Source organism: Rattus norvegicus, chromosome X (assembly GCF_021556685.1).
Source record: "Rattus norvegicus strain SHRSP/BbbUtx chromosome X, alternate assembly SHRSP_T2T, whole genome shotgun sequence".
Lineage (NCBI taxonomy): Eukaryota > Metazoa > Chordata > Mammalia > Rodentia > Muridae > Rattus > Rattus norvegicus.
The window spans coordinates 26927498-26999275 of record NC_141554.1 but is presented as its reverse complement, the minus strand read 5'-3'; the positions used below and the strand labels follow the sequence as shown (position 1 = coordinate 26999275).

The 71778-nt window shown below is 43.6% G+C and overlaps 2 protein-coding genes and 1 pseudogene across 6 annotated transcripts in view; 2 read left to right on the top strand and 1 right to left on the bottom strand.

The window, feature by feature from the left end:
• Nucleotides 1–15552: 15552 nt before the first annotated feature.
• Nucleotides 15553–52581, bottom strand: Itih6 (inter-alpha-trypsin inhibitor heavy chain family member 6). Its single transcript, NM_001402475.1, is given in 14 exon segments — nucleotides 15553–16645; nucleotides 17940–18317; nucleotides 19798–19911; nucleotides 20110–20145; nucleotides 21480–21572; nucleotides 23326–23462; nucleotides 23575–25381; nucleotides 25813–25984; nucleotides 27520–27636; nucleotides 30521–30690; nucleotides 33392–33639; nucleotides 42455–42565; nucleotides 51203–51357; nucleotides 52435–52581. Coding segments are annotated over 14 exon segments (3852 nt in total). The 5' UTR covers nucleotides 52537–52581; the 3' UTR covers nucleotides 15553–16433.
• Nucleotides 52582–62846: 10265 nt separating this feature from the next.
• Nucleotides 62847–71778, top strand: part of Maged2 (MAGE family member D2) — a 9561-nt gene continuing 629 nt past the window's right edge. For 2 of the 5 annotated variants that reach the window (NM_001271109.1, NM_080479.2), the window contains 12 exon segments: nucleotides 64219–64261; nucleotides 65759–65825; nucleotides 66186–66677; nucleotides 67315–67623; nucleotides 67757–67820; nucleotides 68071–68150; nucleotides 68657–68751; nucleotides 69432–69511; nucleotides 69606–69648; nucleotides 69975–70037; nucleotides 71134–71248; nucleotides 71650–71778. The exon segment at nucleotides 71650–71778 is cut by the window's right edge. In NM_001271109.1, coding sequence (NP_001258038.1) covers nucleotides 65781–65825; nucleotides 66186–66677; nucleotides 67315–67623; nucleotides 67757–67820; nucleotides 68071–68150; nucleotides 68657–68751; nucleotides 69432–69511; nucleotides 69606–69648; nucleotides 69975–70037; nucleotides 71134–71248; nucleotides 71650–71778 — 1515 coding nt within the window. In that variant the 5' untranslated portion in view covers nucleotides 64219–64261; nucleotides 65759–65780. 5 annotated transcript variants of the gene reach the window in all.
• On the top strand, nucleotides 70856–70970 carry LOC147998171 (small nucleolar RNA SNORA11; annotated as a pseudogene).

Genomic DNA, 71778 nt, shown 5'->3' with positions numbered 1-71778 from the left:
CTAGGGTTTCCTGACCTTTAAGGGGGAAGGATTTGATGGAGACATCCCATTTAAGGCCGAGTGTTCCAAGGTCTCCCATTCTCTTCATAATCTCTGGCTGTGGTCTCTGTATTTGTTCACGTCTCCTGCAGGAGGAAGCTTCTTTGATGATGGCTGAGCAAGGCACTGATCTATGAATGTAGCAGGCATTTTTATTACTGCAGTTTTTCCTTTTTTTAAGGCCAGTAATATTTGGCCTATCTACTCTCTGGTACTCAGTCTTCCAAGCAGTACTGGATATGGGCTCTATCTCATGGAGCGAGCCTATAAGTTCCACAGCCTTCTATTGGATGTATAGTTAGCAAAGACCTTTTCTCATTCTGTAGGCTGTCATTTTGTCAAATTGACAGTGTCCTTTGCCTTACAGAAGATGTTCAGTTTCGTGAGTTTATTGTTGATCTTAGTGACTAGGCTAATGGTGTTCTTCTGTTGAGAATCCTTTTCCAGTGCCAATGACTTCAAGGATATTCCCCACTTTCTCTCCTATAGGGTTCAGTGTATATTGTTTTAGGTCGAGGTCTCTGATCCATTTGGATTTGAGTTTTGTGCAGGGTGGTACAAATGGATTTGTTTGGATTCTTCTATGTGTAGCTATTTAGTTTGATCAGCAGCATACTGTCTTTTATCCAGCGTGTATTTCTGATTTTTTTTAAAAATCAGGTGTCTGATTCTTCAGCTGAACTCCATCGATCAACTTGTCTGTTTTTGTGCCAATACCATGCTGCTTTTATTAGTACAGCTTTGTAGTACAACTTGATATTGGGGATGTTACCTCCAGCAGTTCTTCAATTACTAGAGATTGTTTTAACTATCCTGGGTCTTTTGTGTTTCCAGCTGAAATTTGTCCTTTTAAGTTTGGTGAAGAATTGTGTTGGAATTTTGATGAGGATTGCATTGAATCTGTACATTTTTGGGTAGGATGCCCATCTTACTAATATCAATCCTGCCAATCCATGGGCATGGGAGATCTTTCCATCTTCTGATACCTTCCTCAATCTCTTCAAGTTTTAATCACACAAATCTTTTATTTGCTTGGTTAGAGTTATTCCAAGATATTTTACATTATGTGAGGCTGTTGTGAAAGGTGCTGCTTTCCTGATTTCTTTCTCAGGTCATTTGTCATTTGTAGAGAGGAGTTTTGTGGGTTATTTTGGTATTCAGCCACTTTGCTGAAAGTGTTTATCAGCTGTGGGAGTTTCCCACTGGAAATTTTAGGGTCACTTATGTAAACTTTCATATCATCTGCAAATAAAGATACTTTGACTCCTGTTTCAATTTGTGCCCCTTTGATCTCTTTTATTAGTCTCCAGCTGAGACTACAAGTACTGTATTGAATAGGTATGGAGAGTTAAAGAATTGTTTTGTTCCTGATTTTAGTGGAATTGCTTTGAGTTTCTCTCCATTTAATTTGTTGTTTGCTCTAGGCTACCTGTAAATTTACTTTAGTATGTTTAGGGTTGTCCCTTGTATCCCTGATCTTTCCAGGATTTTGTCATGGAGGGTATTGGATTTCGTCTGTGGACTTTTCTTCCTCTAATGAAATGATCATGCAAATTTTATCTTTCAGTTTGTTTATAGAGTGGATTACATATATCAATTTACATATGTTGAACCATCACTGCATCTCTGGGGTGAAGCTCACTTGATCATGATGGACAGTTCCTTTGATGTGCTCTTGGATTCTGTTTGCAAAGACTTTATTGAGTATTTATTTTTGCACCTGTGTTCATAAGGGGAATTGTTCTGTAATTCTTGTTCTTTGTTGGGTCTTTATGTGGTTTGGATATCAGGGTAACTGTGGCTTAGTAAAATGAATTGGTCAATATTCCTTCTGTTTCTATTTTGTGGGATCATTTAAGGAGTGTTAGCATTAACTCTTTCTTTTTGTGCTTCAACAAGTTTCTTTTTTCTGAACTTATCATAAACAGTACATAACAAGTAAATGAGGTGGGTGGGGTGGGGACATCCTAAGACAGGGGTGGGAGGGGATGAGGTATGGAATGTGGAACAATAGGAGGGTGAACCAGGAGGGGAATACAATCTTGAGTGTAAAAATAAAAAAAAAAATCCTAGTAAGAGCACCAGTGGAAGGAGAAGCCCTGGGTCCTGCTAAGACTGAACCCCCAGTGAACTAGATTGTTGGGGGGAGGGCGGCAATGGGGGGAGGATGGGGAGGGGAACACCCATAAAGGAGGGGTGGGGGAGGGATTAGGGGGATGATTGCCCGGAAACAGGGAAAGGGAATAACACTCGAAATGTAAATAAGAAATACTCAAGTTAATAAAAAAAATAAATTAATTTAAAAAAGAAACTTCCTCAGAGAGTACAACAAAGTCAGCAGATTAAGATACATGATAAAATTAGCATTAAATCTTTCACCTAGGGAAAAGACAGTTACTTAGTCTTTCTGTATTTATTATTCTGCATTTTCACAGATGACCTAGAATGAGAGAGTTGAGGTGTCCTTAATGGTTCGAAATTATGGAAATATGTTATTTAACTTGGCAGGCAACAGTAATGGTGGGTCCCAGGAAAGCACAGGATATGTGAAAGAATACATGCAATCACATGAAGAGTGTGCATCTTACGTTTTTATATCCCTTTCTGTAGCATTAATTCTTGTTTGAAATTCTGGTAGAATTTTGCTGTAAAACCATTCGGCCTTAGGATTTTCTGATTGGGAGACTTTTAAAAATGTGGTCAGTTTGGGAGAAAGTTCCATGAGGTGCTGAGAAGAATGTATGTTCTTTTGTGTTCTAGTAAAATGTTCTATAAACATCTGTTACTTCTATTTGGTTTATAATGTCAGTTAGCACCAGAACTTCTCCATTTAGTTTTTGTTTGCATGGCCTGTTTTGCTGAGAGTTGAGAATTGAAGTGTGAGGGTCAATATGTGATTGAATCGGTAGTAGTGTTTCTTTTACAAACTCAGGGTGTACTTGTTTGGGGGACATAGATGTTAAGAATTGCAATGTCCTCCCACTTAAGGACTACTCCCTGAGATGGAACCTATACCTGACACTGCTTGCAAGAGCCAGAAACTAGATAGCCCAGTGACCTAGGGTAAAAGCAAATACTACCAGACTTAACAAAAGGTAGTGTTAAAATGACTCCATGATATCCTGCCGTACTCATAGATTAGTGCTTTATTCAGCTATCAACAGAAAAGCTTTCTCTTGCAGCAGATGAGAAGAGATAAAGAGCCTCATAGCCAAACAGTACACACACACACACACACACACACACACACACACACACACACACACACACCACAACACGGTGGTGGTGGGAGACAGACGACCTTGGAATATCCAGTTCTGAATGGGATGTCACCATCATATCTCTCTGCTCACCTCAGGAATCAACATGAGCAAAGCTCATATGAACTCACAGAGACTGAAGCAGCATGCACAGGGTGTACATGAGTCTGCACCGGGTCTTCTCTGCTTATATTATAGCTTTCAGTTTAGTGTGTTTATGAGACTCCTAAGTGTGTGTGTGTGTGTGTGTGTGTGTGTGTGTGTGTGTGTGTGTGTGTGTGTGTGTGACTGAATGAGTCTCTGATTCTTTTGCTTTCTTTTGGGTTCTTTTCCTTCTGTTGGGCTGCCTGGTTGAATTTCAATGTGATGGTTATTGTCTTTTATTTTATTTTATTATGTTTTCTTGTTATCTCGTAGAAGCCTGTTCTTTTCTGATGATAGGCAGAAATGGAGTGGATTCAGATGGGAGGAGATGTGAGGAGGAAGTGGGAGGAATAAAGGGAGGGGAGACTGTAATCAGGATATATTGTATGAGAAAAGACCTCTTGGCAGATTTTTTTTTTGTTGAGTATGTAGTGTCCTTCCCTATTCTTTTCTGATGAATTCTGGTTTGAGTTCTATTGTGTTAGATATCAAATGACTATACTAGCTTAGTTTTGTGTCCATTTACTTGGAAAATCTTTTCCCCACACTTACCTATCCTTAATGTTAAGGTATGTTTTTTGTATGCAACAGAAGGATGAATTCCCATTTTCACCTCCATTCTATGAGTCTGTGGCTTTTTATTGAAAAAATCAGACCATTAATGTTGAGAGCTGCCAATGATTTTTATTATTTTGTTGTTGTGGTGATGATGATGATGCACGTGTGTGTTTCTCATATTTTGACTTTGTTGATCTGATATTATTTATTTCCAGTATTTACTTTTTTGTTTTTTGTTTATATTATATATTTTTTATTTTTTTATTAACTTGAGTATTTCTTTTTTTTTTATTAACTTGAGTATTTCTTATATACATTTCGAGTGTTATTCCCTTTCCCAGTTTCTGGACAAACATCCCCCTCCCTCCCTCCCCGTTCTTATCAGTGTTCCCCTCCCCATCCTCCCCCCATTGTCCCCCCCCAACAATCTAGTTCACTGGGGGTTCAGTCTTAGCAGGACCCAGGGCTTTCCCTTCCACTGGTGCTCTTACTAGGATATTCATTGCCACCTATGAGGTCAGAGTCCAGGGTCAGTCCATGTATAGACTTTAGGTAGTGGCTTAGTCCCTGGAAGCTCTGGTTGCTTGGCATTGTTGTTCATAAGGGGTCTCGAGCCCCTTCAAACTCTTCCAGTTCTTTCTCTGATTCCTTCAGTGGGGGTTCTATTCTCAGATCAGTGGTTTGCTGCTGGCATTCGCCTCTGTGTTTGCTGTATTCTGGCTGTGTCTCTCAGGAGCGATCTACATCTGGCTCCTGTCGGCCTGCACTTGTTTGCTTCATCCATCTTGTCTAATTGGGTGGTTGTATATGTATGGGCCACATGTGGGGCAGGCTCTGAATGGGTGTTCCTTCTGTGTCTGTTTTAATCTTTGCCTCTCTATTCCCTGCCAAGGGTATTCCTGTTCCCCTTTTAAAGAAGGAGTGAAGCATTCACATTTTGATCATCCGTCTTGAGTTTCATTTGTTCTAGGCATCTAGGGTAATTCAAGCATTTGGGCTAATAGCCACTTATCAATGAGTGCATACCATGTGTGTTTTTCTGTGATTGGGTTACCTCACTCAGGATGATATTTTCCAGTTCCAACCATTTGCCTACGAATTTCATAAAGTCATTGTTTTTGATAGCTGAGTAATATTCCATTGTGTAGATGTACCACATTTTCTGTATCGATTCCTCTGTTGAAGGGCATTTGGGTTCTTCCCAGCTTCTGGCTATTATAAATAAGGCTGCTATGAACATAGTGGAGCACGTGTCTTTTTTATATGTTGGGGCATCTTTTGGGTATATGCCCAAGAGAGGTATAGCGGGATCCTCAGGCAATTCAATGTCCAAATTTCTGAGGAACCTCCAGACTGATTTCCAGAATGGTTGTACCAGTCTGCAATCCCACCACCAATGGAGGAGTGTTTCTCTTTCTCCACATCCTCGCCAGCATTTGCTGTCACCTGAGTTTTTGATCTTAGCCATTCTCGCTGGTGTGAGGTGAAATCTCAGGGTTGTTTTGATTTGCACTACCCTTATGACTAAAGATGTTGAACATTTCTTTAAGTGTTTCTCAGCCATTCGGCATTCCTCAGCTGTGAATTGTTTGTTTAGCTCTGAACCCCATTTTTTAATAGGGTTATTTGTCTCCCTGCGGTCTAACTTCTTGAGTTCTTTGTATATTTTGGATATAAGGCCTCTATCTGTTGTAGGATTGGTAAAGATCTTTTCCCAATTTGTTGGTTGCCATTTTGTCCTAACCACAGTATCCTTTGCCTTACAGAAGCTTTGCAGTTTTATGAGATCCCATTTGTCGATTCTTGATCTTAGAGCATAAGCCATTGGTGTTTTGTTCAGGAAATTTTTTCCAGTGCCCATGTGTTCGAGATGCTGCCCTAGTTTTTCTTCTATTAGTTTGAGTGTATCTGGTTTGATGTGGAGGTCCTTGATCCACTTGGACTTAAGCTTTTTACGGGGTGATAAGCATGGATCGATCTGCATTCTTCTACATGTTGACCTCCAGTTGAACCAGCACCATTTGCTGAAAATGCTATCTTTTTTTCCATTTGGTGGTTTTGGCTCCTTTGTCAAAAATCAAGTGCCCATAGGTGTGTGGGTTCATTTCTGGGTCTTCAATTCTGTTCCATTGGTCTATCTGTCTGTCTCTGTACCAATACCATGCAGTTTTTATCACTATTGCTCTGTAATACTGCTTGAGTTCAGGGATAGTGATTCCCCCTGAAGTCCTTTTATTGTTGAGGATAGTTTTAGCTATCCTGGGTTTTTGTTATTCCAGATGAATTTGCAAATTGTTCTGTCTAACTCTTTGAAGAATTGGATTGGTATTTTGATGGGGATTGTATTGAATCTGTAGATCGCTTTTGGTAAAATGGCCATTTTTACTATATTAATCCTGCCAATCCATGAGCATGGGAGATCTTTCCATCTTCTGAGGTCTTCTTCAATTTCTTTCTTTAGAGTCTTGAAGTTCTTATTGTACAGATCTTTTACTTGCTTGGTTAAAGTCACAGAGGTACTTTATATTATTTTGGTCTATTATGAAGGTTGTCGTTTCCCTAATTTCTTTCTCGGCTTGTTTCTCTTTTGTTTAGAGGAAGACTACTGATTTATTTGAGTTAATTTTATACCCAGCCACTTTGCTGAAGTTGTTTATCAGCTTTAGTAGTTCTCTGGTGGAACTTTTGGGATCACTTAAATATACTATCATATCATCTGCAAATAGTGATATTTTGACTTCTTCTTTTCCGATCTGTATCCCCTTGACCTCCTTTTGTTGTCTGATTGCTCTGGCTAGAACTTTAAGAACTATATTGAATAAGTAGGGAGAGAGTGGGCAGCCTTGTCTAGTCCCTGATTTTAGTGGGATTGCTTCAAGTTTCTCTCCATTTAGTTTAATGTTAGCAGCTGGTTTGCTGTATATGGCTTTTACTATGTTTAGGTATGGGCCTTGAATTCCTATTCTTTCCAGGACTTTCATCATGAAGGGGTGTTGAATTTTGTCAAATGCTTTCTCAGCGTCTAATGAAATGATCATGTGGTTTTGTTCTTTCAGTTTGTTGTTTATATAATGGACCACGTTGATGGTTTTCCGTATATTAAACCATCCCTGCATGCCTGGGATGAAGCCTACTTGATCATGGTGGCTGATTGTTTTGATGTGCTCTTGGATTCGGTTTGCCAGAATTTTATTGAGTATTTTAGCGTCGATATTCATAAGGGAAATTGGTCTGAAGTTCTCTTTCTTTGTTGGGTCTTTGTGTGGTTTAGGTATAAGAGTAATTGTGGCTTCATAGAAGGAATTCGGTAGTGCTCCATCTGTTTCAATTTTGTGGAATATTTTGGATTATATTGGTATGAGGTCTTCTATGAAGGTCTGATAGAATTCTGCACGAAGCCCGTCTGGACCTGGGCTCTTTTTGGTTGGGAGACCTTTAATGACTGATTCTATTTCCTTAGGAGTTATGGGGTTGTTTAACTGGTTTATCTGTTCCTGATTTAACTTCGGCCTGGTATCTGTCTAGGAAATTGTCCATTTCCTGCAGATTTTCAAGTTTTGTTGAATATAGGCTTTTATAGTAAGATCTGATGATTTTTTGAATTTCCTCTGAATCTGTAGTTATGTCTCCCTTTTCATTTCTGATTTTGTTAATTTGGACACACTCTCTGTGTCCTCTTGTTAGTCTGGCTAAGGGTTTATCTATCTTGTTGGTATTCTCAAAGAACCAACTTTTGGTTCTGTTGATTCTTTCTATGGTCCTTTTTGTTTCTACTTGGTTGGTTTCAGCTCTGAGTTTGATTATTTCCTGCCTTCTACTCCTCCTGGGTGTATTTGCTTCTTTTTGTTCTAGAGCTTTTAGGTGTGCTGTCAAGCTGCTGACATATGCTCTTTCCTGTTTCTTTCTGCAGGCACTCAGCGCTATGAGTTTTCCTCTTAGCACAGCTTTCATTGTGTCCCATAAGTTTGGGTATGTTGTACCTTCATTTTCATTAAATTCTAAAAATTCTTTAATTTCTTTCTTTATTTCTTCCTTGACCAGGTTATCATTGAGTAGAGCATTGTTCAATTTCCACGTATATGTGGGCATTCTTCCCTTATTATTATTGAAGACCAGTTTTAGGCCGTGGTGGTCCGATCGCAGGCATGGGATTATTTCTATCTTTCTGTACCTGTTGAGGCCCGTTTTTTGACCAATTATATGGTCAATTTTGGAGAAAGTACCATGAGGAGCTGAGAAGAAGGTATATGCTTTTGCTTTAGGATAGAATGTTCTATAAATATCTGTTAAGTCCATTTGGCTCATGACTTCTCTTAGTCTGTCTACGTCTTTATTTAATTTCTGTTTCCATGATCTGTCCATTGATGAGAGTGGGGTGTTGAAATCTCCTACTATCATTGTGTGAGGTGCAATGTGTATTTGAACTTTAGTAAGGTTTCTTTTACGTATGTAGGTGCCCTTGTATTTGGGGCATAGATATTTAGGATTGAGAGTTCATCTTGGTGGATTTTTCCTTTGATGAATATGAAGTGTCCTTCCTTATCTTTTTTGATGAATTTTAGTTGAAAATTGATTTTATTTGATATTAGTATGGCTACTCCACCTTGATTCTTCCGACCATTTGCTTGGAAATTTGTTTTCCCGCCTTTCATTCTGAGGTAGTGTCTGTCTTTGTCTCTGAGGTGTGTTTCCTGTAGGCAGCAGAATGCAGGGTCCTCGTTGCGTATCCAGTTTGTTAATCTATGTCTTTTTATTGGGGAGTTGAGGCCATTGATGTTGAGAGATATTAAGGAATAGTGATTATTTCTTCCTCTTATATTCATATTTGGATATGAAGTTATATTTGTGTGCTTTTCTTCTCTTTGTTTTGTTCCCAAGACGATTAGTTTCTTGCTTCTTCAAGGTATAGCTTGCCTCCTTATGTTGGGCTTTACCATTTATTCTCCTTTGTAGTGCTGGATTTGTAGAAAGATATTGTGTAAATTTGGTTTTGTCATGGAATATCTTGGTTTCTCCATCTATGTTAATTGAGAGTTTTGGAGGATACAGTAACCTGGGCTGGCATTTGTGTTCTCTTAGGGTCTGTATGACAGCTGTCCAGGATCTTCTGGCTTTCATAGTTTCTGGCGAGAAGTCTGGTGTGATTCTGATAGGTCTGCCTTTATATGTTACTTGACCTTTTCCCCTTACTGCTTTTAATATTCTTTCTTTATTTTGTGCATTTGGTGTTTTTACTATTATGTGTCGGGAGGTGTTTCTTTTCTGGTCCAATCTATTTGGAGTTCTGTAGTCTTCTTTTTTTTTTTTATTAACTTGAGTATTTCTTATATACATTTCGAGTGTTATTCCCTTTCCCGGTATCCGGGCAAACATCCCCCTCCCCCCTCCCCTTCCTAATGGGTGTTCCCCTCCCAACCCTCCCCCCATTGCTGCCCTCCCCCCACCAGTCTAGTTCACTGGGGGTTCAGTCTTAGCAGGACCCAGGGCTTCTCCTTCCACTGGTGCTCTTACTAGGATATTCATTGCTACCTATGAGGTCAGAGTCCAGGGTCAGTCCATGTATAGTCTTTAGGTAGTGGCTTAGTCCCTGGAAGCTCTGGTTGCTTGGCATTGTTGTACATGTGGGGTCTCGAACCCCTTCAAGATCTTCCAGTTTGTATGCCTATGGGTATCTCTTTTTTTAGGTTAGGGAAGTTTTCTCCTATGATTTTGTTGAAAATATTTACTGGTCCTTTGAGCTGGGAGTCTTCACTCTATTCTATACCTATTATCCTTAGGTTTGATCTTCTCATTGAATCCTGGATTTCCTGTATGTTTTGGACCAGTAGCTTTTTTCTGCTTTACATTATCTTTGACAGTTGAGTCGATAATTTCTATGGAATCTTCTGCTCCTGAGATTCTCTCTTCTATGTTTTGTATTCTGTTGGTGATGCTTGTATCTACGGCTCCTTGTCTCTTCTTTGGTTTTCTATATCCAGGGTTGTTTCCATGTGTTCTTTCTTGATTGCTTCTATTTCCATTTTTAATTCCTTTAATTGTTTGATTGTGTTTTCCTGTAATTCTTTCAGGGATTTTTGTGATTTCTCTCTATAGGCTTCTATTTGTTTATTTATGTTTTCCTGTGTTTCTCTAAGGGAGTTCTTCACGTCTTTCTTGAAGTCCCCCAGCATCATGATCAGATATGATTTTGAAACTAGATCTTACTTTTCTGGTGTGTTTGGATATTCCGTGTTTGCTTTGGTGGGAGAATTGGGCTCCGCTGATGCCATGTAGTCTTGGTTTCTGTTGCTTGGTTTCCTGTGCTTGCCTCTTGCCATCAGATTATCTCTAGTGTTACTTTGTTCTGCTATTTCTGACAGTGGCTAGACCTTCTTATAGGCCTGTGTGTCAGTAGTGCTGTAGATCTGTTTTCCTGTTTTCTTTCAGCCAGTTATGGGGACAGAGTGTTCTGCTTTCGGGCGTGTAGTTTTTCCTCTCTACAGGTCTTCAGCTGTTCCTGTGGGCCTGTGTCTTGAGTTCACCAGGCAGGTCGCTTGGAGCTGGAAGGTTTGTCTTGCCTGTGGTCCTGAGGCTCAGGTTTGCTCATGGGGTGTTGCTTATGAGCTCTCCCCAGCGGCAGCAACCAGGAAGATCTTTGCTGCCCCTTCCGGGAGCTTCTGTGCACTAGGGTTCCAGGTGGCGTTTGGTGTTTTCCTCTGGAGTCAGAGATTTGGGCAGAGTGTAGTCTCCTCTGGTTTCCCAGGCCTGTCTGCCTCTCTGAAGGCCCAGCTCTCCCTCCCACGGGATTTGGGTGCAGAGAACTGTTTATTTCGTCCCTTCATGTTCCGGCGGTGTATCAGACGCAGCGGATTTCCTGCTCCTTTGCCCTTATCCAAGGGAACCCAGAGGCTGTATACAGTTTCCTCTTGGGCCAGGGATGTGGGCAGGGGTGGGCAGTGTTGGTGGTCTCCTCCGCTCTGCAGTCTCAGGAGTGCCCACCTGTCTCAGCGGTGAGCTCTCTCTCCCACAGGGTCTGGGAGCAGTGAGCTGGAGGCAGGGAGCGCGCGATTGGGACTCCCGCTAAAAACCGGAAGTGTCCGGTCCCATATTTCCAGTATTTTCTTGGATATAGTTAACCCCTTTAGCTTGGAGTTTACCTTCTAGTACCTTCTATAGGCCTTGATTTGTATATAGATCTTGCATGAAATTAGTTTTTTATCATGGAACGTTTACTTGGTCTCTTTCTCTTGCCTTGCAGCTTTTAAAATTCTTTCTTTGCAGTGTATATTTATTGCTTTGATTATTAGGTGTCAAGGGGACTTTCTTTTCTGCTCCAATTTGTTTGGTGTTCTGTATGCTTCTTGTACTTTGATAAGCATCTCCTTCTTTAGGTTAGGAGATTTTTCTTCCATAAAAACATTTTCTCTGACTTTGATCTTCCTCTTTTATATCTATTATTCTTAGATTTGGTCTTTTCATAGTGTCTCAGTTCCTGAATGTTTTGTGCCAGGAGTTTCTTAGTTTAACATCTTCTTTGACAGATGAATCCAATTCTACTATAGAATTTTCAATGCCTGATCGAGGAGATTGATGGAAGAGATTTTCTCTTCCATCTCTTGTATTCTGTTGGTGAACTTGTTTCTGTAGTTCCTGTTTGAATTCCTAAATGTTTCATTTTTAAAATTCCCTCAGTTTGCATTTTTGTTATTGATTCTAATATCAATTTCAGTTCTTAATCATTTATATTGACTTCCTTCCAACATTTGCGTTTTCCTGGATATTTTAAAAAGGAATTTATGCATTTCCTCTTTAAGGACCTCTATGTCATGCATAAAGACTGTTTTTAGGCCATTTTCTTGTGCTTTAGCTGTGTTGGAATATTCTGGGCATGCTGTGATAGGATTACTGGGTTCCAGTAGGGACACATCCTCCTAGCAGTAATCGTGTTTTTTATTAGGGCATCTAAGCATTTGGGGTTGGGGGAGACTGTATTCCTAGGTGCAGATATCTGATCTTGTCTTTGTTGGGTAGGTGTTTTGTTCCTCGTTTTCTGTTTTCTCTGTGGTTCTTAGAAGGGTGTCATGACTATGTGTTGCCCTAGGAAAAAAGTTTGGGGTCTTGATATATGAGGACACTGGGGGTTCCAGAACAAATGTGTTTCTGGGTATTGGGACCTGACACTTAGTAATGTGATTGGGCTTGGGGTAGGGTGGGAGGCTTCATAAGAGGAAGAAAGGCAGGGTGCTTCACAGGACCTGCTTATTTGGTCCCCTGGAAATGAGGGCAGAGAATGAGGAGAGGCCACAGCAGAAGGTCTGATACAGACCTGGGGATGGGACTGGAGTGGGGGAATTAGACTTAGAGGAATGGAGAAAGAGGTGAAGATGTGCAATTTGACTGCTTGTTTCCCTTTTTGGAGTTGTCTGTGGTTTCCCAGCATGCCTGCTGGAATTGTAGGCTGGGACAAATCAATGAGTTTGGAGATGATCTGTGTGATCCTCTGGAGATGGGGACAGACAGGCAAGGGAGACTGCAGCAGTTTTCTACTGCAGAACTATGAATGAGACGGGGGAACTGCACTTGGAGAAGCAGAGAGAGAGGTGAAGATCTAGTTAGGATACCTGTTTCCCTAGCCAGAATGTGTCTCTTAGTTTTTTTAACCTTCCTGTGTCTGTAGCACAGTATTTGTAAAGACCAGTTCTATAGTTCTATGTCTATATGTGTAACTTTGTCATTGACTCTATACCCTACAGCATGTGTTCCAGTGCCAGATTACCTTGGCAAATGTGTATCCCAGTGTTTACTTTTTTCAATGTTTGTCAGTCTCTTTACCCCCGTATCTTGGTGGTATCATATAATGTCCTGTTTATACACCTGGTGCTTGTATCTTCTAGTGTTGGTACTTTGTTTTGCCTCTGAGATTAGTTTTCCATATGCTTCAGTTTTTGTGCACATTCTTTGTGTTCTAGTATCTCAGGTGCTGTGTGTTCCTTTGCCTATGTATACCAGCATCTCTGTGTACCAGTATTTGGTTACTATTGCCTCGTATTTCTGTGTATCTGACAGCTGCCATAGAGCTTGTATGTATGTGTGTGTGTGTTAAATATTTGTTCATGCCAGTGTGTCTGTGTTCTAGTGGCTATGCATATTTTCTTTTGGCCACCTGAATCATAATATCTATATGACAAACACTTGAGTTATGTCTACATAATTCAGTTTCCCAAGATTTATGTATACCAAGGTTTCTGTGTCCTGGCGTGTGTGGTTTCTATGGTATGCTGTGATCTAGTAATTGTATGTCCTTGATTTCCAGCAAGTCTATGAGAGCCTATTTCCAACTCTGTAATATTCTCTAGGACATAAATTCTATCAATCTCTGTGTTTCAGTACCAACCAAGCCACATCTCTGGGTATTCCCATTTGATATGGTATTCCTTACTTATGACCTTGTCTCCATGTGCCATATCTATATATTTAAATGTCCCTGTATCCTTACCCTTGAATTTCCCTGAGATTCAGCATGTCTCAAGTTTCTTTCCTAGTGTCTGTGTCTTCCTGTCTCTGTGTGTCCATGAAGCTCTGTGTCTTGCTACCTGCTGCGTATCTAGTGAGTTGCTATGTATTGGGTACTCATGTGTGGGTGTGTCCCCTTTGATGTGTATCACTTAGTTTTTGTGTATCCCTAATTATCAATCAGTGCTTCTTTATATGCCTGTCAATTTTTGTATATTCATAGTTCTTTATATGTATTTGAATCTTTGTTACATGGCCTTGAGTGTTTTTGCATGCTACCTAGTGACTACACAATGTGACTCAGTACTCACCATCTCTGTATTCCACTCTCAATTTGTTCTTATTTATGTGTGACCCCAAGTCTTTGTGTATATTGGATACTCTGATCCAGCATATGTGTCCAGTATTCTTGTGTGTCGCCCTGAGTTTCTTTGTTCCAGACAGTGTCTGTATGCTCTCAGCCTGCATATGCTGCCTTTCTTGTGCCTGATATGGAAAAGTGCCCAAGCCTGTGCATCTCCAGAACTTCCTTTCTTCTGTCTGAATTTGTTCTGCTCTTTTCCCTCTCCTCCATCTATTGCTCTCACATCTTTGCCAACATCTCTGTGTGATTTTTATAATATCGAGACTGTACTCTCATTGTCTCTGAGTCTTTGTCTTGGCTTCCCCACAGCATTCCTGTTTTGTGAGTTTCTTTGAATATTTCTCTGTTTTGTTCTACTGCATCATCCTCAGTTTCATGTCTTTGCCTCCCTATTTTGTCTGGAGCTCAGAGCCATGCTTTTAAGTCACTGAACCACTACCTTTATGTTTTTAGGTTGGAGTCACTATCCTCATCCTTTCACTTATAACCTTTATTTGTTTCTGTGTGTGACATCTAGGTGTCCTTAGGAATATCCTGATTCAGTGTCTTTGCACCCCTACTTTTCTTATCATGATGCTTCCGCCCACTAGCCTACATTCTTTGCCTAGTTATCTTTCTACCTTGACCTTTCTAGGCATATCTATTTTTGTTTATTAGTCAAGCCTAGGTCCATGTGACTGGATTTGTGGGTTCCCATTCTCATTCTCAGGTCTACTACTTCTGCCTCTGAAGTTTGATGCCACTCCCTTGCTGTCACTGCATCACTGGGTCCCACTGTCGCTTAAGTGGTATTCCTTATGTCTTGGCTGACTGGTCTGATTTCCATCTCTTTTTTGTTGTTGCTGTTTTCATTGTTCAGGGGTCTTCCTTTTTTGTCTCTGGATCTTGGAGTATGTGGCTCTGTGACATTGACTCAGTCTTCTGCACGTGCTGATATCACTGAATCTCTGCCATCGCAGTCGTGAGTCTGCAATGCCTGCTTCCGGAGCTTGCACATCTGTGGCTTTGCCCCTCTGTACTATCATGTCATCTCCCCCTGGCCTGACAGAGTGCCAGTGCCTTTCCAAGATTCTACATTTTTGACCTTGGTTTTTGGGGACTGTGATCCTGACCAGTGTCTTCCTGGTTGTCTTTGTATTATTGTATCTCTGTGATCTTAGTCCCTCCCCCCCAGTCTGAATCTCTGTGTGTATTATTATGTATGTTGCTATTTCTCAGTTCTTCACATGTGAAATCACATGTTTGGTCCAAAGTGATCCTTTTTTATTAAAATCCCTTTGTATCCCTGTGAAGGGATGGTAACTCAGAGACATGGGAACGTAGAACCCCCAAAGAGAAAGCATATGTTTTTGTCTCTGATAAAGTCACTCTGACACCTGTCCTTTGCATGTCTTTGTGTTTTTATGTCTATGTTTCCTTTTTTGTTGTTGCTGTTGTTGTTTGAGACAGGGCCTTGCATTAGAGCTCATGTTAGTCTCAAACTCACTATATAGCTCAGACATATCTTGAAATTGCAGCCATCTTCCTGCCTCAGCCTTCCCAATGATGAGATTATAGTCATATGGCCCCACATGCAGCTGTCCATGTCTCCTCTGTCACTGTATTCTCATTTTTGTGTTTTTGTGCATCTTTTCTGCATGTGAACTATGTCTTTGGTTGCATGCATGCATGTTGCCTACTGCTATTTCATGCTTATTTTTGTCCATTCAATTATTCTACAAATATTTATTAAGCACATACCATGGGCCATGATCTGTGGCTATGAAGAGGAATCACAATAGATTCTTGCTCTCTGGGAGCTCACAGTTTCCGCTGGGATCCAGATGAGCAAACATGATTATCACACAGTATCCAAAATGCTGTGAGCTTGGAGAGGACTTTAAGCAGGCACCAAATTCAACCTCATGGAGGGGCCAGGGAGTGCCTTCTAGGGGAAGTGATGAGTAAGACTTGAAAAATGAACTGAGTTTACCTAGATAGAGCAAAGGAAGCATGGCCCACACAGAAGGATGAATACATAAAGAAGTCCAGTGATCACAGCTTATTGGGGAAATTCTAAGTCACTCAGTGAGGTTTGGATTTTAAGAACGACAGTCAGGGGGTTGGGGATTTAGCTCAGTGGTAGAGCACTTGCCTAGCAAGTGCAAGGCCCTGGGTTCGGTCCCCAGCTCCGAAAAAAAAGAAAAAAAAAAGAACGACAGTCAGTGAACTATGAAAAGAGAAGACGAAGTTGGGAAGGGGATGTTGAAGGGGAGATGGGGGATTGTGGGTCAAATAGAACGAGGAATAGGGGGCTTGATATGATCAAAATATACTATATACATGTGTGAAATTCTCAATGACTAAAATCACTTCTAGGGATCATGCAAATTTGTAACAGAGACTATAAACTAGGCAAAAAGAATACTAAAGCTTTTAGGGCCAAAGTTCTGTCCAGCTTTGTGTATCTTTGCGCATCCTGGTATATTTGCCCTTAGCACATGCGTACATATCCCTTATGTGCACCCTCATGTACCCAGGCCTGTGCCATGGCTGACTCCATGCCATAGCCTCTGGATCTCTGGGTTCAGGAGCCATCACAGAACATAGGCAAGGTAGGGCTGACCCAGCAGTTGTTCCACATGGGAGCGTTTCACCAGCCAGCATGAAGTCCAGCGGGGAAGTAGCCTTGACGACTCTTTCAGCAGTCTCTTGCCTAGTACCACTGGCACGTCCAGGCCATGGGGCTTCTGTAAATAAGACCCAGCAGGTCCTGTTACCAGCCGGATGTCTGTGTGTTGAAATTGTCCTGAGGGAGAGAAGATGTATTACCAATTAGATCTCTAGGGAGGCCTGTGAGCAGGGACTCTAGAAGGAAAAGTGTCAGGGTTAGAGTGTCAGATCTACAGGAGAGGAGAGGCTAGACACTGGGGAAAGCATGAATAAGTCAGATGAGACAGGGGTGTGGTGTGGAGTGGAGAGTCAAGATAGCAGAGAAAAAGAGATCAGCTGGGCTTGGAGAAAACAGGAAGATACAGAGGAAGAAGAGGTTCAAGAAGCTACAGGGAGGTGAAGATGTCTATTCAACCTACTATCACTGGCCTCAGGTGCTGCTGGGGTCTTCTGATTTATAGTCTAGGGCTTACAGTCCACTTTCACACGAGCCTAACAATTCAGATGGTGCTTTAAAACACCAAGACCTTGCTATGTCTCTTCTCTGTTTAGAGCCTTTCATGAATCCTCTGGTGCCTCTGAGAGAAGGTCAAATTCCTCACCTTGACATTCAGCTTGGTCACGCCAGCTCTAGCTCCTGCTATCACCATTCCTTTCTTGTACACTCTTGCTTGCCTGCCAGATGCAATGCCCTCCCTTGTCACAGAGGTCTTTCTTTTTCTGTTGTTGTTTTTAATTTTTATTAACTTTATTTATTCACTTTATATCCCAATATCAACCTTCTCTCTCCTCCCAGTACCACCTCATGCAGATCCTTCCCCCCATTCCTCCCTCCTCTTCTCCTTTAAGAAGGGGGAGGGGGAGCTTTCATCTAGGTATCAGCACCATTACTCTCCCCCTCCCCCAACCCACCCACTACATCAAGTCACTGCAGGACTAGGCTCATCCTCTCCCACTGAGGCCAGAAAAGGAGCTCTGAGGTTGGGAAAATATTCCTACCCTGGGTTACTCTAGCTTTCTGTGCATCTCGCTGTCTTGCACTCGCTCCTCCCTCCTTGTAAGCACTCTTCTATATCTGTCTCTGTCTCTTTCCCTTTCAAGTTGGAATTAATGAATGTGAGCGGCCCGCTAGACCTTCATTCTAAAGAAGGTTTCTGGGCTGGGGAGGAGGCTCCGAGGTTAAAAGCATTTTCTTTCCTTGCTGAGGTCCAGAGTTTGCTTGCCAGTAGCCACATAGACATATAAAGTTCTTTAGTTTCAAGGAAACTGAGGCCCTCTCTTGGCCTCCAAGGCTACCCAGAATACAAGTGGTGCACAAGCATATATGCAGACAAAATATTCATATACACAAATATAGGAAGAAAGGAAAAAGAAGAGATTTCTGTTAGGACTGGTATACCCTGCTTCCTCTCTGCCTCAGCAGCACTTACCCATTAGGCCATGGGCTGAGGAGCTGAGGCCTGAGCCATTGGCCACATAGAACCCCAAATGGGGTAGCTGTAGTGTGCTGGGGTGTCTGTACTGGTGACGAAGGATGAGGAAGTTGAGGTGGGACCCAAGGCGGAGGGTGAGACGGGTTGCAGAAGCCACATGGAGCTCCAGCTGGGGTTTCTTCACCAGGGCAGGTTGGTCCCAGGGTAAGTTCAAGGTGCCCTCACCTCGCACAGATATAGAACTGCGACTTATTGTAATGGTGTATGCCCGGGGTTTTTCTGAAGTGATTGTGATGATATGGAAGTAAGTCCGGGTCTGGTCCTTATGACCTGGTCTTGATGGTGCTCCAAGTAACCGCCCACTCACATGCAGCCCTGTAAGGGTGAAATGCAGGCCCAGAGTATAGGATTTCACTACAGTGTGCCCATGGTCACCAAAAGCCCAGGCAAGTGTGAGGTCTCAGGGTCTAGATGATGTCATTCACATTTATGGTTAGAATGTTAGCTCTTATGTGGAAATGCTTTCACCATGGTCTGCCCTGACCTGTGTAAGGAGGGCATGTAGTATATATGCACATGTTTACCCTAGTGTGGTTATTTGCATATATATGTGAATGCTTGCCCACTGCTGTGTAAATCTGTGTATTTGGTTGTATCTGATGAGTATCTCTGGGAAAGTCAGTGCATTTACATATTTGAAGAAGATGGCATGTTTCAATATGCATTTTTGATTGTATGATCATATGTGCCTCTGGATATGTGGGTATTCTATGTCTTGGTGTGGTAATGTAGATTTTGTGTGCCTGGTTGTTTGCAGGATATGCCAACACGTGTAAAGTGTCAGCATGCATGCATCTAGGTGCATGTTTGTGTGTGTCAGGTGACTATTTCGGTACACTAGTACATTTCATGTGTCTGATGGGACAGAGAATATGTGCTGTCTCTCTGTATTTGATTCCTGGGGATTGGGATGAATCTGGAGGCATCAGAACTTCTATGTCTGAATTGTTGATGTGTACGGGTTACTCTGTGGTACACATTTGCATATTTATGAGTATACAGAATGTCAAAATAATTTACCGCATGTCCTGGTATGTATCTCTGACTATCTTGGTTTTATGAGTGTGCTTGTTTTCACTTTTAAAATTAATCTGTTAATTAATTTTTGAGATAGCATCTTACTATGTAGCTCTGGCTGTCTTGGTACTCACTATGTAGACCAGGCTGGCCTTGAACTCATAAAGAATCCTCCTAGTTCTGTCTCCTGAGTGCTATAATTAAGAGGTTATATCACTATGCCTGGTTTAGATTTATTTTACGCTATTCACGTGTGTTTATTTATATATTATTTATGTGTATTTATATATTATATATGTTTTTACTCGATGTATGTATGTGCATCATATGCATGCCTGGTGCCCATGAAGGTCAGAAGAGGGTGTTAGATCCCCTGGAACTGGAGTTACAGGTGTCTGTGAGTCATATGTTTGTTTTCATATGCATTCTTATATATTACTATATATTATAAAGTACTAGATATAATTATAAATTTATGTTATAAAGTATATAAATACATGGTGCATACATTATAATAGAAATACTTATATGATATATGTGTATTATACACATAATATATACATATATTACATGTATGTATATACATACTCTAGAAGCTCTGAGGCCTCCCAGAACTGTAAGCCAACACAAACTCTCCTTATAAAGTACTGCCTTGGATATGTCATGATTTTATACTCTACTATAAGATACATATAATAAAGTGATAAATGTCTAAGGTTGTTGACATGAGAACACTCAGCTGTGATCCTGTGTGGAAATGGAGTTTTGGGATTCTCACCTGCCTTGGGGTCCTCTATGAGCTTTAGGAGGTCCCCTGGGCGCCCATCCAACGTGAAGCAGATCTTCTCGTCTGAGTAAGGAATGTGAATCACAAAGTGGGGGTCCCCATCCACTGTAAGGCAGGAGATAACTCTGAAGTTATGAGTCTTGAAGAAATGGGAGAAAGGAGAAGAGGGGAATGAAAAAAGGTTATGTCTATTTTCCAAGAGTGAGGGAGAGGGGGGAGAAGGAGAGGAGGAGGGAGGAAGGAAAGGAGGGGGGAGAAAGAGTATCAGTTCCAGTGCTCAAGGGATGGGGGCGAATGGATTACCAGAGGACGAGAAGGTGAAGATGCCTGGCCATGTGCCTGCAAAGGATTGAGGACATGAATTAGTAAGGGACTGATTTAACATCCCCAATAACCCTGCGACCCTCCAGCTTCTGGGACTTAGGGAGGAACCAAATTTAAATCTTTTTTGAAATTTATTTAAATCTTTTCTGAAATTTGTTTCTCCAATTTTTTTCTTTATGTTTTATCCTATCCCAGTGAACTGACTTATTTGCTATTGTTTGTTCTTTGAGCCGTGTTTTATATATATGTCTCCCAGGCTAGACTTGAACTTCTTTTTTCTTTCTTTCTTTTTTTTTTTCGGAGCTGGGGACCGAACCCAGGGCCTTGCGCTTGCTAGGCAAGTGCTCTACCACTCAGCTAAATCCCCAACCCCCTATACTTGAACTTCTAATCCTTCCCTTAACCACCAGCGTGTTGGGATTACACATGAGCATCACACTTGACCCTGAACTGATGGTTGCTATGAGTGTCTGCTCATTGTTTGCTCCTTTCTGTTTTGTTTCTTTGTTTGTTTGTTTGTTTTTAACCATTTGGAATGTTTTCCCTCTTATTTTTTTCTTACTCAAGTCAATTTTCAGTTATCTTTCGAGACCAGAGCAACTGATGGATTGATGGATTATTAGAGAGCAATGTTCTTTACCCCCCACCCTTTGGCTGTCTTGCTCTGCCTTGCTGAGTGATGCCCCTCACTGCTTTGAGATTCTGCAGCATTCCTACTACCAAGGAGAGGCTCAAGGCATGCAGCCGCTCAAGCAGCCCAGAATCCAGAATTTTGAGATGAATAAACACTCTCTCCTTTATAAATTACCCATGTTGCAGTAGGCTGTTACATCAGGAGAACGTGGAAGAAGGGAATGGGTGTTGTCTCTTTTTTTTATTGAAAAAAGTATATGTTTTGATCATGTGTCCCCTTTCCAATTCCTCCAAGAACCTTTTCACCTCCCTACATGCCTGATTTTATGCCCCACCTCTGTCTCTGTCCCTGTCTTTGTCTCTCTCTGTCCCTGTCTCTGTCTCCCTCTGTCTCTGTCTCTCTCTCTCAAAAGCAAAGAAACAAACACAAAAACACAAGAAACAGAAAATTGTAATAATGAAAATCAAAACCAAGTGAGACGAATAAGATAAACTGTCCAGACAAACAAAAAGTCTACAAAAACATTGAGTTTATCATAAGCATCGGACTTGCCCTAATGCTTGGCTGATATACTCAGTGATACTGCATCAGAGAAAACCCATTCTCCAATAAGTGTTGTTTTAAACTGCTCCCACACTGTTGATGAGAGTTTCAGATGCCATTGAGTAGAAACAAGGGCTTAGAGGAGTGTTGGCCAGAAGAGCCCCTTGCTTACCTTTTACCAGCTCCTTAGAACTTTCCTTAGAGTCCATGTGATGTTCAGCAACTCCCTGGATCTTCTCAGAATTACCATCCCAGTGTGGACTTCCTGCCAAACACAAATCAAATGAATCCTTCCCACGCCTGGGTCAAAGAGAAGACGAGCAATATCACTGTGCAGCCTAGGCTTGCCTCCAACTACTGACTCTACCGATGCAGTCTCCCAAGTGCTGGGGTTCTATGGAACCTGCATGTCTGCTCATTCTTTCCTTCTAACTGCGAGACTTCCCAGTGGCTACCAAAATTGACCTGCTTACATCTATATTCGCTGCAGCCTTTTTTTCAAGTTCAAATTCAAATTTCTTTCTCACAGCATCTATACATTAGTCTGTTCATTCACTCAATCATTCATCCAGGCATTGCTTACGCATCGGGATATGATGGTGTGAAAGATGGATGTGGTTTCTCACCTGGCAAAATAGCATAGTTATGATTATCAGTGGTGGTAGATGCTATACAAAATAAAACATGGACTGATCAAGGTTGTCATACATGCCTGAAGTGGCCTGTGGAAGAAGGCGGGCAAGGAAGTTGGTCCAAGGCACAGGCGGGAGAGGTAGGAGTAGGGAAGGAATGAGGACTATAGGAAAGGGCAGGCCAGGCGAGCATCAAGGAAAAGTAGTAATCAGAAGTACCTGAGTGATGACTGGGGAAGGCCCAGTGGGAGGAGGGAGGAAGAAACCAGAGTCTAGAGTTCAGAGGATGGGTGAGAATGTGGGAGAAGGTGAGGTCAGCCATGGTATAGCGCTCATCATGTAGGATCTTGCAGGCCATAAAGAAAACTTTGAAGTTTATTTCAGGAGTAATGGTAAATCCTAGAGGAGCACTATGTAGGAAAGGGGCATGGCATTGTTTGTCACAAACAAGGAGACTTGTGAGGAGGCAGAAGCAGTTATTGTAGGTACAATAGTAGAGTTTGATTTGTAATGGTGGCAGTTGAGATCATGGGAAGATTTGGGGAATAAAATAGAGATACAAGCACCAGGATGCAGAGGTGGATTGGATATTGGGGGACATGAGGGACAAGGTATGACAAAGATGTTGCCTAAAATCATGTCCCTGTGAATTATTGCTGCCCTTAGCTTTTTCTAATGCTGTGCTCTAAAGTGCTATAAAGTAACACAAGAAGGGATTCCTCTTCTTTCAAGAAAGCAATCTAGTGGGGTGGCAGAAACCCATTTCTTTGGGGAACAGAATGTCTGGGTTTTAGCCTCTGACTAGCTGTGTGACATTAAACAAGTTGTTTCACTTCTCTGTGCTTCAGTTTCCCTGTGTATAAAATGCATATAACAATCGTTTCTCATGGGATATTAAGTGCTATGTTAGACACATGATATGAAGAGAGTACCAAGTACCTGTACATAGGGAAAGCTGGAAAATAGTACTTAATAGTCTTTGGGAAGTGTAATGGAAATTGCCAGTATTTTCCATAAAATTTATTAAGTGGGGCTCTTCACAGAGTGCAGAACAAGAAGACTTGCCTTACCTAGTGATGCTCCAATTTATACCACCACATTCCTCCCGTGCTTGGGAGTCAGCAACCATTCTCTTTTTCAAGGAGACAAATGTCAAGTTGGGCCAGTTTGCTTCTGTTTAGCCTTTCCAGTCTTATTTGCCAAAGCCTCTAATTCTGTGCATAGGTACAGAGGTCTAGAAATGTCAACTAGTCCAAAGTCTCAAAGCAACCAAGGAAGCTTCTGGATCATTACTAGAATCCATGCATACTTCATCTACTCTCAGCTCCTGCTCTCTCCATGTGCACCTCCTCCACTCTGGACTGGCCTCTTGCCAGCAACACTCACCATCTTTGTCAGGAGTGAGGAAGGTATAGAAGACTGGTGGGTTCAGGGACTCCACGAACTTGGACTCTTCCACTGACTCTGACAGCAGCTGAAGCTTCTCTGGGAGAAGGTGAAGACTGATGGCTTCTGGGAGAGTGCTGGAAGGCAGCAAGATTGGGAGGTTTAGGGGAGCTGCCTTTTGGCATAGGAGCAGAGCTGTTGGGTAGGGTCATTATTGGAATCCCTGGCAGAGACGGTCCCAGAACTTGCCTGGTGCTCTTGGGTCCTAGCAGCGAGTCTTGCTGATGCCAGTGTCTTGCAGTGGGCAGCAGAGAGGTCAGAGTAGGGGTAAAGGGAGAAGGGAGAGGTTCCCCAGGAACAGAGGTAGCCACAGTACTGCTGGAACTTGTGGAACTAGAGAGTATGGTTGAGAATGTGCTGAGGCTCTGAGGAACTAGTAGCCTGGGTCTGGCAGGTAATGGGATTTGGGTGCTATAGGGAGTTGGTGTTCGGGACTTGGAAAGTAGTAAGGTAGGTGAAGTTTGGAGAGATGAGACACTAGGTTTATGAGATGAAGGGATTTTAGGAGACTTGGGTAAATTCCCTGGTTTAGGGTGTGGTAAATTTGGGGGAGTCTTGGGAGTAAGATCCGTGGAGTTGAGGTGTAATGGGTGTTTGGGTATCTGAAATGTGGGGGTAGATTTGGGCTGTGGCACATTTTGGGGTGACTGTAATATAGGTTCCTGAGATACAGGTTGGAGGTATGATGGGGCATCTGGTGTAGGGTGGGCATCTGATGAAACAGGGAGTTTGAAAGGAGTAAGTGGATTAAAATGTTTCATGGTGCCACCTTTGGGCTGGGCAGGGCTCACAGGATTCAAAGGCAGAGTATGTGTCCTAGAATTAACCAGTGATGTGATGCTAGGATTCTGGTGTGTTGAAGTACTGGGCTTCTGAGGCAATGGGTCATTAGAATTTGAAGGCACATGGGCAAGAGGTTTCATCTTCAAAGTTGGCAGTGCCAAGGTGCTAGAATCTTGGGCTGGAGTTTGGGGCTTTGGTTGTACTGAAGTTGTTAGGCTATTAGACCAATGACCCAGTGTCCCTAGCTCCTTGGAACTGGGCACCTTCATTGTAGGGGAAGTAATAGTTAAGGTTGGTTTTGTGGGTCTTGATTTGGAAGAGACCTTGAGAACTGAGGCTGGTTGAGCTGTGCCTGCTCCCAGTCCAAGCCTGTTGCTGGATGAGGGTGTGACTGTGCTTGTCTTGGCTGTAGTGGATGGCTGGGTCATGGCTTCCTCGTTGGTCTTCTCGAGGTGCACCACAACCAGTGAAGTCAGAGCTGTGACAAAGTTGTATTCAAGAGATAGGTTGAGGGCTTTGGCAGCCAGCAGACGGCGAGTTGTGGTGTCCCTGGCTTGGAAGCGTGCCTTTAGCAGCTCACCAATAGTGACATAGGCCCACAGGCGGCGGATAAAGTGGGCCACATTGAGGGCAGGTTTCCCTGGGCAACCAAAGGCTTTCTGGCTGCTGTTGGTGGCTTCTTCATTATGGTGGGCCACAAGAAGATGACCATTTGGGCCACGGGCTGCCAAGTGGATGCCCAGTTCCTGCTCACCTGGCTGCACCTTGCCAGCCACCACCAGCTCTGAGCCACAAAAATAGTTAGGGAAACGGGCCCTAGAGGAGGCCCCAACCAAGCCACCCAGGTAGTCTAGGTGCACATCTGCTAGTAGAGGCCTGGAAATCTCCGCATAGAGGCCCTCTAGTTGCAGGGCTGCATCAGCATCCTCGTATATGCGTCTTGCTTCTCCCTGGTTCTCCAGGGACAAACGACGTAGCAGTGAGAAGTCAGCGTCATCTCCAAAGGCCAAGCTGAAAAGAGATACCCTGTGGGCCAGTGCCTGACGGACGTTTGAAAGGATCACACTGGGAGTTGTCTCACCGGCTGTGGGCTCCCCATCTGTCAGGAACATGATAAGAGGAATCTGCCCCACACCACGGCCCTTTCCAGGCTCCTGGTTGCTATGGTTCAGCACTGAAGCAGCTGCCAGCAGAGCTGCATTGATGTCCGTCCCTAATCGGGGAGCAGACTGTGAGACCACGTTCTCAGGCCATTTCTTACCCCTACTAGAGACACACTCCGAGGCTCATCCTTCCCATGTTATCTTTTCTCACCCTGTGCTGTTCCCACTGCTTATCCACCCTAACTCCTTCACGCTCGCCCTAACTCACGTGACCTGATAGTGGGGCCCATATGTTCTTGTTTTTTTTTATCACTCCCTGTTTCAGATCATTCTTTCCCAGGGTGTGGGGAGTGGGGAGGGGCGGGAGGGAGGCAGGATTGTTTCATTCTCTCGGCAGATGACAGCCACCCAAATACAGAACCAGGGGAAAAGATGGCTTAGATGACAGAGATAGTAGATCTGGGAGAACTGACTATTTGAAACAGGATTGAACAAAAGTGAGAACAAGGGCAAATGCTTGGAAATAAACTCTAACACTTACAACCATTTGCTTCCATGCGACTCACGTAGTTTTTGGCATTATGGATATTCTGGACAGTGGCCTGGATTGAACCTTCAGCTTTCCAGATGTTAACTGTGTCAGAAAAGGTGATGATGTTGAAGGAGTCACTGGTTTGCAGATCACTGAGGATCTTGTCCATGGCCTTTTTAGTCTGCGGGAAAAGGGTGACAAAAAGAACAGAGCCCCATGAACTTGAAAGGCTCTATCCACAAGACACTTAAGCTTTCTTTTTTTAACCCTTTTGACCTCACCTTTCTGTGAGTTGAGGATGTCAGGCGAAATGTTTATTGGGCTTTATGGGAGACCTAGAGGTTCTCTGTTCAGTACAGAAAAAAAGTGGTTCTTAACTTGCAAAAGCCACATTTCAGGTGTTCAATTACCACATGTGGCCAGTAGTTAGTGTTATTAGATAGTACAGAATTTGAGATGATCACCAAGAAATTTCCATCGCCATGTATGGTGATGCATGCTTGTGAACAACACTCAGGAGGGTGAAGCTGAAGTGCTGTGAATTGTAAGCCTGTACATAGACTGTCCAAGAAGACAAAACAAATAAATGATAGATCGATCCACTGTGACAGCTTCACTCTCAAAGTTTCTGGTTCTGTTCTTCACAGGGCTATTTGGTCTGTATGGCCAGTGGTCTCTGACTGCATGATCTTGGGCTGAATGATTTCAATCTAGCTAACCCTATGATTGTGGAGCTGTACACCTAGCTGCCTGGCTTACACCTACTTAATTTCCACTGAGATCTGTTGCTGATTCTCACGCCCATCTGTCTCCTCCAGGGTTATGTTCTCAATAACCCCGGGATAATCAAGATTCCATTTTAAGTTCATAGCTTGGCTCTTGTGCTCTGTAGAAAGCACACCATATCTCCTTTATTTATTCACATCTTCAATGGTATTTCATGTGCCCATTCTCTAGAAAGCACTTTCTTGGGCTATCTGAATTCATTCATCTCCCCTAGGCAGTCTTTACTCCAGACTGTTCATTAACACTCTGATATGGAATATATTCACTCTCCAGCCACATATCAAATACTCTCAGAACGAAGAATCAGAATGCTTCTTCTTCCCTCTCTCTTTTCCCCATGACAATATTTAACATGGAGCTAGGCATATAGGAGATCCCATAGCATGGAGAGTCCAGTATTAGGTACCATTTATAGGACACCTCAGTGTTCCAGACATTGTTGAAAACTTTAGCTGTATCAGCACATACAGGTGTTTCAGAACACACTGGAAAAGGCACTAATATTCCTATTTCCAGGTAATGGCACAGAGCCTCACTAAGGTAGAAAGAGTCATTGGCTCAGGGTCACACAGCTATTGGTTGATGGAGACACAAATCCAACACTGAGAGGTGGTAAGGGCTGGCAATATAGCTCATTTAGGACAGAGTTTGGTAGCATTCATGAAGCCCTATATATAATATCCACCACTGCATAAACTGGACATCCTTATGCATAATTAGAATTCCAGCACTCAGAAGGTGGAGGCAAGACGATCAAAAGGTCAAGGTCATAATCAGCTATATATGAGATTGAGGCAAGCCTGGATTATTATGTGAAGTCTTCTTTAAGAAAAAGAGTGGCAGGCATTTTTTAAAAAGCACTAACATTTTACAGCATCAAAAGGGGAGATAGTTATAGATTTCAGAGACAGTAAGCAAAGTCCTTGTTACCTGTTGCAACTTAGTTCCAAACATGGAGCCGCTCACATCAATAACAAACACCACATTCTTCTCTACTGGCTGGAGGCCTCTGGGGGCAAAGTAATGAATAAAATAGCCACCATAGACCTGGATGAAAAGAAGGGGAGGCAAGAAGCATGGGGAGGGACAACCTGAATCAGCCCCCTCTCCCTCTCCTGCATGACACCCTGCTCTTTCCTTCCCAGGCCAGCACACTCTCCCTACTTGTGACTGTTGGCTCTGTGTTTATCTGCACACCAGAACGGAACCGATGCTCTGCAGACCTTCAGCCCGGGCCTTGCCCAGAGCAGCAGAGTGAAGAAGACAAGTTTGGGGCCCAGGCCTACAAGGGTCAGCATCTTTGGAATATGTGAGTTCCTGTCCATGAGGCAGCCTGACTTGCACAGGCTTGAGGGTCCCCGGGGACGTTTGTCTGGGCTCCAGGAACGGAAAGTATTGTTTTAACCTCCCTCGACAGAGTGAGCCGGGGGCCCAGCTCATTGCTGCCAAGGGCTGGGAGCTTGCAGGGCCTCCTTCTCCTCCTAAACTCTCCTTTCTGCTGTTGCTGGGCAGAGCAGAGAGGGGAGGAGGAAGCAGAGGCCAACAGAGCTGTGTGTGCAGAGGGGATTGGTTAGCACCAGGTGCAGATGCCTTGGCTGTCCTGCTGTGATTGGCTGTTGGTCCCCTGCCCCCACTCCCATCTTTCCCTCTGCAGAGCCTGAGGGCTGGGTAAGTGGAGGGAAGAGAAGGAGATGGGCCAGGAGGCCCCTCAGGACCAGTGTCCTCTCCAGCCAGGGAGGCCTAGGCTGCCTACAGCTTGAGGCCTAAGGAAGGCCTCTGGGCTGCCCGGGAAAGGCAGTGTTTGCTGCTGTGTGCTCTCAGTCACACATGAGCTCCCTTCTTTTCCAGAGGAGAGAGGAATGGGAAGAGGAAATGCTTTTCCCTCCATCCCTGCCTCTGAGTTAATTCACATGGAATGGGAGGCCTGTCCCCACAATCCTTGCTGCTGTCCCGTTTCCCCAAGGCTTCTATCAGTCACACGCCCTGTCCCTGCCAAGCCAAGAGCAGAAATCTTGAGGGCTCCGAGTACCTGGTATAGGTGGGGAAGCGAATGTGCCCACTAGTGTCTGACCAGATTCTAAACAGTTCTGTGACTAGCCTGTATCCTGGATAGAAGACTGTCCAGCAGCCTCCCACAGCCCACACAGTGAATCACGCCATGCTGTCAGCCCAGGAGAACTCAGAAGTGCAACAAATCACACAGGCTTGTACAAGCCACCTTGATTTCCAGAGGTGTTCATGTGCTCAAGAACGGGTTCATCCTGAAGAATTTGGTGTGTAAGTGTAAGGTCAGGCTTGCTGAAGCTGCTCTGAGTGCTAGGTGGGCACATTGTCTCTGAGTGACTTTGCTTCCTCCCGTCCATTACTGAGCCCACACAGGGACCGCAGACCATAAAGCCCTGCCCATTCCCCCCGCTGTGTCCAGCTCACTGGCCACATGAAGAATTGGAAACCTCAGGTACCTCCTACTTGGAGGACCCAGTAAGACCTTTGCTGTCTCCACCAGCAGCTTCCACTGCTTTGTTCGTGGAGACCACACAGCACCAGACTCCCTTCCCATAGGATCTGAGAGTCAGCCTGGCCTTCTTGCCACGTGACCACCCACACTCCCTGCTTTGATCTGCTGCAAACAGTCCAGGGCTGCCTGGCCTCTTAACCTCAAACCAGCCATATTTACAGTGTAGACTTTTCACTCTCAGATTCCTTGTCTTAGTACATGCCTTCCTCACTGCCTCTTTGCAACAGTCACAACTGCCACGACTCTCCATCTGTGTCCTTGCCTTCAGATGGCATAGGCCGCCTTCTCCCACAGAACCCTCTGCCTTTCCCTTCACTCCAGGTGAGATCAATTCACTATTGCCACAGGACTTTCCATGTCAGCTCTTTTAGGAAGACCATCCTAACACCTCCTTGCCTGATACCACTCACATGCTGCTTAGCACAGCACCTATAGTTTATGTGATCTCTGATGACAATGAGGATCTGTCTGGTTCACAACGAGTAACTACCTGGGGAGAGATTGGAAGCTGAGACTGATCCTTTCTGAGTTTCCAGGGGCACTGAGTTGGGCCCAGGGCCTGAGTAGTTTTGCCGGTGGATGTGTCAAGATTGGGAAGAAGGAGCAGGCTTGCTCCCAGCAATGTATGGGGTGGGGTAGAGGGAGAACTGTGTCTCACATATGGAGGAATGAAGATAGGAAGTGGGTTACCAGGGTCTAGGGTAGAGAAGCAGAAGCTGAATAGTAGAGGAGGTAGAGGGAGACACACTCAGGGTACCAGTGAGCCTGAGCAAATCAATGCTCCTGTGCCCTGTGGGACTGGCTCAGGAAGTTGTGGAGAAAGGGGTTTGGTGGCTTGGGGCCTTTCAGAGGGTGCTCTGTGTGAGGAGCACTGCAGGGAGGCAGGAAAGCCCTCCTGGGAGCTGACTTCTCAGGCACTGGCTAACCTTATGAGCGAGCCTCGGGTCTTGGGTCAGAGCTGCTATGATCTCTTGGAGCGCAGAAGCTCCCTTCTCCTCTAGGCGTCTTCAGGCTCAGAGTTGACACACTTCCTGTGCAGGAAAGGGCCTCATGGTAGGGAACAAGGGTTCAGAAGCTAACCAGACAATAAGGTCAAGGACAAGCAGATAGGGTGAGACATACAGAAAGCATGTGGCCCAATTACTCAGCAAAACCTTGCTCTGTAAAGGATCTGCTTACTGACACAACTCGGTGGCTCTGTTCAGGCCCTGTTCCAAGTCCTCCAGTTCTGTGTCTCTAACTGTGTGGTGTGTGCATGATTCCCAAGTTTGGGAAGCCACATGCCTTGACCCCTGATGGTAGCTCTCTAATATCCCTAGGAACACACAGGGGGACATCTCCTACATCCTAGAGCACGGCTCTGGCCCCAGTGACCGTGTGTCTAAGAACTCTGTAGTTCTAGAGTCCAAGTACCTGCACATCTCCAATGATGTCTTGCATGACCACATCATAGTGGACGGTGAAGTCGGCCATGATTCCTGAGTTGGAGAAAGCAGACTGCTCTTGCAGTGTTGGGGAGAAGGTGATGCGGACACAGGTCTCTTCCCTCTGTATCCTGGTGTATGAGGGCAAGTCACCCTCACCTGTATGGGCATTCAGGTGGCATGGAGGGCTCAGCAGAGAGAAAATTCATGGATGAGAACAGTGACAGAGGTAACATATGGGGAGGTTGAGACCTGGAACCCCTGGCACTCCAGGCTGCTTCTCTTGTCTAGCATGCCCTTCCTGCTGCCCCACTGACACTCTGTCACAAGCCCCTTGGTCTGCTCCTGCCCTACCCCATTCATCACACCCTGCCTACTAGACCCAGCCCTCCCTCAGCTACCAGCACCATGAGATAGAGGGTCAGTTCTTCACTCACAACCTCTCCCTGCCTCACTTCCCACCCCACCCAAGGCCTGTCTCTGCAGGACTCTCAGGCCCCCAGCTCCACAGGGAGCCACAGTCTCCTTCTCCTGAGACCAATGTAGTGAGTGGGTGGAGAGGACAGAGGCAGACACAGTGGCAGGGCTGGGCTCCTCTCTTCTCCTTCCTGCTGTGAGACAGGGCAGGCTAGCAGGGCTCTCCTCTGAGAGACCCTGGGTTTCTTCTCTCTTCCCCCTGTCACTCAGAATGGTGCCTCCGAATGAGCCTTTTCCAGCCTCCTGAAACCATGGGCAACTTTTGGATCTGTGCATTTGCCCAACTGTCGTCAAGATCAACTCCTCTGGAATTTCAGTCCAAGACAAGTGTCCACTTAGAAAAGTCCCAGAGCCTCCCTTTCTCCAGAAAGTAGAGACTTGGGAATTCAGCTCCCTCCCCCTTCCTGCTCCAGCTGTCAGGAAGCTTAGGGGCAAACTGAGCCCCTTGCTCTGAGAGCCTGGTCACATACATTCCCTGGGCTTCCTTCCTTCCAGGCCTCTTTGTTTTGTTTTATCCCCACAGGACTACTTCTATCCTCTGTTTTAACCTTTAAGGAGAAGGGGGAGGGAGCTGCCATTTATAGCTTGGGACTCAAGCATGCAGGCTGCTAGATTCAGCTGCCCCCTGGGCCCAGGTCCCTCATAGTGCCCTGTGTGCCTGGGCCACTTCTTGACTTTCTGTGAGTTCTAGTCTCCATAGCCACAGCACAGGGGTGCCAGTGGCTCCTGGATAGTTGTGGGCTGTCCTAGGTATTCATTGTGTCCTTAAGGAAGCTCACCTTGAGCTTTGAGAGTGTCAAAGGAAGGGAACTCTTACCACCACCACCACCACCAGGATTATTCATTAGGACGCTTCATGTCACGTGAAGGAAGAATGCTGTCCTGTCTTGCTGTGGGTCCCAGGGCATGAGGTGGCTGAGTAACAACGACCTCCATTGATTCGTATTTTTGAGTGATTGTCCCATGGAAAGTGACACTCTTAGGAGTTTAGGCCCAGTTGGAATAGTAAGGCCTTCTTGGGTGATGTGTCACTGGGGGAAGGCTTTTAAAGCTCTGGTTCTCAATCTAGACCTAATGTGTCTTTCATTTCTGCCTCCTTCTGATCAAGGTGTAAAACTCTGAGCTCCTGCTTCATCACCATGTCTACCTGTACCCCACCATGCTTCCTGCTGTTGTGATGATGGACTCAACCTCTAAAACTGTACGCCAGCCCCAATGAAAAGTTTTCCTTTATGAATTTGTTATAGCCTCTCTTCACAGCAATAGACACCCCAACTAAGCCAGCATACAACTTTGCGTGAGAGAGTGATCACCTGGCATGAGCAAAGGCCTAGTCTCCTTTCTCAGATCTGGAAAATCAACCTGTCCTTGTGGTCCTACGTCATAGATGTTCTGTCTTTCATTTGACTGTTTAACAAAGGGAAACATACAGGCCCATCTTATGACAGAGTCAATCTGTAGTCTGAACCCAGCTTGCACCATGCTGTATTTCTGGTTGGGCAAGTTCCCATCAGCTAGACCCTCTAGTGCTGAAAATCTCTGCAAGGACAGCCTCTTCGGCTATATAACTTCCCTCTTTCCATTCACTCATCTCTCAGGAAAGTGTTTAAATTGGCTTAGTGCTCCCCCCCTTCTTGACTTGATATAAAGTTCATTTGAGTCTCGTTAAATATGGAGATTTGTGGCCCTACCCAAGCCCATTGCACAAGGCTCTAGGAGAATGAGGTACTGAATTCTGGGTTTCCTTAAGATTGCATCCAGATTGCACTGTAGTCAGTTCTCCTCTTCCATTCCTACAGAGGACCTGGCAGTAAGCCTATTCATCAAGATGCTTTTCTGTTCTGCATGACATCCCAGAATTAACTGCCCTGCCTCTCTGGTTTTCTTCCTCTCTTTGTGGTCATTTAGGGAAAAGCAGGACTCCTTCCCCATGGTTTCTACATCCTTCAACATTGTTAATAAAGTGTGATCTACCTGTCAAACATTACTTCTTCCTTTCTGTCTTTCTTTCTTTTTGAAAAAATAAAGTCACACTGTTTAGCTCGGGTTGATCACTATATAGATTAAGCTGGTCTTGAACTCACAGGGGTACCAGCTTCTGTCTCCTGATAGCTGAGATTAAAGCCATGTGCTACCATGACATGTTTGTTAATAATTTTTAATAATTGATTCTGTACTTTCAGAAGCTTCTATTCCAAGCCAAGTTCATCTTAACTTCAAGAATTGGGCAGATATGGAACTCCCAATATCTTGAACCCTAAGCAAGCCCCCTTGTCTCTGATTTGAGAAGGAAATTGGTAGAGGGATATTACTGTCCCACAGAATATCAAAGATCTCCATTTAAAGACTAGCATTGTCTTTGGCATCTCATCTGCCCACGTACTTGTCTTGTTGTTGGTACACACTCGGCAGGGCCTCAGTGGAGGTATGTGCACATAGGCGATGCCCGTCCTTTCAGACACAGTGATTTCTACGTTCAGCTTCCTCACCAACTGTCCAGGCCTCAGGCTTACCACCAACTGGTACTGGCCCTGGTGTCGCTGTAGCAGTTCTTCATAGGCCAGGGCAAAGGTTACCTTTGCACCTGCTGCCAGCCTGGTAGAGATTTGAAATTTTTCTGATTCCCGGTCCCTGGGCAAGAAGTAGAAATGAACAGGAAGGGTGTTGGATTTCCTGTGGTGTAGGGAACAGTTAGATAGCATGCTTATGCTAACCCTCACCCTTGACTAATTGGATCTGATCAGGTCCCAAATAAGTCTCTGGGCCATAGTCAATCATGCCAGCATCTACTCAACGACCTCTCTTCTTCCCTCATCCCCTCTACTGAACATTCTACCTGGAAAATGATCTCAAAGGTAGCTCTCTCCCTTATGGAAATGGGGTTGATAAAAATCTGAAATCAGATTTAATAAAAGGGTTTTCAATGTATGCAAACAATCTCTTTCTACCTTTAAATAGTCCCCTAAACCCACCTGATCCCTGTGTTAAATTCAGCTTGTTTATATGGCCAAAATCTAAAGTATTCATTCCTATAAGATAAAACTCTCTTAGAAGCTGAGAGGAATCCATAAAAATGATAATACTTATACCAGATGAACAGAACTCATTTAAGAAATGAGTCTATTGAAAGATTTAATTCTTCTGAACCTAGGTATACTTAGCTGTACATTTTAGTGTTTTGTCCACTTATTATGAATAAATGTTTTTCTCTTTTGAAATACAAAAAAAAAAAAGAAATGAGTCAATCTAGACAAATCTTACCTGTTAACCCGGGCAAGAATGACAAATAGCATTTACCTCTCGCATGGAGATCCTAACTTCAAATTTGTAGATATCCATGTTTAATTTAAAGTGTCTGAAGAATTCAGGAAGTCAGAAAAGGCCCAAGAATGTGGGGGAGGAGCAAGAGGCCTTAAGGGGTTGAGTAGAAATACATAGTATGAAGGACTAGGGGGGAATACTGGTGTCTAAAGTTTTAAATGCTGATGAGTATTGGAGTATAGGGCAAATGAGGTTATGGGGTATGGGTTAACCAAAATTAACAATGTATGAAAAAGCCTTATGGAGAGCTATGACTTTGTTAGTCAATTTAAAATATCATTTTTAAAGGAGTTTTAATGGAGGCACCCTACCCTTCATAGGTGGAATGCTACTCCCAGAAGTCATGTGTTATAAAACTAAAATTCTAATGTGTCCTGTGACTTACCTCCTTGGGAGTTGTTGTTCAAGGAGGCCTCAGAATCCTCCAAATAACATAGGCCATTACCATTTTTCTGTGTTACCCACTTTAGAAAGACAGGTAAACCCTGTTGCTGAAGATGTCGCACACTTTGGTTGCAGGAAATAGAAGAATCAATCTTGAACTGATCAAGAAACCTCCTTCCTGCTAACTAGCTGGAAGATATCATCTAGGCTGCTTAGGGAAAAGATACATCAATCATCTTTCTCAGAGCTGTACGTAGCATACTACAGTATCTGCTTACCAGGCAAGATGTGCGGTAGTGGTGTGAATGTTGAGGCATGCTTCACAGGAAGAATTTCATGCCTGGTATCAAAAAACCTAGTCAAAAAAGTCTATGGCTAAGGAGGTCACGGCCCTAAGAAAGAACCCACTAGTCATGCTTTACTCAATGGACATGTGAAAATGGCCTCATCTTTGACCAGAAATCTTCTTTTTGGTTAGTTAAGAGACTCAAAACTGATAAAAATGCTGAGAATAAGTGAATTAGTCCTAAATAAGACATCTATGGCACCCAATCTGATGCTCAGGTAATATCATGGAATAGGGATCAGAAAGAATGCAAAACCTAAAGAATGGCAAGGGATACTATTTTCTGTCTACAACACATGGCTTTCGTACTCATGAACTCATGGTGGCTCTACCTGAACAGGACCTGCACAAGATGAAGCCAACTAAAATCCTAGCATGAGTGGGAAGAAGGGCCCATGAGATCCTACTCTTCACTGAAGAACTAGTTGAGGCTCCCAGACCCGGTGAGAGAGAGACCCAACCGCCTGGTCAGGTGGGCACTCCTGAGGCTGCAGAGCGGAAGAGACCACCAACACTGCTCACCACTGCCCACATCCCTGGCCCAAGAGGAAACTGTATAAGGCCTCTGGGCTCCCGTGGGGGAGGGCCCAGGAGCGGCAGGACCCCTGCATGAGACACCGCCGGAACCTGAAAGAAACAGACCGGATAAACAGTTCTCTGCACCCAAATCCCGTGGGAGGGAGAGCTAAACCTTCAGAGAGGCAGACAAGCCTGGGAAACCAGAAGAGACTGCTCCCTGCACACACATCTCGGACGCCAGAGGAAAAAGCCAAAGACCATCTGGAACCCTGGTGCACTGAAGCTCCCGGAAGGGGCGGCACAGGTCTTCCTGGTTGCTGCCGCTGCAGAGAGCCCCTGGGCAGCACCCCACGAGCGAACCTGAGCCTCGGGACCACAGGTAAGACCAAATTTTCTGCTGCAAGAAAGCTGCCTGGTGAACTCAAGACACAGGCCCACAGGAACAGCTGAAGACCTACAGAGAGGAAAAACTACACGCCCGAAAGCAGAACACTCTGTCCCCATAACTGACTGAAAGAGAGGAAAACAGGTCTACAGCACTCCTGACACACAGGCTTATAGGACAGTCTAGCCACTGTCAGAAATAGCAGAACAAAGTAACACTAGAGATAATCTGATGGCGAGAGGCAAGCGCAGGAACCCAAGCAACAGAAACCAAGACTACATGCCATCATCGGAGCCCAATTCTCCCACCAAAACAAACATGGAATATCCAAACACACCAGAAAAGCAAGATCTAGTTTCAAAATCATATTTGATCATGATGCTGGAGGACTTCAAGAAAGACATGAACACACTTAGGGAAACACAGGAAAACATTAATAAACAAGTAGAAGCCTACAGAGAGGAATCGCAAAAATCCCTGAAAGAATTCCAGGAAAACACAATCAAACAGTTGAAGGAATTAAAAATGGAAATAGAAGCAATCAAGAAAGAACACATGGAAACAACCCTGGATATAGAAAACCAAAAGAAGAGACAAGGAGCTGTAGATACAAGCTTCACCAACAGAATACAAGAGATGGAAGAGAGAATCTCAGGAGCAGAAGATTCCATAGAAATCATTGACTCAACTGTCAAAGATAATGTAAAGCGGAAAAAGCTACTGGTCCAAAACATACAGGAAATCCAGGACTCAATGAGAAGATCAAACCTAAGGATAATAGGTATAGAAGAGAGTGAAGACTCCCAGCTCAAAGGACCAGTAAATATCTTCAACAAAATCATAGAAGAAAACTTCCCTAACCTAAAAAAAGAGATACCCATAGACATACAAGAAGCCTACAGAACTCCAAATAGATTGGACCAGAAAAGAAACACCTCCCGTCACATAATTGTCAAAACACCAAACGCACAAAATAAAGAAAGAATATTAAAAGCAGTAAGGGAAAAAGGTCAAGTAACATATAAAGGGAGACCTATCAGAATCACACCAGACTTCTCGCCAGAAACTATGAAGGCCAGAAGATCCTGGACTAATGTCATACAGACCCTAAGAGAACACAAATGCCAGCCCAGGTTACTGTATCCAGCAAAACTCTCAATTAACATTGATGGAGAAACCAAGATATTCCATGACAAAACCAAATTTACACAATATCTTTCTACAAATCCAGCACTACAAAGGATAATAAAGGGTAAAGCCCAACATAAGGAGGCAAGCTATACCCTAGAAGAAGCAAGAAACTAATCGTCTTGGCAACAAAACAAAGAGAATGAAAGCACACAAACATAACCTCACATCCAAATATGAATATAAAGGGAAACAATAATCACTATTCCTTAATATCTCTCAATATCAATGGCCTCAACTCCCCAATAAAAAGACATAGATTAACAAACTGGATACGCAACGAGGACCCTGCATTCTGCTGCCTACAGGAAACACACCTCAGAGACAAAGACAGACACTACCTCAGAGTGAAAGGCTGGAAAACAACTTTCCAAGCAAATGGTCAGAAGAAGCAAGCTGGAGTAGCCATTCTAATATCAAATAAAATCAATTTCCAACTAAAAGTCATCAAAAAAGATAAGGAAGGACACTTCATATTCATCAAAGGAAAAATCCACCAAGATGAACTCTCAATCCTAAATATCTATGCCCAAAATACAAGGGCACCTACATACGTAAAAGAAACCTTACTAAAGCTCAAAACACACATTGCACCTCACACAATAATAGTGGGAGATTTCAACACCCCACTCTCATCAATGGACAGATCATGGAAACAGAAATTAAACAGTGATGTCGACAGACTAAGAGAAGTCATGAGCCAAATGGACTTAACGGATATTTATAGAACATTCTATCCTAAAGCAAAAGGATATACCTTCTTCTCAGCTCCTCATGGTACTTTCTCCAAAATTGACCATATAATTGGTCAAAAAACGGGCCTCAACAGGTACAGAAAGATAGAAATAATCCCATGCATGCTATCGGACCACCACGGCCTAAAACTGGTCTTCAATAACAATAAGGGAAGAATGCCCACATATACGTGGAAATTGAACAATGCTCTACTCAATGATAACCTGGTCAAGGAAGAAATAAAGAAAGAAATTAAAAACTTTTTAGAATTTAATGAAAATGAAGATACAACATACTCAAACTTATGGGACACAATGAAAGATGCGCTAAGAGGAAAACTCATAGCGCTGAGTGCCTGCAGAAAGAAACAGGAAAGAGCATATGTCAGCAGCTTGACAGCACACCTAAAAGCTCTAGAACAAAAAGAAGCAAATACACCCAGGAGGAGTAGAAGGCAGGAAATAATCAAACTCAGAGCTGAAATCAACCAAGTAGAAACAAAAAGGACCATAGAAAGAATCAACAGAACCAAAAGTTGGTTCTTTGAGAAAATCAACAAGATAGATAAACCCTTAGCCAGACTAACGAGAGGACACAGAGAGTGCGTCCAAATTAACAAAATCAGAAATGAAAAGGGAGACATAACTACAGATTCAGAGGAAATTCAAAAAATCATCAGATCTTACTATAAAAACCTATATTCAACAAAATTTGAAAATCTTCAGGAAATGGACAATTTCCTAGACAGATACCAGGTATCGAAGTTAAATCAGGAACAGATAAACCAGTTAAACAACCCCATAACTCCTAAGGAAATAGAAGCAGTCATTAAAGGTCTCCCAACCAAAAAGAGCCCAGGTCCAGACGGGTTTAGTGCAGAATTCTATCAAACCTTCATAGAAGACCTCATACCAATATTATCCAAACTATTCCACAAAATTGAAACAGATGGAGCCCTACCGAATTCCTTCTACGAAGCCACAATTACTCTTATACCTAAACCACACAAAGACACAACAAAGAAAGAGAACTTCAGACCAATTTCCCTTATGAATATCGACGCAAAAATACTCAATAAAATTCTGGCAAACCGAATTCAAGAGCACATCAAAACAATCATCCACCATGATCAAGTAGGCTTCATCCCAGGCATGCAGGGATGGTTTAATATACGGAAAACCATCAACGTGATCCATTATATAAACAAACTGAAAGAACAGAACCACATGATCACTTCATTAGATGCTGAGAAAGCATTTGACAAAATTCAACACCCCTTCAGGATAAAAGTCCTGGAAAGAATAGGAATTCAAGGCCCATACCTAAACATAGTAAAAGCCATATACAGCAAACAGTTGCTAACATTAAACTAAATGGAGAGAAACTTGAAGCAATCCCACTAAAATCAGGGACTAGACAAGGCTGCCCACTCTCTCCCTACTTATTCAATATAGTTCTTGAAGTTCTAGCCAGAGCAATCAGACAACAAAAGGAGATCAAAGGGATACAGATCGGAAAAGAAGAGGTCAAAATATCACTATTTGCAGATGACATGATAGTATATTTAAGTGATCCCAAAAGTTCCACCAGAGAACTACTAAAGCTGATAAACAACTTCAGCAAAGTGGCTGGGTATAAAATTAACTCAAATAAATCAGTTGCCTTCCTCTATACAAAAGAGAAACAAGCCGAGAAAGAAATTAGGGAAACGACACCCTTCATAATAGACCCAAATAATATAAAGTACCTCGGTGTGACTTTAACCAAGCAAGTAAAAGATCTGTACAATAAGAACTTCAAGACACTGAGGAAAGAAATTGAAGAAGACCTCAGAAGATGGAAAGATCTCCCATGCTCATGGATTGGCAGGATTAATATAGTAAAAATGGCCATTTTACCAAAAGCAATCTACAGATTCAATGCAATCCCCATCAAAATACCAATCCAATTCTTCAAAGAGTTAGACAGAACAATTTGCAAATTCATCTGGAATAACAAAAAACCCAGGATAGCTAAAACTATCCTCAACAATAAAAGGACTTCAGGGGGAATCACTATCCCTGAACTCAAGCAGTATTACAGAGCAATAGTGATAAAAACTGCATGGTATTGGTACAGAGACAGACAGATAGACCAATGGAATAGAATTGAAGACCCAGAAATGAACCCACACACCTATGGTCACTTGATTTTTGATAAAGGAGCCAAAACCATCCAATGGAAAAAAGATAGCATTTTCAGCAAATGGTGCTGGTTCAACTGGAGGTCAACATGTAGAAGAATGCAGATCGATCCATGATTATCACCCTGTACAAAGCTTAAGTCCAAGTGGATCAAGGACCTCCACATCAAACCAGACACACTCAAACTAATAGAAGAAAAACTAGGGAAGCATCTGGAACACATGGGCACTGGAAAAAATTTCCTGAACAAAACACCAATGGCTTATGCTCTAAGATCAAGAATCGACAAATGGGATCTCATAAAACTGCAAAGCTTCTGTAAGGCAAAGGACACTGTGGTTAGGACAAAACGGCAACCAACAGATTGGGAAAAGATCTTTACCAATCCTACAACAGATAGAGGCCTTATATCCAAAATATACAAAGAACTCAAGAAGTTAGACCGCAGGGAAACAAATAACCCTATTAAAAATGGGGTTCAGAGCTAAACAAAGAATTCACAGCTGAGGAATGCCGAATAGCTGAGAAACACCTAAAGAAATGTTCAACATCTTTAGTCATAAGGGAAATGCAAATCAAAACAACCCTGAGATTTCACCTCACACCAGTGCGATTGGCTAAGATCAAAAACTCAGGTGACAGCAGATGCTGGCGAGGATGTGGAGAAAGAGGAACACTCCTCCATTGTTGGTGGGATTGCAGACTGGTAAAACCATTCTGGAAATCAGTCTGGAGGTTCCTCAGAAAATTGGACATTGAACTGCCTGAGGATCCAGCTATACCTCTCTTGGGCATATACCCAAAAGATGCCTCAACATATAAAAGAGACACGTGCTCCACTATGTTCATCGCAGCCTTATTTATAATAGCCAGAAAATGGAAAGAACCCAGATGCCCTTCAACAGAGGAATGGATACAGAAAATGTGGTACATCTACACAATGGAATATTACTCAGCTATCAAAAACAACGAGTTTATGAAATTCGTAGGCAAATGGTTGGAACTGGAAAATATCATCCTGAGTGAGCTAACCCAATCACAGAAAGACATACATGGTATGCACTCATTGATAAGTGGCTATTAGCCCAAATGCTTGAATTACCCTAGATCCCTAGAACAAACGAAACTCAAGACGGATGATCAAAATGTGAATGCTTCACTCCTTCTTTAAATGAGGAAAAAGAATACCCTTGTCAGGGAAGGGAGAGGCAAAGATTAAAACAGAGACTTAAGGAACACCCATTCAGAGCCTGCCCCACATGTGGCCCATACATATACAGCCACCCAATTAGACAAGATGGATGAAGCAAAGAAGTGCAGACCGACAGGAGCCGGATGTAGATCGCTCCTGAGAGACACAGCCAGAATACAGCAAATACAGAGGCGAATGCCAGCAGCAAACCACTGAACTGAGAATAGGTCCCCTATTGAAGGAATCAGAGAAAGAACTGGAAGAGCTTGAAGGGGCTCGAGACCCCATATGTACAACAATGCCAAGCAACCAGAGCTTCCAGGGACTAAGCCACTACCTAAAGACTATACATGGACTGACCCTGGACTCTGACCCCATAGGTAGCAATGAATATCCTAGTAAGAGCACCAGTGGAAGGGGAAGCCCTGGGTCCTGCTAAGACTGAACCCCCAGTGAACTAGTCTATGGGGGGAGGGCGGCAATGGGGGGAGGGTTGGGAGGGGAACACCCATAAGGAAGGGGAGGGGGGAGGGGGATGTTTGCCCGGAAACCCGGAAAGGGAATAACACTCGAAATGTATATAAGAAATACTCAAGTTAATAAAAAAGAAAAAAAAAAGAACTAGTTGATGGTTTCTGTGGGCGAGGGACAGTCACCTTTATTTTGAAGATGTAGTCACTGGAAGTTTGCCATGCTCCAGTAAGTGGCCCCACACCCATTTGCTAACAGAACACAGACCATTATAAAGAAAAAAAGGAAATGATATGAAGTTAGGAGGGGGATGAATTAAAGGCATGTATGAGGGTTTGGATAAGATCAAATTACATTGCATGCGTGTATGGAATTTTCATTAAATAAATAAATAAATAAATAAATAAAATTTCTTATTAAAAGTAAAAATAAAAAGAGGAGGGAAAAATTCACATGTATATAATCTTCCCCCAAAGCATCAATAAGTTTTATCTTGCTAGCAGAAGCTAGAATTAGGGAAGTAAACCCCCCTCTTATTAAACATCTATTGTTATAGGCTTTGGTTTTTACTGACTCATGTAATCTTGATGTAAATCCTATGAAGTAGAAATCTTTTTTTTTTCATTTTACAGAGGGAGAGTATGAGGCACAGAGAGAAGGTATATCTTTCCTGGTCACACAGCTAAGATGGCTTAATCATTCCAGGTGTGTTGGCGCCTTACCTGACACCCACATGAGCAGCCGTCTTTCCTTGCTGATAGGCTTTCTCATACATTTTTTTTGCCTGGTGTTTTTCCTTGATTTCTGCAACATAGATTTTATTGTCGATGGTCCTGATGGGGCAGAGGAAAAGAAGGGATAGTGAAGTCAGACAAAGAAAAATGGTGGTCAAAATCAGGCTGTAATAAAAGGGAGAAGAAGAGGGATGGGAAAAGAAAGGAAAAAAAAACAGTGTCATTAAACTCAAAATAACGTGGGAACAGTTAATGGCAGTGAGAGTGAGATAAAAGGTGTGATGATGTTCTCCTGAAGTCTGTTTGTCGACTGGGAAAAGAGAGACCACACACCATGTGGGACACCATGGTTGCATTGCTGTTTTGTGTTTCTTAAAGCATTGATGAATGTTTGCCTTTTAACATACGAACATTTTTAGATGTAACACAGTTGAACGTTTTTATTGTAATTGCTGGATATTTGCTATAACGTTTATTTTTAAATAAAACACATCAAACTAAGCATGGTGGTGCAGACATAGAATCACAGCACTTAGATGACAAATTCAAGGTTCCTCTGGGCTATATAGTGAGTTCCAGGCCAAGATAGGCAATTTAATGAGATACACACACACATACACACACACACACACACACACACACACACACACACACACACACACACACACACTTTAATTAACTCATAGGTACTGCTGCTTGGGATATGAATAACAATCTGAAAAGTGTGTCTTTTTAAAGAAAACACATTAAGTAAATAATATTGTGAATGGTATAAATGGTTAAAAATTGTCAGTAACTCTTTCATTGGGGTTCCCAGGCTCAGTCTGATGGTTGTCTGTGAGTATCTGCATCTGTATAGTCAGATGCTGGCAGAGCCTTTCAGAAGACAGCCATACTAGGCTCCTGTCTGTGAGCACTTTAGAGGCAAAGGGATGGGATGGGGGTTTTGTGGAGGGGAGACGGGGAAGTGGGACATTTGAAATGTAAATAAATAAAATATCCAATTAATAAAAGTAATTGTTGGTGACACAGGGCTCAAAGAACATGAACTGGATCCCTGACCTGAATGACCCTTCCCTGAATGTAATAGATTGTACTCTACAAGTTTCTCAAGGAGGGAAGCGACCAGTAGTCCTACCCCGCTAGGATTTCTATGACCCACAACAATGACCACTAGAAAACCACCAAGGCTAATGAAATCATGGATCTTGGAGGAGAACATATAATTGCCATTTTACTAAGCCAGCATAACTCTAAACACAATCTAAACATTTATCCTTATACCAACATAGAAGTGTAGTTCTGTCCCCTCATCCAGGAAACTTCTCTTGGCAAGAAATAACCATTACAGAAAACCACAACCAATCAAAATGCAGAGTTGTGCAGCCAGTTTCCAGCTGGTATGTCTACAACACAACTCCTACACCTAAGGCTCAGGGATCATTGCAGAAGAGGAGATGGAAAGATTGTAAGAGCTAGAGGAACATGAAGTTTGTTGTAAGATTGTGTCCCCTAGGGTGTAAGAGATGCTATACCCATGAAGTCTCAACAATATGGCTAAACATGACCTGAGCAAGGAAGAAACCAGCAGATATTTTAACATGGAAGGAGGAAAGGCCTTATACAAAGAACTACAGACAATGAAGAAATGATAAAAGTGAAATTACATGGTCTAATTTCAGCTTACAAATCTCAGGTCATGCTCCATCAATAAATGCAGTGAGAGCAGGAATTCAAGAAGGGCAGGAACCTGGAGGCAGGAACTGATGCAGAGACATGGAGGGGTGCTGCTGACTGGCTTGCTCCTTATGGCTTGTTCAGCCTGCTTTCTTAATGAACGCATCGCTACCAGCTTAGAGATGACACCACCCACAATGGGATGAGTGACCCCCCCATCAATCACTAATTAAGAACATACTCTTACGTGCTTGCCACTTGCCTACAGGCTAACTTGTTGGGGGCATTTTCTTAAATGAGGTTCCCTCTTCCAAGATGACTGTAGCTTGCGTCAAGTTGACAAAAAAAACCCAACAAACAAACAAACAAACAAAAAAAACCCAAAAAAACCACAAAACTACCGCAAGTGACCCCTATGCAATATGGCACACAAACACATCATTATTAAACCATAATCTTACCTTTCTTGTTTATCCCCAAGATCTCGTGCTAATATAACAATATAAAACAGACCAACTTTAAAAGTGTCACAGTCTAAAAAATTCAGACTTAAAAACTGTTCAGCTTCTTTAAGACATCCAAAGTCTTTCTTAAAACCCTAAGTCCCTAAGTATGAGCTCTCGTAAAAAAAAAATTGCCTACTTATTGTCCCAAGAGGGAAGAACTAGGTAGCACACAATTACAATTGAAGCAAAGTCAAACTCCAACAGTGTAAAAAGTCCAACATCTGGGATTCACTCACAAACTCCTGGGCACCAAGGTGCCCAGGAATGGGCAGCTCCACTTCTGCAACTCTGCCATCTGCAGTACACAAAACTGGTCTCTTAGGCTCAGGCCAGTTCCACACCACACTTGCCACTGTCTTTGTCTTCCTATATTTCTGGCACCTCCAATATACTGGGTCTGCACCATAACAGTTTCATCTTTGTCAACGGCCTCTCCTGGCTTCTCACAGTGCCAAGCCTAGGCTGCTGTCCATGACCCCATCACAATGTCAAAAACAGCACTTCACAGGGGACTCTTGCACATTACCAAGACTGGCTATCAGCTTGACATGCAGCCTTGGAGTTCCTGGACCACAGCTTCTGTGTGCTGGCTCCAAGGAAATACTTCCCACACGATTTCACCTCAGTGATGCTGGTCTCTTATTAAGCACCATTGATTCTTTAGCCCCAGCTAGCTAGCATTCACTGTCCCAGGAAAGCAATGTTTTCACTTTAGTGATACTGGTTTCTTGTTAATCGTAGTTGATTTTCAGGCTCAGTTTCAGTGACTAGAAACCAAAGCTTCAAAATTCAAAATGTAAGAATAGCCCGATAAAACCTTTATTCCCTAGGAGGCAATCCAGGTCTCTATCATCCACACTGCTCTCAAGACTCTTATTTTCCATAGCCCATTAAGCTCTCAGCGCTCAATACCTTTTCCAGTTCAAAATTCCAGACTCTTTGACAATCTCCTCCCCCAAACAACATGGCCAGCTCTGTCACAGAAATACCCCATGAACCTGGCACCAATTTCTGTTCCAGTTTGCCTTCTGTTTTGTGATAAACACCACGACCAAATGCGACTTGGGAAGGGTCAGAGTTTATTTTAGTTTAAAGATTGCAATCATGAAGGGAGGTCAGGACAAGAATTCAAACAGGGCTGGAACCTGGAGGCAGGGCTAATGCAGAGCCATGGAGGGGTGCTGCTTATTGGTTTGCTCCCCACGGCTTGCTCAGTCTGCTTTTCTTATAGAACCCAGGACCACCATCTTAGGGATGGCACCAACCACAAAGGCCTGGGCCCTTTCATATCAATCATGAATCAAGAAAATGACCCACATCCGTGCTAATAGGCCAATGTGGTGGAGGCATGTTCTCAGTTGAGGTTCCATGTTCCCAGATGTGTCTAGTTCATGTCAAGTTAACAAAAAAAACTATCACACCTACTAACTGGGCTCCATTTTAAAGCTCTTGCTCTTTATAGATTGATCTAATAGCAATAGAAATATCTATTAATCTTTGTTTATTTGACACAGGGTCTTACGACGTACCATTGGCTGGCCTGAACTTACTATATAGACTCAAAAGCAATAGCTTTTTGAGACAGGGTTTCACTATAAAGCTTAGGCTGGCCTTGAACACACTATGTAGCATGTTTTCCCTGCCTTTTTAAAAAAATGCTTCACTTTTTTGTTTTTGTTTGAGCAGGGCTTACTCTGAAGCTCAAAAGTGAACTTAATATTCTTGCCTCTATCTCTCTATAATTTTAAAAATTAAAAATATTTTTAAGTTATACATGAAAGCATATAAGGTAAAATGCTTACCTTGCAAGTAAAAAGACCTAAGTTTAATCCCCCATACTCATGTTTAAATAGTCATGGCACTGCCCTTTACTGGCTGCAACATTCAGGAGACTGGGTCCTGTACTTTGCCTAGGTAGCACATTAGAGCTGTCCCTGATGTGAGCTAGTGCCGAAGTCATGAGAGTGGGAGAGCTGGCTCTGCCCCTTGCTGGCTCTTGCAGGCATTGAATGAGCTAGCCCAGGGCAGTTCTGGAGAGTTTGTCAGGTGGTGTGTGTGCAGGAGAGCTGGCCGGCTGACCAACTCAGCTACCGCCCAGGCCCAGATCCATGGGATTGAGTTGTTATCATCCCAACATCTACCCCATCTATGAACTGTTGGAGCATGTGAAGGGGCTGGTCCCACAGATCCAACACTGCAGGATCTCCATGACACAGGGCAACAACAGGATATCCGAGAGGAGTCCCAGTGAGGATCCAGTATTGATAGTGTAGCAGAAGCCAGAGACCTCGAAACAGACCAACGACTCATTGCAATGAACATTTTCAAGCAAAGAAGTGTGGACCAAAGGTTATAGTATGGGACACACTGTCACACACTACAGCTTCCACGATGCTGACTTTTTTCTTTTGGGTGCAGAGGGCAGATCAGCAGGGATGTGGAGATGAGTGGGATTAGAGTACGTCCTAATGATATCCATGTAATACACGTATACCTTGTGTAATGTCGAAATCCATATAGAATTGTATATTCTCAAACACTTATCATTTGTGATGAAACTTTTAAAATCCTTTCGTTTAGCCTTAGAAGTATACAGTGCACAATTGTCACTGTCACTAACGACAGTACCCTAGATCTTGTCGTTCCTAGCTAATCGTGATCAGACTTCCCCACAACTTCCCTACCCCTTACTCCTATCAGTCTTTGAGAATCATCATTCCACCCCAAATTCACAAAACTAACAATCTAGATTCCACAGCACATGAAAATACACACATGTACACATACATACAAAAAACACAGAAAAGTTGTAGATACTAATGATATCCATGTGACACATGTATACATTGTGTAAAATATACATGAATGTATCATGTGAGTGATATCATGTGCCTTTTTGTGTCTGGAATACTTCACACAGTATAGTGGCCTCTCCATCCATCCACTTGGCAGTGTTTGAGACTTTGAAACTTTTTTAAGTTATTATTTTATTTTATGTGTATGGATGCTTTGCTTTGACTGTGTGCTATATACATGTTTGGTACCTGCAGAGGCCAGGGAGGGTGTCTGATCCCCTGGAACTATTGTTATAGAAAGCCGTGAGCTGTCATATGGATGCTGGGAATTGAACTCAGGTCCTCTGGAAGAGCAGACAGTACTCTTAGCTGCAAGTCAGCTCTCTAATGACAATTTGAGAAGATTTTGTTTGTTTTGGAGACCAAGTTTTGTTCTACTTCAGGCTGGCCTTGAACTCACCATCTGTATGCCTCCGCTCTCCAAAACTGGTATTAGAGACATGTGGAACTGCACCTAGCTTAAAACCATAATTAAAACAAAACTGTTTATGTATTATGTATTTATGTATTTATGTATTTATGTATGTATTTATTTATGTATTTATGTATTTATGTATTTATTTATTTATTGTGATATGGTTTTGGTGTGTGATCCAAGCTGGTTTGAGCTCCTAATATTCTAGTCACAGCCCTTTCTATCTTGGGATTTGAGGCATAGACCTGGCCCATTTATGCTGTCACAAGTAACAGGACTTCCTTTCTTTTTATGGTTCATTTAGGTATCCATTCAGCAATTAGATCCTTAGGTTGTCTGTAGTTTTAGCTGCTTCGTATAGTGTTCCTTACTGTTTTCTTTTTTAACTTGTTCAGCATAATCTTGCCCCAGAGCCTTGGTAATTATGCATCCTTTTGCCTAGAATGTTCCTCTTTCAGAACTTTGTAAGTCTTCACAGCACTCTCTTTGGGTCTCTGTTTAATGTCACTTGATCTTTGATAGCTCTAAACTAGTACCTCTATTCAATCTGTCTCCTTTGCTCTCCTTGCTTTTTTTCTTTGCTAACACTCCTCATAGACAAACTGAAACATGTGCGTTTATGTTTCCCATGTCTTGTCTTCTCTACGAGATTGTGAGCTCCTTGAAGACAAAGAAATGTCTTCCTGGTCTGCTGCTCATGCCTGGAATGTAGCACTCTCTCAATCATTTCATAATAGGCATCCAAAAAGGACAGTAAGAAAAGCCAGAGCTCATTTCATGGAATAGTGAATCAAAGAGAAGGGGGATAGAGAAAGATGGCAAGAGAATCCAGGCCTTTGAACTCAAGACCCAATGAGCTCGCATGGCAGCAAGGAATGTAAAGTGTTGGATAAAGCTCACACTAGAAGGAACAGATAGGTCAGAGCTACCTTTGAGCTGTGAGAATGTGTGTCCTAGAGAACATTAATAAACCTTTGCGGGAGGCAGGAACAGCTGTCTCCATTTCAGAAATGGAGCAGCTAGGATGCAGATAGTAGCAACTTCCAGGAACACTAGGGGAAGATATACAGCTGGCAGCAGTGTTTCAAGGCAGCTGAAACAGTATTGCTGAGGCTTGGCTAGTGTGGGGGTGGACAGTGCTGGCTGGGCCTCAAGGTCTCTTGGGGGCTGGGGTGGTAGGGTGGAGCAACTCTGGCAGTAGCACACTGGGGCCTCTGTGTGTGCTGCCTCCAGCCAGCATACTTTCCACAGAGTCTGCCCAGGGACATTTCTCCAGCCTCCTTTGCTTAATTTTTTTTAATAAATCCTTTTGGTGTTTTTTTTCTATTGAAATGAACCCACATTCTGCCTATTGCTTTGTCTTTACATCACCTGACTGCCAACCTCTCAGGTCATCCCCACACTTCATATCATACCTGGGACGTGTTTGTTTGGGGACTACTTTTATTCTTGTATTTGGCTCATTTGGTCTTCTACTTGCAAGGGTCTTGGTTCCTTCAAGTCTTACCAACTTGGAAATCCTGTTGCAGGGAAGTGCCCCTCCATTATGGTCAGTTCTTCTCCCCTATCCTGACTTCACCTCAATCAAGTCTTCACAACCTCCCTACTCTCAAGGCAAGGCCAGGAGGGTCTTGATGACATGGGCTTAGGACTGTAAAGATTGTTTATAGCACAGGAGCCTTCTCCATCACAGGAGCGACAATGACTGAGCAAGGGCAGAAATTCTGTTTGGGTTGGACTCCCTAATCTAATTCTGAGAGTGTCTCTACTCCAAGACAGAAGTCCCCTCTCCTTTTGTCCCCTTGATGCAGGATTTCATATAGCTGAGGCTGGCACTGAACTTCAACACACATATGGATGATGGCCCTGAATTTCTGATCTTCTCGCTTCCATCTCCCAAGTGCTGGTATGACAGGTGTGTGCCACAGTGGCCATTTTATGTGGTACTGGGAACCGGACCCAAGATTTTTTTGGTATACTAGGAAAATATTTGACTGAGCTACACCCCCAACCCCAGAAGCCTTTTCATAACTCAGACTAAGAGTTCTTTCATCTGTGTGTCTTCCCTCATTCATCATCCCATCAATTGCCGTCATCTAACCAAACAAAACTGAAAAAAAATATGATGCCCATTCATACTTTCGCCATAAACAGGTTGTTTCTCTTGCTAATGGTCTCTCAAATTCCACCATCATGTGCACGCTCCTTGTCTAGTACAGGACCCTTCTCTGCTTCCGAGCTTCTTTTTTTTTTTTTTATTAACTTGAGTATTTCTTATATACATTTCGAGTGTTATTCCCTTTCCCGGTTTCCGGGCAAACATCCCCCTCCCTCCTCCCCTTCCTTATGGGTGTTCCCCTCCCAACCCTCCCCCCATTGCCGCCCTCCCCCCCACAGTCTAGTTCACTGGGGGTTCAGTCTTAGCAGGACCCAGGGCTTCCCCTTCCACTGGTGCTCTTGCTAGGATATTCATTGCTACCTATGGGGTCAGAGTCCAGGGTCAGTCCATGTATAGTCTTTAGGTAGTTGCTTCCGAGCTTCTTGGCTGGCTCTTCTACCCTTGATGTCTGATTGTTACTCCTTGCTTACCACATTGCCATGCCTCCCTACTAAGGGGCCCAGCTATCTTTAAGGTGGGGTGTATGTGTCCCTGGGGATGCTGGGGACAAGTCAAAGGAGGATGGAAGAATATTAGTGTACTATTTATAGTTTTCCATTATTCTTTGATGATTTACATGTATATTTCTCATAGTACATATACATTCTATAGCATAGTAGTGTGGGGAATGGGTGCATGCGTGTGTGCCTTTGTGTGTGTGTGTGTGTGTGTGTGTGTGTGTGTGTGTGTGTGTGTGTTTTCCCCATTCCCCATTAGACAGTACACTGGGAGCAGGAACTGTGCAGTTCATCTTTCCACCATATCTAGCCAGCACTGTGTGAGTCGTGACTTTAGTATCAGGAAAAGGTTTGATGGTGTTTCTTTTCTTTGCAAAAAACCCAATTTTTATCAAGTATTTATCATATGCCACACACTAGTGTTTGAATAAATTTCCACACATTTTGATTCATTTAATCCATGCAAGTGGTTTCTAATTTTATCTGCATTTTACAGATGTGTAAAATGAGACTCAGAAGTTAGGTAGTTTATTCTGAGTCTCACAGCTGGCAGAGGCAGGATTCAAAGTCAAGATGCCTGCTTTTATAATTTATCCTCTTCACTGCTTTGCACTAGTGAAAGAACAAGATTGAATGAATGAAACGGTAAGTTTGAAAGCAGACTTACATTGTGAAATTGGAGATAAAGGCGATGCGGGGTAGATTCAGGTCAAAGATGGCTTCATGGGCTTCATCATGTGGATTGATGAGGACAGAGGTGACCAAAGTGTGTGCATAACGAGACACCACAGTGGAATGTATGGAGTAGCTTGTCATCAACAACTGAGAAAGAATACAAGAGAGATGGAGTGAGTTGGAGAAAGTCCATTTTTGGCCCAGATGGGCAGGTACTTGGGATCTCAAGGTTCCCGAACTGGTTTCAGGCTGCTAGAGGAGAAACTGAGGTGACTCAAGGGAACATGACGTCTGTCATATACAGACCTGCCTACAAGTGCAAGCAGAGCTTCAGAACTAAATGTTCATAGACGATCCCAAATCAAAGCACTTCTGGACAAGAGATTCTCCAATCTTAATGAGCTTAGATCTTGCTAAACATGGGTTCTGATTTAGCAACCCTGGGGCAGGGAGAGGCTGATGTTCTCCTTGCTCCTGAATTCCCTGAAGCTGCTGCTGCTGCTGCTGCTGCTGCTGGTGGTGGTGGTCCATGGATTTCACCTTAGAATGAATGTAACATTTTAGCAAAGCTTTAGAATATAACAGACTGGATGTAGTCATTGGGCCCTACATTCTTACAAGGCACTGTGATATTTAGTTTTTTCCTCTTTATGATTTCAGCCATAAAGATTAAGCCTCATACATATAGTGATGTAATGCAGTCATGAGAAGTGTCTAATGCATTAAATTCCGGTATTTCCCATATCTTATGGATGTGTTAAATGAGGCTTAGACACTAAGGTCAGCCAGCAGGAAGATAATCATTTTCTTCCCTATCTTCCCTGAATTTATGATCCTTCCATCTACCCACACATCACATACATCTGGTTTGCTTAGTGTAGGGAAGTGGGACACAGCTAATCTAGAATCAGATGGGCATAGGTTCAAGTTCTGACTCGGCTGTTTACTCCATCTTAACCTCTGAGCCTTTGTTTCCTTCTCTCAATAGTGAGAATAATAAGAGACCATGGCATACAGGGATGCTGAGAGGACCAACTGAAACAATAACAGAAGCCACTGGTACAGCATCTGACATGCACTCAGCAAGCAGTAACACTTGTTTTTTCTAGCTCCGGCTTCTCAGCCCTGCAGAAACACACTGAGAAACTTCTCCTACTCCTCCCACCCCAAGGAGCTAGTTTTCTCACAAACTCCAGACCTTTGTCCTCTCATACTAAAACTGACCTTGCTGCTTGATGAGGCAGAGCCATGGGGTCCTTGGAGTGTTGGGTCTAAGAGGATGGTCAGCAAAATGCTGACCCAGCTGAGGTACCTCCATTCAGACATGGTACCACTTCTGGCCTGGGCCTGCTGTTCTCATGCAGAATGTCTGACCCTGATCTGCAAGGCTTCTCTCTTTTAAACTTCCAGGTATCCCTTCTCTTGAGAGGGAGGGACCATGCTGACGGGTGTGGAAGTCTCTGAATGTGGCATTGAGGCCTACACAAACCAGGATTGTCCAAGAGCTAAGGCTGGCATCTTGCCTGGAGACGGGCCAGTTCTGTGCCTCCTTTCCCCCCTTCATCCAGCTGTAAGCTGAATGGAAACTAAACATAGCAGAGTGCTGGGTCTGTCTGTTTGCTATGTTGGCTCAGGGTGGGGTTTTTCTTTCCTATAAACATCCACTGAAGCTCAATAACTGGAGCCAGAGAAAGGTCACTCAGCACCGATCATCTTAAAAAGGTAGCAGACTTAAAAAAGGGTTGGAGAGGCGAGTACCCAATGTCAATCTTTTCTGTTGCTGACTTCAGTCTTGACACGGGGAGGGGGGACCTATAACAATGCAGAGATCCCACGGACATGAGATTTCCAATCTAAAGTATAATCAGAGGTCAAGGTGAGCTATGGCAGAGATGAAAAGGAGTACAGTTCAGTCATTTAAAATATAGCCATGGGACTGAGAACATCTGGGTTTGAATTGCAGTTCTGCAGCTTATTGGATGTGGAATATTCAGTGAGGAGACTCATGACTCTACAGCCTCAGTTCTCTCATCTGTGAAATGAAGATAAAATTTCATAAAAAGATTAACACTGAACCTGTAATTTTGGAATTTACGACATCTGGTAAATATTCAATAATTACATGCCAGGATGACATATCGCAAAAATCCAAGTGTGGCAGTAAGGCATAGTGCTGCACATTTATTTATTTTTGGATATTTTTATTTACATCTCAAATGTTATCCCCTTTCCCAGTTTCCCGGCCATACGCTCCCTACCCCATCCCCTTCCCCTTCTTCTGTAAGGGTGTTCACCCCCAACAACCCCCCTTCCCGCCCCCCCAACATTCCCATACTGGGAACCAACCTTGGCAAGACCAAGGGCTTCTCCTCCCATTGGTGCCCAGCAAGGCTACATATGCAGCTGAAGTCATGGGTCAGTCCATGTATAGTCTTTGGGTAGTGGTTTAGTCCCTGGAAGCTCTGGTTGGTTGCCATTGTTGTTCTTATGGGATTGCAAGCTCCTTCAGCTCTTTCAATCCTTTCTCTAATTCCTCCAACGGGGGTCCCGTTCTCAGTTCAGTGGCTTGCTGCCAGCATTGACCTCTGTATTTGACATGCTCTGGCTGTGTCTCTCAGTAGAGATCTATATCCGGTTCCTGTCAACATGCACTTCTTAGCTTCATCCATCTTATCTAGTTTTGGTCACTGTATATACATGGGCTGGATCCCCTGGTGGGGCAGGCTCTGAATGGCCTTTCCTTCAGTCTCTGCTCCACACTTTGTGTCCATATCCCCTCCTATGAGTATTTTTGTTCCCCCCTTTGAGGAGGATGAAGTATAATATAAACCCAGTACTTGGGAGACTGGTGCAGAAGGAATCTGATGGCAGCCTATGGTGCATGGTGAGCTCCATGCCAAGTTGACCTATACAGTGAGATCCTGCCTCAAAAACAACAGTAAAAGAGCATGGGGAATCTCCTGTCCTACTATAGATGTGAAAGGGACAGAAAGATGAAGAACTGAGGTGCTTTGAGCCCAATGTCTGAAGGTCCTGTGGAGGGTAGATTGAAGAGTATACCTACACAGAGGCCATTAGTGCTCATCAGAACCTTTATCTCAACTCCTCTGATGACTTTATAAATTGGCATAAAGACAGCAAAGATACCTGGATTTGCCCTGTGACATTCATTATTGTGCAACAAAGTCTCATTCTGGCCTCTGCGGGGAGGGTCCCAAATCCTAATAGTTGCCAGCTACTCCAGGTCCACTCAAAGCTTCCCACTGCAGCGTCCACAGTGGAGGTGCAGGTGCTAGGGATGGAACTCAGTTGGTAGAATGCCTGCCTAAAAAGCCCTGGGTTCAGCAAGCATTGTGTAAATGGGATGTGGTGTAGCTTGTCTGTACTCTTGGCACTCAAGAGTTCAAGGTTGTCAGCAATATAGGGAATTTAAGGTTTATGTGAGACTTATAGAAGGAGGAGGAGGTGGTGGATAAGGAGAATGCGAAGAAGGAGGAGGAAGAGAAGGAGGAGGAAGAGGAGGAGGAGGAAGAGGAAGAGGAAGAGGAAGAGGAAGAGGAAGAGGAAGAGATTTCCTCATAGGGTAGAATTATATCTTCAGAGAAGCTTAAGGACAGATAACCAAGGCTCCTCAAGCAAATTAAGAAAGCCTGTACCATGGAATCTCAAGCACACAAATAAAACAAATGAACCCAGAGCAAGTTGGGGATTTGAGTAACAAAAGATAACTTTACTTCAGGAGAAAAATGGCGATTGTCAGTGCTTCAAGAAAAAGACATGTGTAAGACAGACGGAGACGCTACACAGTGGGGACAACCAAGAGAAAGGAAGACACCTCAGAAATGTAAAAGAAGTTGCTGGAAATAAACATGTTAAAAGAGATCAGGACATAGAGAAGACTCTCTCAGAATGTAAGGGGGAAACAAGACAACTAGGCAATAGGAAACAAAAATGTAAAAGTTACAGACCAACACAGCAGACTCAACACATAGAAAAAGGAGATATGATTTGCTTTGATTTTTGTTTGTTTTTAAAATTTTTGTTGTTTTTCTTGGTTTTGTAAGGGAGGGAAGGAGGGAAGGAGGGGGGAGAGAGAGGGGAGAGAGAGAGAGAGAGAAAGAGAGAGAGAGAGAGAGAGAGAGAGAAGAGAGAGAGGAGAGAGAGAGAGAGAGAGAGAGAGAGAGAGAGAGAGAGAGAGAGAGAGAGAGAGAGAGAACGGAGAAGCATGAAGTTGGGTGGGTGGGTAGCAGGATAGGGATCTGGGAGGAGTTTGGGGAAGAGAAAGAGTATGATCAGAATATATTGTATGGAAAAACCTTTTAAATGTAACAGGAGCTGAGCATAATGGCCATCCCAGCACTGGCAAGGCTTGGGCAGGAGGATTGCTGCAAGTCAGAAGCCAGGCTGGTCTATATAGTGTGTCAAGCCACCCAGAGTTACATAGTGAGACCTTGTCTCCCAAAACCAAACTAAAAATATACCAGAAGTCAATTTCCTACCGCTAAAGATCTCTAGAGCAGGCGGCAGAATGGTGACTGCTGAGAACTGACTCCATTTAGTCACTAGCACTCTTCCATGTTATCACCCTCCTTTCTGCCCTCCATCAGGTCCCTTTAAAATTCAAGCCACATTCTTCCTTCTCTCTTGCTAAAATAGAACCCTCCATGGTTCACTTCCAGAGCCTTATATGAGAGGAGCTAGTGAGGTAAGCCCTTGTTACCATTCTCACCACACAGCCTGTTCATTCTCTCTCCTTCTCCCGCTATTACTTTAGCAACCCTGAACTTCATGTTCTTCTAAAGTGCCAGGGATGGAAAAAGATGTCATGAATAGGCTTTTGCATTGACCTTTTTTTTGTTTGAAAGATCATTCCCAGAGATCTACCTAACTCCCTCGCCTATGCAAGCATTCATTCACATTTGGCAATTCCAGTGAGTTATTTCTTGATCAATCTATTTAAAGTGGGAATTAACTTTTTTTCACAGGCACTCTCTAATTTCTCTATTTCCCCCCCTTTTTATTTTTAATCTTTTTTTGAGTTCTTCCTCATCCCCCTGCTCCTCGTTTATATGCAACAGTTTTATTGTGTAACTCAGACTGGCCTCCAACTCCAGATCTTCCTTCCCTAGATCCCTGAATACTGGAGTTAAGGAATGCACTATTCCACCTGGCATTTGTTTTCTCCATAGCACTTGATTTAAGTTGTTACAGATTTTATTTCGTGATCTGGTTGTTTTCTCTCTTCTGTTTACTAGAATCAGCTCCATGAGAAACAGGCATTGATCGCTGTCTTCCCTGCTATTGTGTCTTCAGCTCCCAGAACAGCATCTAGTACCTAGCAGACTCTCGATAAATATTCTTTGAAAGGGTGGTTATAATAAAGTTATATAACTTGTAGAAAAATAAAATGTGTTACCAAGTCTTTATATTTGCAAGAAATTTGTAGCTCAAATATAAAACAATGCACAACCTTCATTCTAGAAAAAAAACTCCTTTAAGAGGCCCAAGGTTTGTGACATTGGACATTGTAAAGAAGGAAGTATATTCTTGGCTCATTACTTAGCTGGATTTTGGAAAAAAATATTTACATAGTCAAGACAATGTAAATACTGTTTATTGGTTTTTGGGTTTAAGAGCTACCCTGGAAAGACAAAGAGAGGAAGACCTCGTAAATACTTCAGAACAGAATGTAAATGTCAATAATATGAATAACGTAAAAGGAAAGATCAAAGAGATAATGTAGGGCATTGATGGGTAGTGTGTGGCTAATAGCTTTGTTTTTAAAGGCAGGCAGTTAGGGATAATGCTGGCTTAGTAAAGTGGTAGTTGTAGGTTCTCCTGTAAGATCCAGGACTCCACTAGACCCTGGTAGTTGGTTAGGTTTCCAGTATCAGGCATGATTTCCTCAGAGAGCTGTTGGTTACTGTCAAAGTATTCATGCACCTTCGGGGTTAGTGCATCATGCTAACTGAGCATTTTATGTTCATAGACATCATGGCTGTGTAGTACTATTGGCTCTTTCTCTCCTTTTGAAGCTTGCACTGTGCCTTCTGGTACTTATACTCCCAGGTAAGTGTAGTTCTCATCCCTCCTCAAGGAAACTTCTCCTTGCAACAGAGGGAAAGATCATTACAGAGAATCACAACCAATCAAAATGCAGAGATGTGGAGCCTAATCCCAACCGACACACCTTCAACACAGCTCCTCCATCTAAGGCTCAAAGGTCATTGCAGAAGAGGGACCAGAGTGTAAGACCCAGTGGAAAAGGTGTGAAATTGTATCTCCTAGAAATGTCAGAGAAGCTAGACCCATAAAGTCTCTCAGCAACATGGCTGCTGAAAACATGATCTGAGTAAGGAAGATCCCAATAGATATGCTAACATAGAAGATGGAAAGGTCATGAGGTCTTACACTTAGACAAAGACCTATAGGCAGCTAAGGAAAGTTGAGAGTAGGGGAAATAGTCTTGTCCAAGGAAGACCACAATGATTTGCTATTCCATACCAATGTCATTCCTAAAAAATATAAATATGACTAAGTAGGTTATATTTATGTATTTAGAGATATGTATGTACATACACATGCATATATGTAATCACAATTTTAAAAAAGAGGCCATTTAACTGATAGAAAGCAAGGGAACAGAACTTGGGAGGGATTGGGGAAGGAAAAGGAGGGGGAAAGATGTAATTATATTATAATGCCAAACATAAAATATTGTAAAACTAAAATAAAAGGCATGCAGTTGACATCATTGTCCAAAAAGGACAAAATAGGGAGTAGAGGTAGAAAATAATGGGGAAAATACATATTTTCAGGCTCCAAATTAAGTAATAACAGAAAAAGGATTGATGCTAGACATTGCAGGGGAGTGGGGAGAAAAAGCAAGGAAGCTCTGTTCATGAAGAACATCGTCATTGTCATTTTGGGGAGTTAATAGGATATTGTCTAAATTTTATAAACTAAGAAGAATCATATCCTGTTATCAAGACTTGTAGAGAGACCCATTGGTGGATGTGAAAATGAAAAGGTGGCTTTGAGAACCAAGTTACATTGTTTGCAGGAAAATAGATCCAACTGGAGGTGATAACATTATTAAACAAATAACACTCCTCTCAGAAAGACATATATGTTTTCTCTTGTTTGTGGTTATTAGATACATAAAGTCATGTATATAAAGGCAGAAGTGACTGCCTAGGGTGACAAAGACAGATAAAGGGAAAGGGGATAAAGGGCGGGTATACGGTCAATAATACAATATATGCTTCCATAAAAAGGTAAAAACAATTTAAATTTCAAAAGGAAGATTCAGAAGTATAGAATGGAGATGTGGAGGGTTGAGGCACAGAACCATTTTTATATTCTTTTGTTTAAGTTGTTACCATGTACACTTAAGAATTTAATAAAAAAATATAATATTTAAAACATTATTTTGGTCTCACAAATGAAATAAAATTACCTTTTCCATGAACTGGAGTCTTACACTGTAGCCCTTGGCTGGCCCAGAACTCACTATGTAAGCAAGGATAGCCTGGAATGCGGGGCAATCATCCTGCCTCTGCCCGGAGCACCGCGCTTGAAGGTTTATCCCACCTAGCTCAAAATGTATGTCTTATGATACTTTCTAACTGGGGATATCCAGTTAGATTTGTCTTCACAGATGAAAATCAGACCGTGATGTCCTTAACACAGTTAGGCAGAGGGCTGGTGTTTTATTTTGCTTTCCATTGCTATAGCAAAGTGCCTGAGGCTGCATGTTCAAAGACTAAGATCAGTTGGTCCCACTTCCTGCAGTCTTGGCTGAATCTCAACAAGACAAACAGCATCATGGTGGAAGCACAAACAAGGAGAGAGCAAACTGTGAGCTGTGAGTCTTTTAATGACAATTCCCAACTAGAGAAAAACTAACCCAAGTCCCAAGAGAATGACATTAATCTCTCCCAACAGTGATTAGCCTGGTGACCTGGTCACATTCCACTTGGCCCCAACTCTCAAAGATTCCACCAATTCAGACCACTCCACCAATTCCCAAGCTTTCAGCACATGAACCCTTGGGAGTGAAACAACATCCAAATCAAAATACAGCACTTGGAGAGCATATGGGACCTAACACCTCGTAGGCAATGTAGTATAGTGGTTAAAACTCTGGTACTTGACATCCATTGACCTGGGCTCAAATCCATTCTGTACTAGACACCCATTAGATGAAAGCTTGCCTCTGGTAAGTTATCTTGCTTACTCCCTAATGTTGTTCTCTCTAACAATATGTAGAAACTTAAGTCTTTATATGTTTTGGAAAGTTTACTGGGGAGTAAAGAATTGGCCCCCTGTAGCCAAAAGAGGGCTTGAAAATGAGTTGCTCATATCTAAGCCTTTTATGACCATGGGCCACCTTTGTGATGGTGCCTATTGCATACCTGGACTTCATTCATTTTCTTTCAGATGGCCCACTCCCTTCTCAGAAGCTTGATTTTAGGAAGCCTCTTTGTACAAAAAAATCTGGAAGAAGTGGTATTAGTCCACAGGTAGATATGAGTATATGGGGAATCTACCTTTTATTTAACAAAAGGTACCTCTACCTTTCCCTTTAAATTGCCTTAAAACAGTGGTGCTGCCTTTAATTCAAGCACTCCAGAAGTAGAGACAGGAAGAGCTGTCTGAGTTGAAGATCAGTCTAGTCTACTTGGTAATTTTAGGAAAGCTAGGTCTACATAGGAGGCAGGAGGTGGGGGAGAGAGGGGAGAAGGAAAAGGAGAGGGAGAGGGAGAAGGAGAAGGAGGAGAGGGAGAGGGAAAAGAGGAGAGGGAAAGGGAGAACGAGAGGGAGGTGGGAGAGAGAGGGAGAGGGAGAGAGGGAGAGAGGGAGAGGGAGAGGGAGAGAGGGAGAGGGGGCGAGAGGGAAGGAATAGGGAGGAGAGGAAGAGGGAGAAGGAGAGGAAGAGGAAGGAGAGGGGGAAGGAGGAGAGGAGAGAGGGAGAGGAAGAGAGAGGGAGATGGGAGAGGGAGAGACTTTGAAATGGAAAGGAGTTAGCTGGCAGTGAGAGTAGAGGGCAGAAAAGTCCCACCAAGCATGAGGCATGGGACTTTCCCCAGTACTGAGAACGGCTGTGGTATCTGAAGGAGAAAGTCTGATGAGCAATTCACAGCCTGCTATGCTGTGCAGCTTCGGTGACAAAAGGAATGATAAGTAGCTCTGGAAGGATTTTTTTTTTTGCCACTCTTTCCAGCACTGTCTCTGAATTTCCCCAAATTCAGAAACATCAGTTCTGTTATAGTTTAGGGGAAGAACATTTTGCTATGCAGGATTGGTGGGAGGGATATTCTGAACCCCCTCCTTCAGATTCAGGGGTCTGTAATATCATTATTTCTGCATAAGTCAGTTTCATCCAGGTGTTCTATGCTAAGCAATATTTAGCTAGGATTCTTTATTTCCTTAATTGAAACATCTGAAGGTAATTTAGTTTCTCATGTTTTCCCTAAGCTGGTATGTGTGACCTATGTAATCTCAGGTACTTTCTCTTTTCTTTTAAAACATTTGATTACACATTGTGTGTTTGTGTGCATACATGCATGCGTATGTGTTTGTGTGTGTGTGCGCGCTCGCACATGCATTGTGCGCATGTGGAAGTCAGAAGACAACTTTCTAGAACCAAGTCTCCCTTTCCACCATATGGGACTCTGGGCTCAAAATCAGACTATCAGGTTCTATGGCAAGAGCATGTGCCCGCAGACCATAATCTTGCTTTTTGTTTTTTGTTTTTCTGGTTGTCTATGGTTTTGCAAACAGGCCTTTGATATAATGACTTGGACTCTTCTGATTCTGTAAATTAATGCTGATCAAAATATTCTACCATTCACAAGAAGAAAATGGAAGAAATTTTCTTTAGTGGAAAGGTAAAGATTTTTGAACTAATTTGTTTTTCTTATCAGATAAGGTTGCTTCTCTTCTCTAATCTCTAGGTCCTAAGATAAGGATATTTATGCCATTGTGTTAGGAAGGAAGTAAAAGTGAGGAAGGGCATTGCCCTGCTGATGATTGGGCTGGATTGAGTTTACTTCATTAAATTTGATAATATGCAAGGTTCTAATTCTGTTCCTCCAGAGACCACAAGTGAGTCAACATTGGAACTCTAAATGTTGGAAATTGTAGCACATGGGAAGCAATTCCACGGGAAGACGTGCGTAGGTGAGAGAAAGCATCGACTGGTAGTGAAGTGTGTTGTTTAAGTGCTATATGGGCAAGTATATATAATTTTCAGAAGAAAAGGCCTGGCAAGTAGGGATATGTGTTTCTTGAAATCCACTCACTGTCATGAATGCCAATATGACACTGAGAACTGCCAGGGAACTGGTGCACAGTGTAGACTCCAAAATACAATGGCCGAATGAGACATAAATGTATCTCATTAAAAGAAATCCAGAGGCAGGCTGTCCATTCGCAAAGTTGTCAGGAATTAGGTTCTTTCCTTTTACTATGCTACTACCCTAAAGTTTAACTAAAGTCTTCCTGGCCTTTATCTAGTGTCAGAGTTTATGTATCCTAAAAATAAGATGTTTTATTACTAAAAAAAAAATAGAATATATATTAGGTTATGTCATTAGTAGCTGACTGCAAATGTCTGCCCTGAAGCTTTTCCTTCCTTGCTCACCAGAGATTTACCTGTGAACATGCCCAGACTTATTTCTCCATGTTGCTTTTCTCAGTGTTAGCAATATTTAACATTATAAACGCATTTATTCCTGCCCCCTCTCTTCTCCTTCCTTCTCTTCTCCTTTTCTTCCTCTCCCCATATATAGCCCAGACTAGCAAACACTGCTCTCTTAGCCCCTAAATGCTGGGATTATCAGCGTTTGCCACCATGTCCAGCTATTTAAAAAAACCAGCAGTATGTGTGTTCCTTTAAACCAGTGATAGAGATCAAACCCAGGGCCTCATGCATACTAGACACTATGTCTGATATTCAGGATACTGCTATGTGACCCAAATGGGTTGCAACTGACAAGTTGAGAACCACCGCTTTAAAACATATATTTTCTCCTGTTTTTCCTTTGGTCACCCCTTATAGTGTCTTTTCTTTTATTTCCTCCATACCTGTTGCTGGTCTCCAGGCATGATCCCCCCAGGGATTCCAGTATCTTCCAGTATGGTGCTCTCCTTCCCCCTGGGTGTACTTTCTTTGAACTAAAGACCCATTTATTAAGTGCCAATTTCTACATTGATACCCTCAACTCGGACCTTTTTCTTGATTCTCAGACATGCTTATTCAACTGCCAATATGACATTTCTACCTGGATGTACCACTGGTGTCATAAAATCAACATTCGTTTCTTTTTTAACTCCATTATAAAATCAACGTTCATTTCTTTTTAACTCCATTATTCCATGACTCAGTGAAAGAGTCACTATCTGCATTCTCTGTTAAATAAAGATGTCAATATTTGACTATGTTCTTTCTTCCAATCTATCCCTCCACAATCTAATTACTCATTAAGTCCTAGCAGTCCACCCCGCCCCCCCGCCAATCTCCTCACTATCTCCCCTGCTAACACTCTAGGCCAAACCACAAGCACTGCTTGTTTGGATGACTACCAAGGTCATAGCTATGCTCTCTAGTTCCAAGAAGACACTTAATCCCCATACAACATCTAAGACCTTCTAAAAGACACACCTACAACATCTATGTGGTGACCAGCTGTAGGGTGCTTTCATAGACCCTCAGGACCCTCAGGTTTGAGAACTTTATTATCTTGGTATTGAAAGTTTGTCATAAGTTGGAAAGGATAGGAATTTGGGGTACCAGAATTGGAAGAAAATGAGAGACTACTCTAATGGTCAGCAGACAGAGCCTAGGAGATAAGAAAGTGGTAGGGTGACATTACAAACTTGGGGGAAGTAACAGTTCACAGAAAATGAAACGAATATATAAACCCGCCATGATGCTATATGAAAATGTGTGTGAATCAAATTGTCCATAGAGCATAGGGATTCGTTATCTTTCATTTGTTCAATAAGGGGAAAGGTGACCTCATGGAGCAGATTGTATTTGTGTATAAGAAAGATCTTGAATTTCATTTCTATAGTTTCTATGAAATATAGTTTATAATAAGCTTTTTCTGGGTCTGCATTCACATGCTCTGTTGCTAATGATATTTTGTCTACTTCTCTTTGTCTTTACATTTTATCTTGTTCTCTCGAAGACACCCAATTATTTATGTGAATGTATGAGGTAACAGAAGTGCCATTTCAAACTAGTGAGAAATGTTAATGAGGGTGAATTTGTAAATGCCATAAAAGTCATTACTTTGTACAGTTAACTTACTCTGAAAATGGTAGTCTTTCAAATGATTTGAATCAGCAAAACATTATAAAACAACAGTCCAATATAGACACCAGGATGTCCTTGTAGCACTGTTTGTAATAGTTTGAAAAAGGAGAAACATGCAGAAGGTACATGCAGCTGAACTAAATAAATCAACTATGGGACATCTCTACAAGAAAACATTATACATTACTAAGAAAATATACACTAAGGGAAAGAGGTTTGAATATATAACTTGAAAAAAGCAGTTACAGAACAGTAGCCTGTGTAGGGAGAAAGCCCAAATAATCAGACTATGAATTAAAAAAATATGGAGGAATGTCTGTCAAAATATTCAATATTATGAGTATGTCTGCAGAAGGAGATTAAAGATAGCCGTTCATATTCTGTTACATATTTTTGCTCTTTTTCTGGTTTTCACATGACAACTTTTGTAGTAAGAAAAATAATGATATAAAATAAATAATTTCAATGAATGAATCGTTTTCTTGGGGCAGTTTGGGTTGGAAGGGCTTCAGACCGAACCTGGTACAGAGGCATAAACATGGGCTTTGGCGTCAGACAGCATTGAGCAGGGCCCCATTGCCCCACCCCCGAGGAAGGGGCGGGGGTAGGGGGCTGCGGAAAGGGGCTGGGCTGGGCTGGGCTGTCTGCAGCTCTAGTCCAGGAGGCTGAGACTTCGAGAGGGACTGAGGAGCAGGCACACGCATCCCAGACTCACTGGAGGACAAGGTGAGGGAACAAGATTGGGCTTTCCTGGTGAGCAGACAGTGGTTCTAACTACCTGAAACCCATAGCTGGGCAGGTGGGCAATTCTTATTTGACCACTGTAGCTGGAGCAGAGGTGCTGCATTTAATGCGGTGTGGGAATGAAGTCGACCAAGAAAGTAGCAAGCTGTATATGCACTGGACAGCAGAGACTGGCAGAGGTGGAGGGGAGGAAAGGGGGAACTGTGCATGTTTGAAGAAGGAAGAATATGGGGGAATAAGAAGGGTAAGGCGAGATCCAGGGACGAGAATAGGGGATGCAGAGAAGGGTTAAGGGACACTGGGGAGGGGGGTGTGCATAGGTAGTACAGAGAAGGATGTAAGGAATGGGAAGAGATTTTTGTAGAGTAAGTAGGAAATGCGATGGGAAATAGGGAGTCTGGAGTCAGGCAGAGGGAATAGGGAGGGGGGAAATAAGGAGTGTTGAGGGGGGAGGGGCAGACGGGCTGGGACGGAGGCCCCCTAGGGAGGCGGAAAGGGGCGGGACCACTTCCGGCCTTTAGTGGGGAGGGCAGTATCTGAGTTTCGGAGGGGCTTGGAGAGAGTGGACACACTCAGGAATTGCAGGAGGACGAGGTAAGTCATGGGCCCCAGCTTTGGATGAGAGCCTGCTAGGGGTCGGCCCCACCCTCTTGGAGTTGGAGAAAACCTGCCTTAAGAGCCAAATCTTACCGAATCCATCCAGCTAGGAAGGGAGGGGACTGGACCCCGTTTGACTGGGCCTAAGTTGGAATCACTAGTTCTATCCTGAGTTGAGGAGGGGGTGTTACAGGGAAGGAGCCAAACCAATTTGGGTTTTACCGTTTGGAGGGGGGCGTGTTAGGATAAAGGGCGGGACCTAGAGACTCTGTGAAATTGATAGGGTGGATGTGAGTAGGGGAGGGGCTAGGACCACCAGACACTGCGACAATTTGGAAGGAGGGAAGACTTGTTGGGGAGGGGGCGGGGCTGAACAGCATTGCGGACCTGGAGAGGGGCGTGTGTAGGAGCTGGGTGCTGGACTGAGACCATGGCCATTGCGCATGCGCTGTATGTATAGCTAGAAAGGGGCGTGTTGAGTAGGGCTTGCAGAGAGACAGGGCCAGCTGCTCAATGCGCATGTGCACGGTGGACTTCAAAGAACGGGTTTGTACTGGGAAAGCAGGCGGGGTTGAAAGGGCGCTGCAGAAGACGCGCATGCGCACTCCAGGCCTGCGGCTGGGGGGGGGGTGCGCTGGGAAAAGGGGGCGGGGTCCTCAGAGCTGCCGCGCTGGCACATCTTCCTGGAGGAGGGGAGGGTGCGGCTGCAGAGAACTGAGACCTAGAGACAGAATTTCTGTATCTGAGCACCTACTGGTTGGGGCTCGGGGAGGGGCTGGGCTTTGGGGCCCTAAAGAAGGTGAGGCTCAGCTTCTAGGCAGAACAAGGGATACAACGTTCAGCGGGCTCTCCACTTGACCCAGGCCTTCTCTTTGAACTCAGCTTTGCCAGGTGAACTTGAGACATGTCTGACACAAGTGAGAGTGGTGCAGATCCAGCTCGCTCTCAGGTAAGACCGATCCCCCCCACCCTTTTCTTGTTGCTTTGCTTTTCCAGCCCCTTTTGCTGCCCTAAATCCTTGGAGCTTCTCCTCCCATCCTTGTCATTCTCCACCCACTTCTTTGTCTGGGTGCATCCCCTCTCCCCAGTGGAGGGTAGGCCAGAGGGAAGGGAGAGAGGGTGGGCGGGCCCTTGTTCTGTCATTACTTTGTAACTCAGAGAAGGGAGGCCTGTTTAGGCTAGGGTGGTCGGAGCACACCGCAGGTAAGAGTCTTTGCTAGTCAGAGAAGTGTAGCCTCGGAATTTTGGGACCATTTGCCTTGTTGAGGGTGGGAAGAAGGTCAGTAAACTTCTTTGCTTTCCCTTGCAGGGCAAAGCTTCAGAAAAGGACAGCGGCTCCATGATGCAGGACCTGTTGACTGTGACCCAGAACTTGGAGGTCTCAGAGACACCAAAGGCTGAAAAGGCACCAGAGGTCTCAGAAGCTGCAAAGGTCCCCAAAGCCTCTGGGAACCCAAAGGCGACAGAGGTCTCAAAGGCCCCAGAGGCTTCGGAGGCAGCTGCCACCCAGGCCTCACCTACCACACAGCTGAGTGAGACCCAGGTTCTGGCAGCTGAAAACAAGAGTCCAGCAGCTGACACCAAGACACAGAAGGCTGACCTGCAGGCTATGACAATACCTGCAACCCAGACCAAAACGGTCAGTTCTGTTACCGATTCTAAGGTCAATACAAAGACTCCGGAGACCGAGGCTCCTGCCTCTCAGTCTGGGGCAGATGAACCAGAGCCTGAGGGTGCAGCTGTCCAAGTTCAGGAGAATCAGGATACTCGGCCCAAGGTCAAAGCCAAGAATACCGAAAAGGTAAGATCTCAGCCATAACTGTCCTTGCTTCTCCACATTCATCTTGCTCATTTGTCTGCCAACATTAAAATGATTCCTGTGTTCCTGAAAGACACAGGGAACACTAAGAGGAGTGTGTCACAGTTCTTGTATCCACAGAGCTCACAGGCTGGTGGGGAGATGAGGCAGGAATATGCATAGCTGCAGGCTGACTGGAACACAGTTTTTATATTTACAGAGTAGCTGTACACTGTAGGCCTTGAGGTGGGCATATTCACATGTGTAGTCTCATATCTGAAACTAACTCCGATGGTGTCATTCTGTTGAGCAGGAACCTGATGTCCAAAAAGAGGACTGACTAGTCTACGGTGCTAGAAGCAGAGTCAGTGGTGGACGTGGGAAGACGAAAAGCCTCAGGCCTTATTTCTGACTTGTTCCTGATCCACTCAGGGAGGAAATTCCCAACTGGTAGTCAGTGATAAGCCCATGACTCAGGATGGCTAGTGTCCAGTGAGGAAGACTCTAATGACAAGGGCAGGGTTGGGGGGATGTATCCCAGAAGAGACAGGGTTGGGGGTACTTTCCAGAAGAGACTGAGTTAGGAGAAAGAGCCATCTGTACCACTTGCTGATCTCCACCTTCCCCTCTTTTGATGCAGGGGAAACACCTGGAAGGGGAAGAGGACGGCAACAGTGATCAGAGTCAGACTTCAGAAACCACAGGTGGTCGGAGGGTCTCAAAGGCCCTAATGGCCTCCATGGCCCGTAGAGCTTCAAGGGGACCCATAGCGTTCTGGGCCCGCAGGGCATCAAGGACTCGGTTGGCTGCCTGGGCTCGGAGAGCTTTGCTCTCCCTGAGGTCACCTAGAGCTCGGAGAGGCAAGGCCCGAAGAAGAGCTGCCAAGCTGCAGTCATCCCAGGAACCCGAAGCACCCCCACCCAGAGATGTGGCCCTTTTACAAGGAAGGGTATGAACTCCATCCTTGACAGGTCACCTTTTCCATTGCCCTGCCTGATATCTTCTCTGTTGTGCTTTGGAGTGTGCTGTGGTTTGTTTTTTGTTGTTTGTTTTTGGCTTTTCACCATTTCTTTCTCACCTAGGCAAATGATTTGGTGAAGTACCTGTTGGCTAAAGATCAGACAAAGATTCCCATCAGGCGCTCAGGTAGAGTCCCACAAACACTGTCCCTCTCCTGGGCTCTGCCTTCTTGCCTTCTTACAAATGTGCTGGGGACAGCCTTCATTCTCCTGCTCCCGCCCCTTCTCGCAAAGTTCTCCCAACAGTAGGGTCTCTATTGAAAAGCCCCCCAACCTGGTTTTGCCACCCATGGCATGGGCAACAGAGTGTCTTAACTGGGCATCGGGGTTACCCGCTATCTCTACAGCACAGATGCTTGCAACACTCTCATTTGCAGATATGCTGAAGGACATCATCAAAGAATATACGGATGTATACCCTGAAATCATTGAACGAGCAGGCTATTCCTTGGAGAAGGTGAAGGGGCAGCCCTGGGGGATGGGCACACCGGGGAAGCTTTAAACAGAAGAAAGGTATATGATCACCCTTGTGGAGGGAAGCAGCGACCTACTACGTCCTCATCCCTGTGGAGATGAGCACATGGTGGCCAGGGAGGGGTGGCCACTGACCACACAGCAAGTCAGTGGTGGAAACACACCTAGTACTAAAGCTGTGCAGCTTAGTTCAAACTTCTGTCTGCTGCTGGATACTCCATCTCATGCATTGCAGATGCTCACCCCTCTGTCTCCCTAAATTCCCACCAACTAAAAAGATGCTATAGATAACCACCCAGTGTTTGTTATATGTGCAATAACACCTAACTATGTACTTTATATACGGTAGTCTATTACTTTCTTTCAGAGAGAGAGAGAGAGAGAGAGAGAGAGAGAGAGAGAGAGAGAACACCCATAGCTATAAAGGAACTGCAGGATGCACAGGAGGCTGAATTTTATGATTTGATAAGCTCTTCTTCCTATCCATAGGTATTTGGAATCCAACTGAAAGAAATTGACAAGAATGACCACTTGTATATTCTTCTCAGTACCTTAGAGCCAACTGATGCAGGCATCCTGGGAACGTAAGCTGGGAAAGTGCTAGGGTGGGAAGGGGCTTCTGCTTCTATCCATCCATCCCTCTCTCCATGGCCTATTAGAAGCTCAGGAAAGAGGGCCTAAATGGCCTAAACGCCCCTGTTCCAGCTCCCGCACATGGCTGGATCCCTGTGGGTAATAGCCTTCCTTGCTAGACTGAGAGAAAGGTTCCAGAGCCTGGGGCGGGGCATTACTGCCGCCAGGGGGCTCTCTCTCCAGCAAGCCTCCAGGAAATCAGCCTGTTGTTACTTCTGTCTTCTACCAAGTGCTGGCCTGGCTGTGGAAGGATGACTCTCAAAGGAGGGAGGGATTCCTGGGGAGGACTACGATGCTTGAGAGCAGGAATGTCACTGGAGTTCCATGGAGAACTCTCAGGGGTGTTTGGGACTTTGGAGAGAAAGACAAGACATCCATTGACAGAGTGTTAACGTTCCTGGGTTGACAGGCATTCTTCCGTGTCCTTCTAACCCTAGGTAGGAGTAGCATGTGGTTTCCCATTTTGGTGCATGTAGAGCTTGGCTCAAGAGTACACGCACCTTGCCTTGGGTCACAGATAGCTGGAACCATAGAGTAGGCTGAATTCTCTATCTGCAGAATGTAGGAGAGGCTGGCCCAACAAATTGCCCTACAGGTGACGGCTCATGAACGTAAATTTTCTCTGTCTTAGGACCAAGGACTCACCTAAGCTGGGCCTCCTCATGGTGCTTCTTAGCATCATCTTCATGAATGGAAATCGGTCCAGTGAGGGTGAGTGGCTGGGCATGCAGTTGAATAGGTAGCTGTTGCCTGAATTCCAGATGCTCATTTTCTGTCCTTGTCTCCTTCTTGCCTCCTCTTGCAGCTGTCATCTGGGAGGTGCTGCGCAAGTTGGGGCTGCGCCCTGGGTATGATTGGGCTCTCTCAGCGCTTGCTGTCCATGTTGTCTTTTGGCAAGAGAGGACGGTCCCAGGATTACATCAGCCTGGTGGTCTGGTGGAGCTGGGGGTGGGGATTCTGGGCTGGGTAATGGGCCCAAGATTCTGACCCGTGTGGATGGGGAAATGGCTCTTGTCTCTGCTCACCCTCTCAACCATCTCTTGAGCTTCCACGGAGCTTTCTTTGTGCTGTAAATCTTTTTTCTATCTTGGAATTAAATGCCTCTGCCAGCATCTGGGAAGTATACCAGGTCCGATTATATTTATTTGTTTATTTGAGCTTTCTATATTGTCAGGATACATCACTCACTCTTTGGGGATGTGAAGAAGCTCATTACTGATGAGTTTGTGAAGCAGAAGTAAGTGCTTTTGTCTGCTGTTGGAGTCTACCTTACATTCTGTCTATTTTGATAATGGATGTGTCCCAAGCATGTGTTTGGTCTGAATGTGCACATGTATATATGCTAGTGGCAGGTTCATTCTGGGCGCAGTCGTAGATTTCTGTTTCATACGTGGTTTTAGAACAACTTTCTGAGGGAGCAGTTATTAAGAGTCATGTACATATGTAGAAATAGTCTAAATGAAGTGAAAAGTCGTTTGTTCTGGGTTACACAGGTAGCAAATAAAAGTTGTGGTTAGGGGCTGGGGATTTAGCTCGGTGGTAGAGCGCTTACCTAGGAAGCACAAGGCCCTGGGTTCGGTCCCCAGCTCCGAAAAAAAAAAAAAAAGAACAAAAAAAAAAAAAAGAAAAGTTGTGGTTAGAACATGATTCTTTTAACTCTGCTAAGTAGTGCTTTATGAAAATTACATTCTGCCAGTGGTGGTGGCACAGGCCTTTAATCCTAGCACTTTGGAAGCAGAGGCAGGTTGATTTCTGAGTTTAAGGCCAGCTTGGTTTACAAAATGAGTTCCAGGACAGCCAAGGCTACACAAAGAAATATTGTCTCAAAAAAAGCGAAAAACTCTTTCCATCAAAATAGTCTTCAGTGCTACCCTTAGGCAACCTAGGACAATGCCAGGTACTGACTTGTGCATTTGGGATGACTTTTAACTCCTGGTCATCCTGTTTCAGCCTCCTGAGAGCTGGAATTAAAGGCATGTGCCACAAAACCTTGACATTTTTTTAACGGTGGATCTTTCCAGAGCCTGGCCAGTTCTCCTTCCAAATCCTTGCAGTGTGATGTACTCAGAGCAGGGACTCTAAAAGTGGCCCTTCTGTTTACACCCAACAGGCACCATGTAACAAGGAGCACAAGACTCATGTCCTCCCTGTGAACAAGTGCCCCACACGTTTCTCCCCAGTTCTTCCATGTGGCCTCTGGGCATGACCAATAGGATACAGTTCCATTTTGGAGAAGGGCTAAAGCATTTAGTATGCATCTACAGCCAAACTAGTCCATTCATGAGTGGTCCACACCTGACCCTGGAAATGGACTTTGATTCTTTTCTTTAAAGGTACCTGGACTACGCTAGAGTACCCAATAGCAATCCTCCTGAGTATGAGTTCTTCTGGGGCCTACGCTCTTACTACGAGACCAGCAAGATGAAAGTTCTCAAGTTTGCCTGTAAGGTAATTGGAGAGCCATTTGTGCTTGCATGTGAAGGTCATGGGGTGCCCCGGGATGGGCATTCTATGTTCAGAGTGAGCTGAAGTTCATATCTGGACATTTTAAAACTTCTGAGTTGTCATAAACTGTCACAAGCATGGTATCTTGATCATTTAATTTTTACAACCGATACAGCATTGTTGTGCTGCCCATGTAAAAGCAGCCTCAGAGAAGATGTCGGGTGATATATCCAAATCACAGAGCTAGCTAAGTGCTGAAGGAAGGTTGCAATGGTTGATGCAGTATCACTTGTAGTACTAACTGTATAGTTACATGACATACAGCATGTAGTATGGTACCTTATAAACAGTGGTGCTAAATTCTCTGATTGTGAACCTTCTAAGGGTTATTATTTCCATTTCAGGTGCAAAAGAAAGATCCCAAAGAATGGGCAGCTCAGTACCGAGAGGCAATGGAAGCAGATTTGAAGGCTGCGGCTGAGGCTGCTGCCGAAGCCAAGGCGAGGGCTGAGATTAGAGCTCAGATGGGCATT